This window comes from Cajanus cajan, chromosome 8 (genome assembly GCF_000230855.2).
Source record: "Cajanus cajan strain Asha chromosome 8, NIPB_CcT2T_4, whole genome shotgun sequence".
NCBI classification, from domain to species: Eukaryota; Viridiplantae; Streptophyta; class Magnoliopsida; order Fabales; family Fabaceae; genus Cajanus; species Cajanus cajan.
This window is the reverse complement of record NC_138524.1, coordinates 53,395,396-53,467,484: the sequence shown is the minus strand read 5'-3', so window position 1 is coordinate 53,467,484 and position 72,089 is coordinate 53,395,396. Positions and strand designations below refer to the sequence as shown.

Genomic DNA, 72,089 nt, shown 5'->3' with positions numbered 1-72,089 from the left:
GCAACCCCACAATGAAATCCATAGTAATGCTATCCCACTTCCACTCCGGAATTTCCATCAGCTGCATTAACCCACTCGGCTTCTGATGCTCAATCTTTGCCTTCTGGCAGGTCAAACAGACCGCCACATACTCAGCTATCTCCCTCTTCATACCAGGCCACCAGAAAGTCTTCTTGAGGTCTTGGTACATCTTAGTCATACCTGGGTGTATGCTAAGTCTACTTTTGTGGCCCTCCTCCAGCACAGCTCTCTTCAGCTCAGCATCCTGAGGTAGGCAAATCCTGCCCCTAAACCTCAAGATCCCATCTTCTCCCAGCTCAAAACCAGCAGCTTTCTCGGTGCCCAATAAACCAAGAAGTCTCACCAATTCCTCATCCTGCAACTGCTTGAGTCCAACCTGCCTCAAGAACTCATTAGTTATGGTAACTGCCCCACAACTAATGTGATCCTGAGCTAACTTCACACAGAGATTCAAATCTCTGAACTTCTCAACCAGCTCCAGCTCCCTCACCATCATGTTCGACATGTGGATGGATTTCCTACTTAGTGCATCTGCCACCACATTGGCCTTGCCCGGATGATACATCAACTGAAAATCATAATCCTTCAGAAACTCCATCCACCGCCTCTGCCTCATGTTCAGCTCTTTCTGATCAAATAAGTACTTCAGACTCTTGTGATCACTAAAAACGTTGAACCGAGCACCGTATAAATAATGCCTCCAAATTTTCAAGGCAAACACCACAGCTGCTAACTCTAAGTCATGAGTGGGATAGTTCCTCTCATGGATCTTCAGTTGCCTTGAAGCATATGCCACCACTCTCCCGTTTTGCATCAGCACACACCCCAGACCTTGATGAGAAGCATCACAGTACACGTCAAAAGGTTCACCAGAATCCGGTAACACCAACACAGGAGAAGTAGTCAGCCTTCTCTTCAACTCCTCAAAGCTCCGCTCACAGGCATCTGTCCAAATAAACGGCTGCTCCTTCCTCGTTAACTGGGTCAGAGGCGCTACTATCCTAGAGAACCCTTCAATGAACCTCCGATAGTAACCCGCCAAGCCCACGAAACTCCGTATCTCCGTGACAGTCCTCGGGCGCTCCCACTGCAATACCGACTCCACCTTAGCCGGATCAACAGCAATCCCCTCAGCTGAAATCACGTGGCCCAAGAACTTCACCTCATCCAACCAGAACTCACATTTTGAAAGCTTAGCATACAATTGCTTCGCCTTCAAAATTTCCAACACTGTCCTCAAGTGCTCCCCATGTTCCTCCGGGTTCCTCGAATAGATTAAGATATCATCGATAAACACTACCACGAATTTATCCAAGAACGGCCGGAAGATTCTGTTCATGTAGTCCATGAACACTGCGGGGGCGTTGGTCACACCGAACGGCATCACAACATATTCATAGTGACCATACCTAGTCCTGAAAGCAGTCTTCGGTATGTCACCCTCCTTCACCCTAATCTGGTGATATCCCGACCTCAAGTCAATCTTAGAAAACACCGACGCGCCCCTCAGTTGATCCATTAAGTCATCTATCCGGGGAAGTGGATATTTGTTCTTAATGGTCAATTTATTCAGCTGCCGGTAATCAACACACAGTCGACTACCCCCATCCTTCTTCTTTACCAACAACACAGGGGCACCCCACGGCGAAACACTCGGTCGCACCAACTGCTTTTCCAATAAGTCCTCCAACTGATCTTTCAACTCAGCTAGCTCAGCAGGAGCCATCCTATAGGGAGCTACTGACACTGGTCCCGCACTTGGAACCAAGTCAATGCTGAACTCCATCTCCCTAACAGGAGGCAACCCAGGCACCTCGTCAGGGAATACCTCGGCATACTCCCTCACCACATCGATACTAGCTAAGATCCTCTCGGTCTCCACACTCGTGGCAGCAAGCAGAAGATAACACTCCGCCCCATCCCTCTGCAAGGACTCAGCTTGGACAGCTGAGATTAACAGCTCATCCTCCGCTTGAGGAAAGATTAACCGCCTATTGGCACAGTCTATAAGGATGCGATTGGCAGCCAACCAATCCATCCCTAAGATTATGTCAATACCCACCAAAGGTAGACAAATCAAATTTACCTTGTACTTCTTCTCATTCACCACAACTGGACAACCCACGCATAATTCAGAAGCAATCACAGAAGTAGAAGCGGGCGTCGACACAAGTAGTCTCGACTCCAACTCACACACAGGCACACCCAACAAAGCAGCACATGCATATGATATAAATGAATGCGTAGCACCAGAATCAAACAGAATTATCACATCCTTACCAGCGGCCTTGCCCTTCCCCTTCACAAGATCAGAAGAAGTCGAAGCCTCAGCACCCGTCAAAGCAAATACCCTGCCAGCAGTAGTAGGTCTGTCACCCCTCTGTGTATCAACCCTCTGTGCACTACTCCTCTGAGTATCAGTTCTCTGTACATTACTCCTCTGAGTGCTCCTCTCTGGTCTATCCCTCGTAGGAAAATTTGCCGATTCGTGGCCCGTCTGATGACATCTGAAACAACGGTTCTCCATGTGCGGACAGTCCCTGATAAAGTGGGGCCCAACACACCTAAAACATCTCAGAGTAGCACCTCCACTCTGTCTACCTCCACTAGCAGCACTGGAAGATCGCCTAGAAACAGAACCCCCTTGCTGTGGTTGGGGCCTGTCATATGGTTTCCTCTGACTCTCACCCTTCTTGGACCCAGATGGTCCCCCAATAGTCCTCACCACACGGTTGCCACCTTCCAACTGTTCAACTATCTTCGCCTTCTCCACTAAGGCTGGGAATTCCGTGATGGCCATAGGCACCACCATCCTCTTCAGCTCATATTTCAATCCATCTGCAAATTTCCTGCATTTCCAAGCCTCAGGCATACCCTGCGAATAAAAACGGGCTAGGTGCTCGAATTTTATCGCATACTCTGATACTGTCATCCCACCCTGATGCAACCGCATAAACTCTGCCTCCTTGGCATGCCTCACGCTTTCCGGGAAGAACTTCTCCATAAACACTGTCCGGAAGCACTCCCAATCAACTGTAACTCCCCTAGCAGCAAGCATCTGATAGGTGCCTCTCCACCAATGTTCAGCCTCCCCAACAAGCATGTATACAGCGTATGCCAACCTCCTCTCTGGAGGACATCCCAGTACTGTAAAGATCTTCTCTAATTCACGGATCCAGCGGTCAGCCACTTCTGGATCAGCATCTCCTGCAAACTGTGGAGGATTACACTTCCGGAACTCAGCAAGATCCCGGCTCTCCTGTGACCCTACAGGTCTTGCTGCACCAGCTGCAGCTCTCTCAGCCTCCATCCTAGCAAAATAGGCATTTTGCTGTTGCATAGCCATGGCCAACATCTCTAGGGCACGGGCTATCTGCTCATTTGTCCTAGTCATCTTCTACAAAGGTAACGACTTCTTTAGTAAACAATACTAGACCACACAAAATTAATAGCACACAAATCACCGCAACAATTTCAGCACAGCAATTTTCATCACAGCAAAACAGCACAACACAGGGCTAACACAGCAAAAAGCCTAAAGGGACCACCCCCAAAGAGTGTCCACTAGACTCAAACTGCTCTGATACCACTAAAGTGTAACGACCCGACTGGTCACTACGCCCGACATAGCACACTAGAAACACCAGACAGATAGAACAAGTATATGAATATAGGATCTAGAATATATAAATATACAAGGTTCCAGTCTGACTAGAGTTAAAGTGTACTAAAGGAAAATACAACCAAATGCTACTATCCCACGTAGCCACAAGCAAAACAACATCGCCAAGCAAAACAGCTGCAAGGTCCACCAACCTCACCACAAGACGCATCTCTATTCCTGCCCTGCTCCCATACATAGTATGATCATCGCAGTCCAAAACATGGAAAACAACAAAAGGGTAAGCTAGTGAAATTAAAAATTCAGCATACAATTTTATAATTGTCAATATAAATAACAACAGATACAGTTATCAACACACTTGTACAGCTTATACCACTCAACGATATCCACACCGCAATGCGGCAAAATCAGCACTGCTTAGCAGCAACAACAGCACCACTCTAGTGGCTATAACAACACCGCAAGGCGGCAATAACAACACCACTCTAGTGGCTATAACAACACCGCAAAGCGGCAATAACAACACCACTCTAGTGGCTATAACAACACCGCAAAGCGGCAATAACAACACCACTCTAGTGGCTATAACAACACCGCAAAGCGGCAATAACAACACCACTCTAGTGGCTATAACAACACCGCAAAGCGGCAATAACAACACCACTCTAGTGGCTATAACAACACCGCAAAGCGGCAATAACAACACCACTCTAGTGGCTATAACAACACCGCAAAGCGGCAATAACAACAAATTATTACTTTCTACAATTCAGCCCAATGGTCTATAATACCACTATACTATATAGTTTCCCTTATTAATCCATTGATTCCAGTTCAACAATACACCTCTAATACAACTACATATTTATCTCAGCTTAATCCCCTAATCATCACAACATTTCATCGAATTCGCTTGGTTCAGCACATAACATCATTGATTAACAATTTCGGCACAACTCAACAGTCAGCATCCTATAGATCATCATCTCCCTGCGCGCCCGGCGCACTCGAGGTTGCGCCCAGCGCGACTCAACCCGAGAGCACCAAGGCTCTCCCGCGCCTGGCGCAATTCTGAATTGCGCCTAGCGCCTGTCTGGCAGAGACTCAAGGAGTCTCGTGCGCCCAGCGGAGTCTAATCCGCGCTCAGCGTGGGGAAGGCAGAGACCTACCAGGGTCTCGCGCCCAGCGCAATTCACAATTGCGCCCGGCGTGCTCTTGGCAGAGACTCCCAAGGAGCCTCCGCGCCCAGCGAGTCCAAAAGTGCGCTTAGCGCAGTCCAAGTATCCCAAAAACATGTTACTCGTGATATCGCGCCCAGCGCAGCTCGAGTCACGCCCGGCGCGGGCCAACCAGAGACCCCCATTTGCAAGCTCGCCCAGCGCACACAGCCTTGCGCCCGGCGGGCTTGCCTAAACAGAGTCTCCTGGTGGTCGCGCGCCCGGCGCGAAGAACAGCGCTCAGCGCAAATTCATCAGTAACTTCCCCAAGTTCGAAAATTTTTGTTCAAATCCTGCAGATCTTAACAGAAAAATTACATGCAACCGAGTCAAAATGTCACATTTTCACCAAGGAGTGCAAAGATACCAACTTTATGTGCATGCAACAACAAATCAAAGCAAGAATCAAATTTTTTTGACTTAAACCCTCAAAACTCCAAGAATCCCAAGTTTCCAGCAACACAGCAACTAAAATCAATCATCATCAGCCACAAGAGTTCATATAACTCATTTTCAACCACACAAAACCCCAATGACTAGCTCCCCTTACCTTGAATCCAGAAATTTGAGCTTCGGGACAAAAAGAACGGAAGAGAGGGACGGAAGAGAGCTTGAACGACCGGAAAGGGAGAAAAGAAAACTCCGAACACTCAGCTGGAGATCCAAGACTACTCCGCACCACCACCTTTAGTCAGCAAGGAAGAGAAGAAACAAGAGAGTGAGTGAGACCTTAGAGTGAAAGAAGGTTTGGGGAAAATAAGTTCATACGGGGGGTCTCACAGATTACATTCCTTTTATTTACAAAAATGACACCGCATCTTATTTTACATCGTTTTTTAATAAACCGACTTAGATTGAACGACTTAGATTACCCTTTTTGTAGTAGTGTAATATTTGTTTTAAGTCATTTCAAAAGCATGTGTCCAAGGATGTAGAATAAATGAAGAACAAAAATTATTTTTGTAAATAACTATTTCCTACAAACATGTAAAATAAGACAAGTGTCACACTTAGTTAAATAGGATAGTTAGCGTCAACGTTTGTGTCCAGCATTTAATGCTTACGACGAGCATCTACATCTTATAGGTGTTCACAAATTTAATGTTTGTAGAACGTTTCATGCTCTTAATGAACATATTCAAATGTTTGAAAAACATATATCGATAAATGCTCTGATAGTCTATATAAATACTATATCACTTTATTTTCTCTTTTGTAAATGTGCACAATTTGGTATAGAATATCTAAAGAACTGTTAGTGTCCAGAACAGGAAAGTTAGCCACAAAGAAAATTATCAGGGTATAGAAGCTTGTTCATAATCAAAGTTCTCTACTTCATCCCTTATCAAGCTTAAGCATTTATGAATCCTTGAAACATTTAAACAGTCAAAAGAACAACCAATTTGTGAAAATCAAATATCGCACCTTAAACAACCAAGTGTTAAGGTTCTCACCATTGAATATATCTTTTAAGCCTATAAATACAATAAAACTTGAAGAGAAGAATAACTTTTGTGAATTTTGTGTATAAACGCTCTTTAGTTGTGCCAAAACTAAAAAAAAATTCTTCTAACTCTTAAAATTCTTGTAAACCATTATCCAACAAACGACAAGAGAGAAAAATTAAGTTTACTACTGTGAATAACCAATTTTATCTAGACCCACAAAAGTAATGAAATGGACGTCTACTATGTAGAGGAGAAGCTCCCAAAGTATGGAGGCAACACCATATGACAACAAGGAAGCTTGAAGCCCAAACAAGTTGGTTTTAGGAGCCTAGAACGGGTTGTTCCAAAATTGGAACGAGCTGTTCCCAAGTCGGAACAGGCCGTTCCTAAATCGGAACGGATCGTTCCAAGTTACTAAAAAGACCTAAAACCCTAATTGAGAACGGACCGTTCTACCTTTAGAACGAGCCGTTCCAGGTTCAAATTTAGCTCATAACTGAATGATTTAGAATGGGCCGTTATGATTCCGGAACGGGCCGTTCTGGTAAGGTCTGACATCTATAAATAGCAGACTCGGGCATTGTTCTTAGGGCGGCGAAAAAAATTGGTCTAAAATTCGTTATAGCTCAAAAATCCTCTCTCTTTCTCTCTCCTTGTATTTCTTGAGATCTGTAAGACATTTGTGTAGTGTGAAAGGTAGCCAAAAAACACCTAATAGATCCTCATATTTGAAGATTCAACACGATAACAAGTTCAACAATTTATTCGCCTCACATTTGGTATCATATTCTTTTCTTAACTCTTTTTTTATTTGTTGAAAATAATTGTATGTACAAAGTGAATGTGATTTGTTGTCTTCAGGATTATTGTTTAGAAAGTATTCAATATACAACAAATAATAACGTTAATTGAATAACATTTTTATCTTTAATGTTATTTGATTATGAGAGTTTAATGACTAGTCACTTGTTAACTTGAATTCTTGTGTAAAGATTATTTCAAAAAAAATTAGTAACGTTAATTCAATTTTTAGCGTTATTATGATCGTTCAAGGTTTATTTATTTGTTAACTTAAATTATTATGCAAGTTTCAAATAAAAATGCAAAAAAAAAAATTCTCTTCATCTATAAAGGTTATATATAAAACATGACAAAAATACATTTTTAGAGTAAATTAAATATTTATAAATTTATGTAATTTTGCGCAATTAATTAAAGGTATTGTGTTTTTACAGACGTCATAGGGTGCTAATACCTTCCCTACACGTAATTGACTTCCGAACTCAATTTTGACTTTAAAAGGTTATTTTTAAAGGGTTTCCCAATATTTTTCCCTTAAAATAAAATATTGATGGCGGCAACATTGAAAGATAATGTTTGTGTCATCTCGTTGTGATTTCGGTTATAACAACTATCCTTGTCCTAATAAGTCAAACCTCTTTTTTACGGTACTTAAACATACATATCCTTTTTGTGAGAGTTCGTTTGTAAGAACTCAAAAACTTTTCTCTTGTAATAAGCCTGAAAAAGTTAGTTAAAGAATATTGCAATGTGTGCTTGCATTTGTGACTAGGAGTTACATGAAGAATACTTGGTGTAGTCAAGAGTGACATAAAGTATGTTTTTTCGTAAATTTTTTTTAAGTTATTTGAACCCTTCTAATTTGAAGGTAATTGGACGTAGTTCAAATTAAGTGAAGTGATCTAAAAATAAGAAGTGTTTTATACTATCATTTATTTCTCATGCATTCTGACAAACAATTTTTATTAACTTGCTTACTTGTGAAAAACTTTAAAAATATTCACACATTTAACTGCCATGTGTGTGTATTTCAACTTCATTCTCTTTCACTTTCCTTTTGCCAAACAAAACACTAGAGTAATTATTCAACTTCTTGGTATAAGCCAAATTATCAAGTTGTTAAGAAATATTTATTTATATATTTCACTCACGAAAAAAATCAGTCATGCATTTATAAAATGTTAAATTTACAACTAACGTTCGTTAATCCAATTAATATTACGATTAGTTATCAAATTTTAAAGTGTTGAATTTGAGTTTTGAGTTTAATAAAAAAGTATAACAATAGAAGAATAATCTTAATACAGTCAAGATCTTAAGAGAGACTGATTTTTGGCAAAACTGGTAGATACTACTGCAATATCCTAATTAAAAAAATAAAACTATATTAAATTCAGAAGAAAAATAAAAAGCGAGATGAGAATCAACCAAACGTTTCAACAGGTTGGCAGCAGCTAGCAGAGCAGGCCTGTTACATTAAATTAGGATCCACAAGATATTCAACTCGGCCCAATATATATATATATATACACGTTTGCTTCAATGAAAAAATAAGAGAAATTTTGAATTTAAATTGAAAAAAAAATTGTTAAATTAATTTTCCCCTTTTTTCTTATTTTATCTTTAATTAAAAAAATAAAATAAAATATTTGTGATTTTTTCGTTTTTCTCTCTTTTCCACTTTAACCAAATAGAGTACTTCTCTTATTTGAATTGATATTAAAAAAAAAAAGAGAGAGAGAGAAATAAGAAAGAAAGAGAAGAAAAGGATAAAATTAGAATATATAAAAAGTATTATTTGAATAAATAGTTTCTTTGGATGAGTAAAGAGAAGAGTATTTAAAAAAAATTTACTACATTATTTTTCTCAATATAAAATTAATTATTTTTAAAATTTTGTGTGGGTGGGGGAGTGATATTTTTAACAGGCTATAAAAGAGATATTCATTTTTTCAAAGATAATTATATTTTTATATTATATTTTAATTTTTTTCCATCAATAGATATTTAAAGATAAAATAGAAACAAATTTATATAAAAAAATAATTACTTTTTTAAACATAATAACTATTTACTTATTTTAAAAAAAATATATTTATTTTTTCACGAAAGCATAAAATGTCTTTTTTTTCTTGCTAATTTTTATAATTTCTTTCAATTTTATATGTTTTCATTTATTTTCAAAGAAACAAACAAAAGGCTGGTGTTTTATGGTATGTTTATATGAAAGAAAAAGAAAGTAAAAAAAAAAAAAGAAGAAAAAAGAAAAGAGAATGAAGAGAAAACGATGCATTTTATTTTGTTAGTATTAAAGAGAAAAAATAATTTCTAGAAATAAAAATTGAAAACATCTTCTGTCGCTTCCCACTTTATTTCCTTTCAACCAAATATAACTTTAACTTTTTAAAAGCATTTATTAATTTTAAAAAAGGGAATTTTATTTTTCATTATTACCCTTGTTATCGTTACATTACTAAATATTTAATGATCTAAAATTATATATTCCTTTTAAATAAATATATTTTTGTTAAAAAATTATTATAATTATTTTTTTAAAATATTTTTTTATTAAGACAAGTAATATAAATCGGTAGGGTAATTTAAACATTAATATGAAGATTTTTTTAATGCACTCAATGTTACAAGAAAGATTAGTTTATGGTGAAATCAGTAAATATACTCTTTTTAATACTATAGTAAGAAAAAAAAATTTAAACATCAATAAGTGTTAGTAATAATATTCATCGGTGGGAGTAATATTCTAATATTTTATTTTACAATAATTTTTTCACAGATTCTTCAATATTTATAACAATACTTTAATTTAAATATATCGATAATATTAAATTTTTTATCATGTGATCTCATTGTAAACTAATATGTATATTAAAATTATTAACTTTTATTGAAAGTTTGTATCTAAAAAATTTATATCAAATATGATTTTTAATTAGTTAATAATATAAAAATAAATTAAAATTAATTTTATGAAAAGTATTCTCTCCAATCTAATTACAAACAAAAAAAAAATTGATGTATGGTGTATTAAGTGAACCTTCTAACTTCTTATTCTTAAGATCAAGTTGCAATTGCCATTTTAATAAAAATGAGATTAGTAAAACTAAAAAGTATTAGTTAATTTTCATAATTAGTGTTTTTTCTTCATAATTCAGTTAGTGTAGAGTATAAAGTAAATATTAATTTTAATGTTTTAAAATAAAAAGACTTAAATATGTTTTTATCTTTTAAGTATAATTGTATAATTTTAGTCTTTTAATTTTTAGTTGAACAATATTAGTTCTTCAAGTATCGTAATTGTACAATTTTTTATCCCTCAAAAATTTTAATTGAACAATCTTAATCTTTCAAGTACCACAATTATGTAATTTTAGTTGCTCAACTATAGAGGTGTAAAAAATATGAGACTGACATGAGCCAACTTGACCTATACATCCCAAATATTATTTTAGGCTATTAGTCTATTTTACATACTTTTCGAGCTGTCTTTTTTTGTCCAACTAAACTCATGTTGGATCATTGGGCCAAATTAACCTAATTAAAAAACAATATATGTTAAAACATTGAATTTATATTTTACAATAAAAAATAAAAATTATAACATGATTAATTGATATTATATATTGTAATAGTTTTGTTATCTAACATGACCCTAACATCTTGGTATGTAGGAGATCAAATACATTTAATAATGAGATCTTAAATGATTAGTAACTAAAATAACTTTATTGTTATTATATTTTATTCTATTATTTTATAATATATTACAAATTTATAATTAATTGATAATAATTTAAATTGTTTCACTTATTAGTTTAACGAGTCAGTCCAACTTGTGTCATTTAGCTTGTCAGATTTAGTGAATTGAGTTAAAATGATTTGATTCTATTCAAATCATTCTTTTTAAGCAGACTAGCTAAACTAAACCTAAATTAACAACTTTACTCAAGTATCACAATTTATAATTTTTGACTTATTTAAGTTATATATATTTTTAATTTTAGTAATAATAAATATATAACATCTAATACATGAATATAAATTATAGTATTCGAAACTTAAAATAGATCAAAAAATTATATAATTGCAATACTTTGAGACTAAAATTATATAATTATATACTTGAAAAATTAAAATTATTTAATCAAAGTTGAGAAGTTAAAACCACACGATTACAATATTTTAGAGCTATAATTATTCAATTAAAATTTTGAAAACTATGCTTATACAATTGTCTTACTTAGAAGAATAAAAAAGCAATTAAATCAAGTAAAAATTGAGATATTTTAATGTAATAAATGATGTTTTAATAAAAGTATTTTTAACAAAACTTAAGAGTTATTGTTGTTCATAAAGGGTGGTTCATATTCTGAGCAAAAGAGAATGAAAACAGGTGTGAAATTTGGGGATAAGAAGGAATGAAAGTAAAGTGAGGAGAAAAAGTTGTGGTGATGGAAGAACCAATTTGGCAAAATGCAACAAATTTGGAAAATTGCTCACTTGTTTCCTTCACTATGTCCATGCCTATATATCAGCTTTTAGTTTAACACGTTGAAGAAAGAAGCATAATTTTGAAGGTGGCAAGAATGAGTAAATGACCCATATTTTGGTATGAGAAAGTTTGGAGCAACCTCAACCAACCCTCATAGGCGTAGATGGCAGAGGCATAGCTAGGGTGGCGGAACAGGGTGGCAGACATGAAGACACTGACATGGACACTGTCCCTCATAACGTCATCAGAATCAATCACTTTTCAAATAAAAGAAACTAGTGTGCTGAATGCTGATTTTGGCCATCATTGCCTACCCCAATGAAAGGTGTAGGGTACCTGTGGAAACCTATTTTCAAATCTTGGACTTCACACTAGCCAACTTCAATTTGCTTCAAGATTGCTTGTTCTCGGAGATCATTGCCAAGTGTATGAAATACTAGTTATTTTGAGATTATAATCTTGATTGTTTTTGGGACAATGAAATAGTAGTGAGATCTTCTAAAGGTTAAAACTAGTATATTTAAACCTATATGTAAAATATTTAATTTATATCTTCAAATAGAATGATAAATTCAAAATTGGCCTAAATAATATAATTTATTTTCTTATACAACATAAAATTACACTTTTTACTATTTTATATTTTGGAAGTTAATTTCTACTTTCTAACATTTTACCTAAATTCTATAGAAGAAAAATGTTAAATCCTCTTAATAAAATTGTCAAAAAATTAATCGACACTGGTAATAAATATTATATATTAATTATTTTTTTTAATAAATGTTACTTTATTATTCATTCGAAAGATGATTCGACCATTTTTTGGTGGGCATGACACTTTGTTCTTGGCAAGTTTGGTAGGTATTAGGGATGACAACTGAACGGGTCGGGTACGGGTTTCATGATACATATTTCCGTTCTCGCGAGTCAAATCCATCCCTGTCCCCATACCTATACCCGCTGGATATATGATTTTCATCCCCATCCCCCTCCCTGTTGGGTATCGGGTATACCCGTACCCGTTAATTTTTTATTTTTTGTAAAAAAAATATGATATTTTAAATTACTTTTTTATTATATTATAATTATAATTAAGTTATTTATCTATCTCATATTATAATAAATAATCACACATAAAAAAATATTAAAATTCTTTAATATAATTAAATTGAAAGTGAATATTAAATAAAAAATGGGAACGGGGACGGATACGGGCACGGAACGGGTAAGTACATATCTGTACCCAATTTAATATATCGAGTTTTACCTGTACCCGTACCTGTACCCGTACCCGTACCCATACCCAATTTAATATATCGAGTTTTATTCGTACCTATATCTGTACCCGTACCCGTACCTGATTTAATATATCGAGTTTTACTTGTACCCTTACCCGGTTAAACTGGGTATTTCTTGTCAAAGTCAGCACGAATTTGAATATTATCCGTGAGTACAAATATATTTATCATCCCTAGTGAATATTCCCAGCTAAGTGGTCAAGCATTTGGCCCAATGCAGTTGACACTTGGCAACACCAAGAACCAACTACTAAATAGAGATGAGTTTTTGAGGGGTCTTGCTAAACTCTATAAAAAAAAAACAAGGCTTTGAGGACAATAGTTTTAGGAGCCTTTTAGAGACCTAGACATGGTGTTCAGAGGCTATAGCAAGAAAAGGAAGCTCTTTGAAGTGACTTAAGTTCTAGAAGACTAAAAGACTTTATTAAAGCATGACCTTTTCTCATGTTTAATTATGTGTAACAAAACGAGTTTTCTTTGAAACTCTACCTTGTGTGTGTTTGCATTGGAATCGAAACAAAATTTTTCACGTTTAATTGAAAATAACAAATAATAATTTTTACGTAAAATTATTGTTGGACATAAAAAAAGAACAAAAAATTATTTTACAAAATAAAAACCAAACAGTACTTAAGATTGAGATTATCTTTACTATTCATATTTCTATACATAAAATATATTTTTAATTTTAAACTTTTCCCAAATTTCTTTTTTAGTCTTTAAAGAAAAGTTTAACCTGTTGTGATCTCTAAACTTCTATTATATTAATATTTTTAGTTAATTTTGTTAAGTACCTCTCTGATGATGAGATAGACATATCACCACACTATCAACTAGTGGGACATGAATGTCACATTTAAATTACTCTTTTTTTTTTTTTTTGCAAGATTATGTTTGTAGTTCTTCATTTTTTTTTTCATAAAATTTACTTTTAATTATTTAATAATTTTTTGACCGGCTTTAACTTAAGATTTAAAAATATTTTCAATCCTTATAAATACTGTTGTCTTATTTTTTCTTTGTAATTGTTGTCATTTTAAGCAGTTAACATTTTTTTAGTGTTCGTTTTTATTTCTCTTCACCAACTCTAATTAGTTTAGTGTTAAAATAATTAACAAAATATAGAATGTTGATGAAGATAATTAAAATAATAAATAATATTTATAATTAAGATAATTAAATTATTTTTACATGCATGATTTAATAGTGAATATTTATTATTGTATGCAAATAAGACAATTAGTGTTTTTTTTTTACTATTTTATCCTTAAAAACAATTTTAATAATTTTTAAAAAAATATTTGGTTGAAAATCATTCAGAAAGGATTTTAAATTAAAATAACTACCTAATACTCGTGGAATATCTGCGTCAAAAATCTTAATTTTATAATCCGATCTTCACAATGACATTACAGGTTGAAAGGGTATCAATTTTTTTTATTTACCACTCATTGTTCTAAATATTAACCTAACGTTTTCTTTATAATATTTACTAGCTCAAATTTCAATGGATTATTCACTAAAGGTTTTCTTTAATTACAAATTTCCATGCTATATAAGTTGTTGAATAAAAGAAAAAATTTGAGGCTATTCATCAAATGAAAAGGAGAAAATAAAATGAGTAGACTTCTAGAAAGATTAAAAGGATTAACATATATACAAATGAATCATTTTACTCATTTTCTTCTACAAATACTTGTTAAGAAATTTATTCAAATTGGACCATAATCGTGTTGGAATGATTGTTTTTCATAGAGTAAATGAGGACATTAGTTTTTCATTTTTGTCATGGAATAAAATACTTCATTTCAAGCTAGGAATGCAATAGGCTTCAAGACCCAAATGGGCCCAATATTGAGTGGGCTGGGAAGAAATTTATGCCGATCATCATGCACATGCTGAATCTTTGACTTCACAAAAAGCAAAAGAAAAAAACCATAGGGACACATGAATCGAGCACTTCTGAACAATGAGCTTAGAGGCTAGTCGTTGAACAAATTTTCCAGTGAGGCAAATTGCAATGTTTGTGTTTCTGAATTCTGATCAAAACGACTTTGAATTGAATTCTTACAATTTTTCCAAGTCACCTTTGAGTGTCTTGAATGTTGTGCAAATGGCAAATCAAACACAACTTGGTATTAAATTATCTTTTCACTTTGATCTTTTGGTCATCAAAGGTAAAGCAATGATCCTTATCCATATGGAAAAGAATACTGGACCAGGTTGGTAGCAATTTTCAAAACTGCACTGAATTTGGATGCTATCACATAAAGAACAAAGCAAAGATACGAGGTTGATTACCATTGTAGAGTTACTTTTAAAATTAATTATGTAAATAAGACTTTTAAAACTATTTACATCTTTGTGACTGTTTATTATAGAGTCGCGACTCTAGTGCCATGTATTAATTTTTTTTAAAAAGTCATAAAAGTCATGTAGCAAAAGTTGTTAGAGTTGATAGTGACCTAATTAAAGTCGTTACTGGTTGTAACGACACACAGTGGCTTGATTTTTTTTGTATGATGTCACTATAAGTTATAGTGCCTAAAATAATTTGGAAAAAAAAATTCTGTATTTAAAAAGAGTCTCTATGAGTTAGTGACACAATTTAGGCTTTTCCATGTAAATAAATTAAAATAAAAAAATACACATAATAAATTTTAAAAAAATCAAATTACCACTTTAGGTGATTTTGGCCACGTGACATGGAGTGAACAAAGTGCAGAGGGGGACATGAGTGTTTTAATAAGAAAAAAAAGTGTTCAGATGTCACATGGGAGGATGCTCCATTTAAACACTGTACATGTAGTCACATCGTCAGGCTTGTGAAGTCTTGTCTGGTCGAGTAGTGGAAGGGAGAGATGAGGATGGCGCATGGGAGTGGAGGCGCCATCCTTAATGCATGATTGGGTGAAGATGGCGCATAGGGTGGAGGCACCATCTGTTCACCCCTTGCAATTTATTAGCTTTTGACTGGAAAATGTTTCAGCCTTTGACTAAAAAATGTTGCATACCAATATTTTTCCTCGACTATGTCGTCTCCCTTCTCCTCTCATTCTCATCTACTCACTCACTCAACTTGTATAAATTGTGAAGGTTTGTTTAAATTTTTCATTCATCTCCTACTCACTAAACATTTGATTCATTTCCTACTCACTAAAGATCTCATTCATCTCTTACTCACCGAATCTTTGATTCTTGTTCTTGTACGTAAGGTTATTTTTATTTGTTGATATAATTTGTTTATTTAATTTTTCTTTTCAATAAAATTTTGTGTTTTTTGTATTATTTTGTAGGTTATAAGTAATTATAATTTTCTTGGTGTTGCAAGAAAGTTACAAGTATATAAATTTAAAATTTTAAAAAGTATTTTAATTTTTTAATTTTACAAATATAATGTATGTGTTTAAATTTTGAAAATATATCGTGTTACGTTGTGATAATTTTAAATAATTAGAGGAGTTTATAAAAATGCAATTTTTAGAATTAATAGAATATGTTTAAATTTTAGAAATATATTGTGTATGTATTTGGGATAGAATGTGTTTAAAAAGATAAAGTATGTGTTAAAATTTTATAAATATATTGTGTTATGTTGTAAAAATTTAATAATTTAAATTTTAAAATAATGTGGATTAAATTTTATAATTGAAAAAAAGCATGGATATGAATATTATAAATGTCTCTATTTATGAAGAAGATGTGTATATTTGAATTAGTTATTTAATGGTAGAAAATTAAAATGTTAAATGTAGTAATTATGTAGTTTAAATATAAAATTTTTAAAAAAATAATATATTAATTTGGCATAATACCAAATCTAGCACAGCACCTACTAAAACATATTAGAAGAGTGCACCACTTTTATGTAAACTGTGTAGGTTCGTTTAGCAATTTAACAACTGATTTTGGATAACACAGCTTATCCCATGATACCATTACAAACCTCTGATTCAATGAGCAAAGTGAAATGAAGATGTGAATCCAGATGATCCTGCAGTACGTTTGTATAAACTCCTCTAAAAACACTTATAAGAAGAGAAAATAGGAAGGAAAAATGAGATAAACTTCTCCATTAACTAAAATCAACTTACACATAAGTTAAAATAAGAGTTTTTAGAGAAACCAATAAGAGAGAGTTCCTACAAGTTAGCTTAAGTATAAGCTATTTTAGCTTTCGAAAAACTAATTTTTACATAGATTTACCTATACCGGACCATAATGTTGCCATGCAAGTTCTGTATCACATTAGAGTTTCTAAAATCACGACTTACCTCAACAACTTTTGAGAACTAGAGCAACTTGAGGCTCAGCCTTTGCCTTGAAGTCTAAGGGTCAATTAAATCACCATCCCTGTTAAACTTTTTGGGGGGCTGGAATGCATTAAGGAAGAATTCTGGTTTATTGATGAAATGAAGATCAAGATAGACTCCAATTTGGCGAAGATGATACTGTGCCCTTCCCCCACCAAATTCATCATATCCAGCACTTACAATTGCAGCAGCTTTGCCAGCCCAAACATTTGGGGGTCTAGATGCCCAGTCAATTGCATTCTTTAGTGGAGCTAGCACCAAAATTAATAAAAGTTAGCAGAACAAAGTTATTGGACTTGAGATCTCAATTATGAATGCATCAATCCGTTTATTTAACTGCAAAAACAGATTTAATTTTGTTATAACATCTTTTATGCAGAAACTATTGTTTCTATCTCGTGTGAAAAGGTATTAAAGGTTCTGTTTTTTGAGTTTTTTGTTCCAACCCCAAAATACATAAATAAATATGGCGATTTAAAATAGAACAAAACAGATATAATAAAATCAAGAGAGACATTTATCTAAAAAAGAATGTAGTAAAAATCCAAACCAAATATACCCTTCAATGACAAACAGACAATTTAAGGGAATAAATATAGTATTGGTGGAGATATCACATTTACTAATGATGAAAACAAGGCAAAATAAAGTATACACCTACTTCTAATCACAAACCATAAGTTTATTGACTTTTATTGTAACAACTTTAAAAGTCACATCAATGTAAAACTGGTTTTACAGTGCCTAACAATTAAATCGTAAAAACAAACAAATTTTTGAACTATTAGAGGAGATTTAGTAGTGAGGGATTGAGAAAAAATTTCAAGATTCTAAGTTTTAACCTTATTATCCACATTATAATTTCAACCGGTAAAAAGAGAATTCAAAACTGAAATTCTATGTTCATATTGAAGTCTATCTTAGTATTTTTTTTATTGGGCCTATTGGGCTACACGGCATTGGATCATTAATGAACCACCAACAAATACTAAGTCTGGGAAATTTTACACTGGAGATGGTAGTCTTGGGCATAAGGAGAGTGTATTTAAAGTCCCATTTGGGAGCAACCCTCTATGAGATAACTAATAAGCTTGAGTTAAGTTGAAAATCAACTTTTAAGAAAAAGCCAACACCAAAATTAATCCTTATCGCCACAATGCTATATAGATGCAGAACATACCAAAATGAAATGACCCTTTTTTAATTTTTAATTTTTTGCGTGTGCTTGAGTATCTGTTAACAGAAAAACACAATAGTGACAACACCCTTGGTGAAGTTAAAAAAGAAATGGTACCAGTGAGAGAGTAATTATACTCGGGAGAAGCAAAGAGAACACTATGAGCTTGAAGAATCTTGTGACGAAAAGCTTCAACTATTGGTGTGTAAGTCCCATTGTTCTCATTGTTACCATTGTTCAAGTGTTCTCGTATTGTCTCTTTCTTATGAGTCGATGATCATTTCTTAACAATTTGAAGCACAGATGAGTGACATGTGTCATTTGCGAGATTCTAGGTAATAAAAGTGTTTGTAGGTTCCTACATCATTCTTTTTTAAATAAGGTTTTCCATATATTCTCTCTTTTATTTATATTTGATTTTTATTAAATTAAGTTAAATGATATTATGAGTGATTTTATAATGTGTTGATTTGATTTGATGGTAATCTCTTTAAAGTTCATTTATTTTTCAAGAGATATGTTCTTTCTTAAATATATGATATTCTAGAGTTTATGTCATTGAATCCAAGTTATCTGAAATTCTTCAAGAAGTTAATTTTTACGTAGTTGTCTCAACACATTGACAATTCTTTCACTCCTCACATCAAACACTTTTTGTAGCAGAAGCAATGCATCTTCTTAAACCTTGCACTCCCATTTGGTAAATTTTTTGTTTTTATCACTCTCCGTTCCTCTTGTCGCTCCTTTGCGTTTAGAAATTTCCCATTTTTCTTTTTTTAGCTAAAAAATGATCGAGTTTTCTTTTAGGGTTGCATGATTTTGTGAAATAGGAAATCAACTGAATTGGGCTTTGGAAGATGTTAAATGCAAGCTTAGACTTAATTAGAGGTCTTGTCTCTTTGATTGGACCATAAAATTTATAATGCTTGCTGGGAAAACTATGAACTTTTGTTTGTGGTTATTTGGATTAACTTTTTGAGATTTTATTTTTCTATTTGAAAAAAGTGGGATGGTGCTTTTGATGTTTAAACCCTAGAATTTTAATGGTGTAAACCTTAGAATTTCAAATTTGGGGAAGAATATGCTTCTCGAAGAATAAACGAATTCTAAAGAAATAATCATCAATCCACATTTGTGACGTAGCAGGTTGGAGTTTTAGTAGCCTAGAACGGGCCGTTCCCAATCTGGCACGGACCGTTCCAAGCTATTAAAATGGCCAGAAAATCGTAGCTGAGAACGGGCCGTTCTGGAAGGGAGTACGGGCCGTTCTGGTTGAAGAACGGGCCGTTCTGGTTGAAGAACGGGCCGTTCTGGATGAGTTCCAGAACTGGCCGTTCCGATTTCAGAACGGGCCGTTCTGCATGTAATTTTTGTACGTGTTGAGGGGGGTGCAGAACGGGCCGTTCCGGTTTCGGTACAGGCCGTTCTGGCCACTCCGGAATGTCTATAAATAGGGGCTGTGGGCAGTTGAGGCGAGGAGGTTTTTTTTTAGAGAGAGGTTCTAGAGAGAAGGGCTCTGGACTGGGAAGCTGACCTTTGAAGGATTGAAGTTTCGAGCTGAGCTTCAGAAAGGGGATTCCGCTTCTTGGCTATCCTGATCCAATCTTCAGGTAAGGGAAGCTAGTTGAGGTTAAGTTGATAAGTTTTTATAGGTGTGGACATGTTTATGTTGTAAAGTGGTTGATTTTGCTGATTAATATTGTTAATGCTGTATGATGAAAAGTCGAGTTGTGAAGTATGTTGTTTATGCTGTTAATGATGTAACGCTGAGTCGTACTGTATGATGCTAATACTGAATTTTGTTGTTGAACTGATTAATGATGAGTTGTGTTGTGGGATGTTCATGCTAAATCATGATATTTGAGTCGTCTTGTATAATATTGAGCTGTTTTGATGAAAACGAGTTTTCGGGATTTTGAGGTTTTCTTGATTGTGGCTACATGTGGGTAAAGCTGAGATTTTTGAGATGGTTGATGAAAATGGGAACTCTTGGCTGGATTGCATGCTGGTTTTCTGGCTGTTTTTGCAGGATTTGGTGAAGTTTTTCAAAAATAGAGTGTTGCTGCTGAGCTTCGCGCTGGGCGCTGTTCTTCGCGTCGGGCGCGTGATCACCAGGAGACTCTATTTAGGCAAGCCCGCGGGGTGCAAAGGTGTGTGCGCCGGGCGAGCTTGAGAATGAGAGTCTTTGGTTGGCCCCCGCCAGGCGTGACTTGAGCTGCGTCGGGCGCGATATCAATGGTGATCTATTTTGGGTGTTCTGGTGCCGTGCTGGGCGCGCGTTTGGACTCGCTGGGCGCGGAGGCTCCTTTGGAGTCTCTGCCAAGAGGGCGCTGGGCGCAATGCGAATTGCGCCGGGCGCGAGACCTTGGTAGGTCTCTGCCTTCCCCACGCTGGGCGCGGGTTAGGCCACGCCGGGCGCGTGAGACTCCTTGGAGTCTCTGCCTGGTATGCGCTGGGCGCAATCTGAATTGCGCCAGGCGCGTGAGAGTCTTGGGCTCTCTGGCTGAGGCAGGCCGGGCGCGGGAACTCTTGCGCTGGGCACGTTGGCCCCTGGTGCTCTCTGGTTGAGCCGTGTTGGGCGCGACCATGGGTGCGCCGGGCGCGTAGGAGGATGTTGACTTGATGTGCTATTAGCCGTTAAACTTTGCTGAAATTGCTGAGAGAGGTTGTTTTATGCTGAGCTGAGCTGTAGTTGTTAAATATTGTTGTGCTAACTAGTTGATAACGCTGAATTATGTTGTTGAGCTGAAATTGACGAATATGTCGTGTTGTTAGATGTTATTGCTGATTAAGGATGTTTAGGCTGTGCTGTAAGTAGTTTAGCTGAGCCGTAAGCTGCTAATTGCTGTATGCTGATATTGCTGTGCTGTAAGTTGTTTAGATGTGCTGGATGCTGATATTACTGTGCTGAGCTGGGCTGTTATTGATGATTTTAAATGCTAAAATTATATTATTGTTGTGCTCTAGAATGATGAGCTGAGTTGTGAGTAGTAAGTTGTGTTGAATACTACTTAGCCGTGCTGTATGCTGATTTGCTGTGCTGTGCTGTGAGCTATTTGGTTGTGCTGTGTTAGCTGAGCTGTATGCTGTGTATGACCACTATTGTGTTGCTGTTCTAGCCGCTATGTCGGTGCTGTTATTAGCCACTATTGTGGTGCTGTTATAGCCGCTAAGGCGGTGCTATTATTGCCGCTATGCAGTGCTGTTATAGCCACTAGAGTGGTGCTGAAATTGCTGCTATGCAGTTCTGATATTGTTGAATGTTGTGGTGTGGTATAAGCTGTGCTGGTGTGCTGATAGCTGTAGCTGTTTACTGTCATATTGCTATATATGTATGTTGTTTCTTTACACTAGCTTACCCTTTGTTGTCTCCATGATGTTTGGACTGCGATGATCATGCTACGTATGGGAGCAGAGCAGGGATAGGTAGGTGGCTGATGGTGAGTCTGCAGCTGGCAGATGGAGTGGATCTTCTAGGATCTTTTGATGTTTAGCTACTTAGTGTAGTAGCTTTTGATGTATTCCGTACACTTTAACTCTATCCAGATTTGGATCATGTATATGTATATATTCTAGACCCTATATGTATACACCTGTTCCTTTCTGTGTGGTGTTTCTAGTGTGATGTGCAGTGTGTAGTGACCAGCCGGGTCGTTACAACATTAGTGTATCGTAAAGTTACATTAGCATGTCTCATAATGTCGTTTAACTTAATCTAACAGAAATTAAACATTAGCATTAATTAAATAGAAGTAAGACTAAATTGATTCATTTAAAAATAGTGAGATTAAATTGAAGCCAAAAAATAAATAAAAGGACCAAATGAATAATTTAGCCTAAGGTTTTATTTGCATATCCAGTTTTGTATTTGATATGATAGTAGCAACTCGGCTTAAGACCATAGGCCCATTAGATCACAAGGAGGCTTTGATGAGAAAAATTTCTCACACAATAAGATCACCCACACGTTCAAGGATCTTAAACAGAACACACCCATATTTTATTTCTTGGCTCTCTATATATAGAGCAAAATTATAATACAAAATTTGAATCATATAATTCTCCTAATTAAGGAAAATAGGAAACAAGTCCCTAAAAGATATCAAAACAAATAAAAATTTGTAAATCTAAATAATATCCTAAAAGATTACAAATTTCTAAAATATCACCTTAAATATTCACTCACTCAACTTATTTGAAATTTGAATTATTTTCCCAACAAATCCTCCCTTAAGTAAAATTTCTAAATAACTAATTGATTAAAACATTTATCTTCTCAAAACTTGTTCTTCCAAGTAGCAAAGATTTTTTTTCATTCTTTTGTCCTTGCAATATCAAGCGTTTCCCCTTGTACACTTTGCACTCCCATTTTGAACCAACATACATGTAGTCTTGTGATATCAACTCTCCCAATGAAACTATATTAGATGCAGCAGAAGGTACATATCTCACATTTTCAAAAGTTTGGATGACACCATTGTGAAGTTTCATTCTCACAATCTAAATGCCTTTAACCTCCATTTTTCCACCATTTCCTAACTTGAATTGACCAAACTCACCATTAGTTTTTAGAGTATGAAACATTATTTGATCTCTACAAATGTGTTTTGAGGCAGTTGAATCCATTATCCATTTTGACTTAGTAACTTCCTCAGTAATTGCCAAATAGACATCAACATCATCATAAAGGTTTTGGATTACATTAGCTTGGGGGTTTTCATCATCTCTCCTCATAATTCTTAATTTTTGAAGATCTTCTCTCATTTATTTACACATTGATTGCATGTGACCTTTCTTTCCACAATATTAACATTGCACATCACTCATATCTCGTTCTAAACGTGATTGAAAATTTGATCTTCCTCTATGTCCATCTTGTCTCCATGAATTATTTCTCCTTTGCTCAGAATGTTGCACGGCTAGTGCATAACCTTTAGTATCAATATTCTCATTTTCTCTTAGAGCGGTGTCACTTCATCTAACTTCAATGATGTTTTTCCTACAAGCAATGTCTGAACTAAAGATTTACAGGATTTTGGTAGTGAAGCCAACAATAACACTGCTTGCTCTTCATCTGAAATTTTTTTGTTAACATTTAACAATTGACATACCAGCTGGTTGAAATGATTAATGTGATCATGAAGATTTTCCCCCATCTCCATTTCGAGTTGATACAACTCCATTTTCAAACATAGGCGATTGGTTAACGACTTAGACGCATAAATGCTCTCAAGCTTCTCCCACAAGGCTTTCAGTGTTGTCTCCTTTTTAACACGTTGCACTTGATCTCAGGAGTAGGAGCTAACTAAATTGTGCTCACGACCTTCTTTTGGATCTGATTCCATTCTCTTTCATTGATCGTATTTTGCTTTTCATCTTCCAAAGCTTGATCAAGACCTTGTTGCACTAAAATATCTTGAATGGTACATTGCCAAATCATAAAATTTGTCTTACCATCAAATAAAGGTATCTCAAATTTTGGTGTGTTCCTTGTCATAGCTCTAATACCACTGATGAGAAAAACTCCTCACACCATAAGATCACTCACACGTCCAAGTATCTTAAACGGAACACACTCATATTTTATTTCTTGGTTCTCTATATATAGAGCAAAATTGTAATACAAAATTTCAATCATATAATTCTTCTAATTAAAAAAATAGGAAACAAATCCCTAAAAGATATTAAAACAAATAAAAATATGTAAATATAAATAATATCCTAAAGATTACAAATTTCTAAAATATCACCTTAAATATTCACTTACTCAACTTATTTGAAATTTGAATTATTTTCCTAACAGGCTTTTATACTTGAATGACTTTGAACCTATTTGAATGCAAGTTATAAGTATTTTTGAGAGCTTCCCTACTAAAAATAAATAATATTTTTTCAGTGTAAGAGCTCTTAAAATCACTTTTAAACTTGTATTCAAACATATTTTTTGTCTAAAAAGATGTATTCATCATTATGGGGAAAAGAGAGATACTACAAAGGGATTGAATGGTGTCAATAAAAAAAAACTCAACACTTTTCAAAAAAGTGAAGTAGTAGCAAGACTGAAAGAGAGTAGATGAAGAATAAAGTAAAAAAAAAAAAACACAATGTTTTTCTACTAGTTCATCTTAACCACCAAAACTAAGTGTAGTTCTTGATCAACCTGATTGTTAAGTCAAAAGACGATTTTAGATCCCTTAGGTTTTCAAGTTTTAATGTCAACAAACATAAACATTTTTTTAGAGAAAAGTTTTGTAAACAAAACATTATGACGAATAGGAACTAAGATAAATGAGTTATCTAATCAGATGAAATACGTAGTCTAAAGACACATGTTGTGATTTTATATCTTTTATAATGTCTGATAACTAAATCATTTGTGTTTGTATGATTCCTTAACAAATCGAATGAACAAAAGTTTCCTCAATAATCACATTCACTGAAAGAGACAAGAGACATGCTTTGTGTCAAAAACAAAATAACAAATCCTTTGAATCATAGAAAGTGTTAGATAAAGATACTTGGGACTACTTTAACCTAACACACACATGGTTACTCTCGTTTGGTACCTAAAAGGGGATAACTTGCTTCTTTGATAAAAAGAAAAAAAGAAGTGATTATTTGGTGAAAGCATTCAATACATCAATGGACACTTCTCTCCATAAGGAACAAAGATGAAGACAAATGAAGCAAGCCAATGAGAGATGCTCAAGGATTTGCAATGATCATCTTCATTGAAGCATTTATATAAAGAAGCATGACGATTTAGAAAGAAGAGAGAACTGAACCAACTATTGATCATATTTTTTCTTTTTATAAAATAACTCTATATTGTATGGGTTGTATCATGTCTTAAAACTAAGACGAAAAATAACATTTTTAGTTTTTACCCAACTATAACTTAGTGTTATTGCTTTGAGCCTAAAGAGACTTTATTATAAAATAATACTTGGTGTTGAAGCTTGAAGAGGCTTTTTTTCAAAATACCTGGTTGTTAAAGCCTGGAAAGGCTTTGTGTTGAAAGATACAAGTATTCTTTCAAAAGTCATTTCTAGCTCAACCTAAGTGTTCTTTGACTTATCTCTTCAAGCAACTATCCAAGTATTCTTTAAACACAAAGCCTTTCCAGACTTCATTCAATCAAGTATTATTTTACAATCAAGCTTCTCTAGGCTCAAAGCAACCAAGTATTATTTTACAGTTAAACCTCTCCAAGCTCAACGCAACCAAGTATCCTTTACAGTTAAGCCTTTTCAGGCTCAAAGCAATAACACAAAGTTAAATATGGGTAATTAACAAAGTTACAACAATAACACAGTTCAAAGTAACTTTTCCTATATTTTTTTGTGCTTTACAGGATATACTAGTCCTTTTTCCATCGCAAAACATGTCTTTAGTTCCTTTAATGAATTATGAGTACTGAATAATTTTTTCCTTTCGATTTATTAAGGAATCATGTAGACAAAGATGATTTTATCATTAAACATCATAAATGATATACATAAAACAAATTGACTTACAAATGAAGTGCTTTATCTACGAGACTTAATGTCCTAGTAAATAATCCTCTTAATAGATCATCTTATCTCTATTTGTCTTAAACCTTGATCTAAAAAACTTTTCTCTTATAAAAATGTCTATGTTTATTACCATTAAAAATTAAAGCTTGAAGGGTCTAAGATCATCTTTTGACCTAATAATTTTTTCTTTTTTGATGGTGACAAACACGCTTTTGAAAAATGAAAATTTTAAGCACATCAAATCTAGTTGTTTTCAATTTTAGACGAATATGTTTTATCAAAGTGTATATGTCTATCTATTCAAAATGAAAAGTAATTTGTTCAAACAATATGCTCATTTTAATAAGTCTTTTAAAGGTTAAAAAATTGTCATTTATCAACGTAGATAACATATTCTTATAAGAGTAAAGAATATCAATCTAGGAAATTTTATTCATACATTTTCTTAGAGTAAAAATTTATTTCCAAATATCATAGCACAAATCCATGCATAAGTATTATCATATATATATATATATATATATATATATATATATATATATATCAAAGTATATAAATATAGAAATAAATCATGCCTCAATATTAGTATCAAAGTATCAATGTATATGTTTTTCTATACTAGGCAGATGATATAAGAAAACTTTATAAGCATAAATAGATACGCTCCCTATGAGATGGAGCAAATTGTTTAAAGAGTGCATAAAACAACAAATTTAAATAGATAAAACAAAAAATTTCAAATTGTAATTCCCCATTTTGGCACTTGCAAAAGTCGATCCAAATTAGCATGAATCCTCGTCAAAATTGATATATAGATTGAGTTTATCGGTAAGAAACTTCTGATACTTCCATTTAGAGTGACATTGTCAACAAACAAATTCTTGGAGTGTTGTAACAAGATGATTGACCAGTGTCCATAGTGCGAAAATTCGATTGAGGACAGTTGTAGGTGCCTCTTGGGTAGGCTTAAAGTTGATATCAAGGGTAGAAACATATGTAGTACATGAATAATCAAAAATAATATCTACAAGTAAATGTAAAAAAAAATGAAAATTGAAAAGTGAGGAATAAAAGAATGTGCGACGTGATTGGTAAAGAGTGTTGAGGGTAGAGGGAAAGGTAACAAGAAAAGATGGAGTTTGTTGGTAGCACAACAACCAATGGAGAACAAAAGGTAGTCTTTATCAGCATTTGAGGCACCAGACTGATGGAATTTGGCACACCTCATATACCTTACATCCTTAAGGTAGTTGGCCTTATTCTCCTTCCCTTTGCAGACAGAATGCTGCACAATCTTGAGTTTGGAATCAACATAGAAGAATTTGATCCAAGGTTGGATCTGACATGGTCTTCAAGGACGACCAATCATGAAAGGAATATTATGAGGGGTTCCCTCATAACTTCACTCTATAGCAACATGAAAATGATAGGTGATGTTCTGCATTTTGATCATGTTTTAGTCTTAAGTTTTTAACTAATTAAAACTACATTCATACATAATATAACATAGTTACCACAAGAATTGTTTTTAAATTTACTTTTTCTTTTTTATGCTTGTTACATTTTTATTTTGTTTTGTTATTTGCATATAGTAGGCAAAGATATGATTGCTTTTAGAAGATGAAAGAAAAAAAGACAAGAAAACACAAGCCAGAAAGGATCAAAATTATGACTCATGAGTCATGCCCATGATAGACTTGAGAATTACAAATATAATTAGGACAAGGAAGATAACGGTCATGACTCACTTGTCACACCTATGACTGACCTAGTGAAGAAAAAAATCTCTCAGAAGTCAAATTTGTCATGGTCATGACTCACTAGTCAGATCGTAATGGATTTAATTGAACATATTTACCACGATAATAAGAGTTAATTCAATTAAATACGCCTTTGAGAGAGAGTGGAGGATATTTTAGGTTAATTTATCTTCAAAAGGAAACAAGTAAATCTCTGAGTAATTACATTTGAACATATAGAAACTCATTGAGCGAACCCTTATTCCTGAAAATTTCTCTTATAACTAAAACCATTGATTTTGACTAGTAACTAAATATCTAAAATTATTAAAAGTAATGGTTAATTTTTTAACATATATAATTTGTAAAGAAATCAGATCAAGAAGAGAACAAGAATTAAATAACTAAATAATTCATAATATCATAAAGGTTCTCAAGGGCTAAGCCCTGATCCCATAAAAAAGATAGACTACTCACACATGTTCATAGTAGTTCTTTCAAAAGAAAAAAAAATAACACAAAAAGTAAATGAACCTAAGAATCAAAGGAACACCAACACGAGTTACTCTTTTTTTATTTATTTGTCAAGTGTGAAATCAAAAGTGAACTTTCCTAGCCTCACTACTCTAATTTATAACATAAAAAGGCTAAAAGATCTATAATTTGATAAATTATTACTTGACAATAACCATACACTTGTGGTTTTCTCACATCAATAGGCTTCTTCAAGATCATATCTTTGTTGATTGATGAGCTCCCTGATGTCTGAATCCATATGATGTTGACCATATAGATCAAATGGCCAAACATTAGTCACTTTAGTAGTGTGGGGATGAATGGTAATGGGTTTCTTGTTGCGGTAACATGTTTGTAGGTACTCTTTCATATTATAGTAGGTGACCTCTTAATGGAATCATATATAGGAATGTTTATATCCTCTTCGTCTATGGTTTGTTCCTCCATCAATTGCTTCAATGTCTCTATGTTTTCACTTGGTGGCATGGTAGAGATGAAATCCCCTGGCTGTCTTGGGTCTGTTACCAGCGAGGAGGTGTTTACACTCAATGGTATGGCCTCAATTGCAACATTTTCAAGTGATAATTGAGCAACTTCTTCAGCCAATCCATGAGTCTCTTCAACAAGTGACGGTACCATTTCTACTCTTACAATAGGTGCTCCAAACATTGTTGGTTGGACTATTTGGGTTGCTTCAGTAGTTGCGTCATCAGCTAGAGTTTGAACCTCAAACACTTCTATGTAGGTTGAATGAAAACTTTCATCTATGTTAGATACTCCTATATGAGTAGGACGAATACTCTCCTCTATAATAGACACATATGTCTGTGTTGATCTAAGACTTTGGTCATCACTAGACACTCTTGTTGAGGGAGGATTGATAATTGTTATTGTTGTTTGAGTATAAAAATAAAGTGATTCCTTGAAGCATTTTGAATTCTTTAGTGACTAGCTCAATGTCTTTCTTTTTCTACTCCTCTACCTCTTTCATAGACAGACGTTTGGCATGTTGAGGATTTTCTCTTATTCCTTCTTCATCTTGGGCTTTGCTAGCCCATGCACAAGGCATCTCTTTTTGGAATATTGAGGTTGGGGAGGCTTGGTTATAGTTAAAGGTGTTGGTGGTTGAGATAAAGTAGGTTGAGGAAGAGAGAGCCGTAAGGATAAAGGCTTGTGATCTTAATCAAATGAAGAGTCAAGAATGGTGGTGTGAGGTGAAGAGATAGGGGCTTTTGTTTTCAATGATGAAGAAGGTGGTAGTGTTTGGATTGGTGTTTGGGCTAGTATTTAGGTTATAAGAGGGTTACGAAAAGAGCATTGGCCTGTTGTAGGTTTCTTGAGTGAGGGCTCAACACTTGGTTCAGATTTCACTACACCTTTCTTTCCCTTCACCCTAGGAAGAAGGTGAGCAATCCTCATTCTCTTGAGGGTGGAGAGGTTGATTTTCATCACCTCTTTGCATTGCTCGTAGCAAATGGTGTCAATGTTGGTGTCCACAATTAACTTTGTAAAAAATATCCCATATGGAATGGGTGCTCTCTTACTCTTTTCGTAATCTCTCTGGTTGAGACAAGACTTCCAGTGGTTGAAAACCAAATTGGGCAAATTCACAATAACTCCCAAACATAGGTGATAAAGACAAAATCTATTAATGTTTAAAACATTATCCTTGGAGCTAGACTAAGGGATGAAATAAATAAATAATGTGTAAAATAGTATGATGTTGTAAATATTTTTAGAATAGTATGTAATGTAATTATAAGCTAACTATTTGTAAACAATTTCACAAAATCTTCTTTGTCTTTATGTAAAATATTATTAATGATATAATTATGATAATAACATATAAGAAAAAATATATTTAATATTATATAATTAGGCATTACAATGAACATGTTAAATAAAAAATTATGCAACAACCTACAAAGGGGCTTCATGTTGGCCACATGGAGGAACCTCAACAACTCTGTCCTTTTAGTAGGGTGCTTAGAGAGGTAAAATATGGTGACCACCATCTCCTTAGTGATGACTTCCTCCCAGTCATTGGAGTAGACCATCCCTAGCATCCATTAGAGAGGGTCATAATAGAGGTTAGAGTGATTGTAACCTCTACTTTGTCCACCTAACCCACAATAGCATTGTCATCAACTATTGTGGATGCTTATAAGTAGGCATATGGTGCGTGAAAGCAATTGCATCAAAGCTCCACAAAGCAGGACCATCCAACCTTGTCCAAGTAGTGTTTCATTAGGTAGCCATCATCTTGCATTTGGTGTACTTCCCAGGAAGGAAGAATGAGTCAAGATACTCCTCAATGGGAGCCTTGGTGTTATGGGTAGTTTGAGTTCTTGGAGCCATTTCTAAGGGTTTAGGATTTATGGTCTATAAGTGTTTTTCCAAGAAAATGCTGAGGTTCTTGAGAGAGATGAGAACATGAGAGTGGTGAGAAAATGGTTAAGTGTTTGAATGTGGTGCATTAGGGTAGTTTTGTTCTTTTGAAACGTTTTAGGTAAGGTGAAAGGACAAGGAGAGAGAAAATTTATAAGTTGTAATGCTAACACATTTTATCGTCCCACACTCCACGCAAGCTTTATCCTTTTCCCATTTCATAATCATTTGAAAAATTTAATGAGCAATAAATGCAAAATATTTTCTTTCAAATGAGAGATGATACATTAGAGTATACAAATAAAATGTGTATCAAACAAATGCGTTAGATAGACTATGCATGTACACATCAACATAATGATGCATGACACATGATGCAAACTAAAAAGTAAGATGATGTTCATATATGTGTCATTTATATCTGCCATAAGAAAGATGTTGACCTTTTCATCATTTGAATTGCTACTACTACTGTTATCTATATCCTCCTAGATGACCATCAAACTCTTCTTAGATTTCTTTTTGCTAGTCCATGTTTTTTTTTGAATTGTTACTACTAATGTTATCTTTAGAGCTTTGCCTTTGTCTTTTCTCTTGCTAGTTTCACCAGTCTTTAGAGCAACAAAATCATTCGTTTTGAGATTATTCCTATTGTTAAAATGGACTTCATGAACTTTTAGTGCTCCTAAAAGTTCATCTAGAGTAAGAGTCTTGAGATCACGAGCCTTTGATATGGCGATGACCTTTGGTTCCTAGATCTTTGGAAGGTTGGAGGCCTTTTAAGAGAAACTCCTTTAGGCGGGTATTATCCTTCATTGCTTCCCATTTTATTAGGATATTTTCTTTTAACATTGTTACATGCTCAACCCTATCAAAGATTGAGCTCTAATATCAAACTGTAAAGAAAAGAGAGACATTAGAAATGGGGTTAAATATTGTCAATAAAAAAGCTCAATACTTTTACGAAACAAAGAAATAGTAGTGAGACTGTAAGAGAGCAAACAAAAATTAAAGTGAGAAGAACACAATGATTCTATAATGGTTTGTATCAACCACCGAGACTACGTCTAGTTCTTGATCAACCTGATCAAGTTCCAATATCTTTTATAAAGATAAAAGTATTCTTTTACAAGTCACTTTTGACTCAACCTAAGTGTTCTTTGACTTTCCTCTTTAAGGAACTAGCCAAGTATTCTTTGAACACAAAACCTCTCCAAGCTTCAAACAACTAAATATTCTTTTACAGTCAAATCTCTCCAAGCTCAAAGTAACCAAACATTCTTTTGTAGTTAAGCCTTTTCAAGCTCAAAGAAACCAAGTATTCTTTTTACAGTCAAGCATTTTTAGGCTCAAAGTTAAAGCTAGGTAAGCTAACAATGTTATTTCATCTTACTATTAAGACGTGATACAACCAATTAAGTACAAGACTTTTTACACAAAGAATGAAATGTACAATGATTGTGTTAATACCTATCTTCATCATTTTTTTATGAATCTTTAAGCTCCTTTATAGGTGTTTAATGAAGATAATTGTTGAAATCCTTAAATGTCTCTTACATGCTTGGTTTGTCTATCTTCATCCCCATTCAATATAGAGAGAAGTGTCTGTTGGTGCATTAAATATGTTTCACCAAATTTTCACTTTTTATCCGATCAAAGAAACTACTCATTATCTTTTAGGTACCAAAATAGAGGAACCATGTGTGTGTCAATCCGAAGCAGCTTTCTTGCAATTTTTGTGCTTTACAAGATATGTTAGTCCTTTTTCTGATGCAAAACATGCTTTTAGTTCCTTTATTGAATTATGAGTACTAAAGAAGCTTTTTGTTTCAATCTATTAAGGAATCATGTAGATAAAGATGATTTTGTTATTAGATATCATAAATGATATAATACAACGTATTTTTCTTACAAATGAAGTGCTTCGTCTTAAGACTTAATGTCATAATAATCTACCATGTTAATAGATCATCTTATCTCTATTTGTCTTAAACCTTGATCTCAAAACTTTTCTCTTAAAAAATGTTGATGTTTGTTATCATTAAAACTTAAATCTTGAGGGGTCTAGGATCATCATTTGAACTAATAGGAGATTTTCAACAACTGAACTCATAGAGCACGACGTCAATATCCACACAATGTGATATTAAACTTTCAAAAAAAACCTCTCCTCTATACCTAAATCAATCAACATGCCTAAATGCTTATAATATTCTTAGCATCACACCCCAACGTTGCATTGACACAACATGAAGAAGAAGAAATTCATATCTTTTCTCTCTACCATCTCTCTAAAGTTCTTTGAGTAATGGGCTTATAAGGCTCAAGTTTCAAAAGAACTTTATATACCGATTCCTTTAGGATCAAACTGGACATCTATTCAAATAAACCCTCTAAAATACTTAAGAAGTTTTTTAACTCTCAAAATTTCTCATCAAAATTTCTCATTATCACACTTCAAAACACAACACATAATTATCGTTAAAAAATAATAATTAGCAAAAACTTACAATATTACCGTCTTTATTGTTGAAGATTGAAGAATCTACATCTGGAAGATGTTCTCTGGAAGTTTTTGTTTTGATGTTTTGTTCATGTTGTTCTTTATTTTTAAGCCTATGTCAAAAGGATAATGTATTGATTGTTTAAAAGATTAGGCTTGTATGTGTTTGTTTGTGGTGAGTTAAAATTTAGTAATTAACGTGTAGGCAAAAATACCATAATACTCACTTTCTTATTTCATTCATTGTTGAGAACATGAAGTAATATATTACTGAGTGTTTGAAACTTTAAATGAAAACTTGAAAACATCAGAAATTTTCTGAGTTATGGAATAGATTACCTGACTCATGCTGAAAAACTAATTGAATCTGGAATAATCGATTACCATATGTGGTAATAGATTTCCAAACTGATTCTGATGATTTCAAGAGGAAAAAGAATCGTGTTAATCGATTATCTCTTACAGTAATCGATTACCTCTGATCCTATGTGAGTTTTGTGTTATTTTGTGACTCGTATTAATCGATTACTTTATTTGGTAATAGATTAAAACAGTTTCTGAAACAATTAATTCAGTTATTCTGATTCGTGGTAATAGATTACCTAAACAGGTAATAGATTATCTCTGTTACGAAATTAACTGAAATAACTGTTTCCTTGCACACAATAATTGTTTTTAAGATTAAAACAGAAGCTTTAAAAATTATTATTACAGACGAAAAAAAAAAAAGACTTTTCAGAATACACGTGACTGCAAAAGAGAAAATGATTTTCTGAAGAAAGAAAGAAAGTATCAACTGCTGAAAATCAACTTTTGAGAAAAATTGTGCAAGATCAATTCAAGAAGATGAAGTTCTTATAGAAAATTCGTTTCAAACTGGTTTAAGTCGTTGAAGATCATATCTACACAAACAGGTGTACTCTTTTCTGATCTTTAGTTTTTATTTGAATAGTTTTTAATTCTTGAGATTTGAGAATCTCTGGAAGAGTTGTGTAAAGAGAAATCTTGAGATAGGTTTTTCTCAAGTAGGATATTGTGGGATCAATATTCTTGGGTTATATGTTTCTTGTGGTTTCAAGAAATGGTTTGTTAGTCTTGCGGGTGACAAGATTTGTTTGTTAAATTCATTGATTGGATATTGCTTGTGCATGGTGCATGTAAAGAATATCAATAGTGGATTTGACTGGATTTAGAGGTGTATCTAAATCTGAAACTGGATGTAGGCCTTTGTATGGCTGAACCAGTATATATCTTGGTGCATGATTTTCTTAACTCTTACACTCTTTACATTCTGTATAAGTTTCTTGATTAATGTTGTATGAAGAAAAACATTATCTGCAAAAACTGAACTTAAATAAATTCTTGGTAATTGATAAAAACAATCTTTACGAATTTTGTATTAATTGTGTTAATCAAATCTTTTTGGATAAGCTGTGCATATATAACTCTGAATTACCTTTTGTGTTTAAAGGTTTGATCAAAATCAAGATTTGTTTAGTAAAGATTTTGAAAGAAGAGAAAGCAGCCATAAATAACACAGAATCTATTCAACTCCCCCTTCTAGATTCTGACCATAGGGACCAACATTTATCTGTCTTATTAAAAAAAGAATAATACTCTTAATTTTAATTACAATAGTAGTAAGTATTAAAATTTTGATATTTTTATTCGATTGTTCAAGAATGAATACAAAATAATTAAACACATATTTATAAAATACAAAATTTAAACCAATTTTCGTCCTAATATTGATCATTAGATCATTCACATATTTAATTGTATCGTGTGTGGCAACATATTCATTTTTTTATACAACTTGGAGAATGCAAGCATCAAAGTCACAAATTTATAAATGAGCTATTTCATTAGTTTGTTATGTTGATCGTGAAATTATTCAAATTATTAAGTCATAAATTACATTTTATAAATAATTTATCACTTACTAAATATAAAAGTTTTTAGATTTTTTTTAAGAAATTAAGTTCCTATTTTTATTTAATTAACTTTTATAAATTGTTAAGAGAATATAAGACTACTCGATGAAAACTACAAGTAAAATAGTGTCGAGCCATATAATTAATGCTTGAATATTCCTTTATACCTTTTTGGTCAAAAGTCACCCCTTGAAAAGGACAAACAAAGACAACTAGGCATCACTGAATTAAATAAATAAAATATTTTTTTGTTGTTACAAGAGATAATAAATAGATAAAATATGTTCCATTATAATACACGTTGATGTAAAACTATTACTTAATCGTGTGTGCCATGTTATTCGATTCTCTGTTTAAATCATGAATAAAAAAATATTCATAAATATTCCATGCCACTGAAAAAATCATTTTTCATGTATTTGTTATTAAAAAAGCAACTAACGGTATTTTAGTTTTACAGAATTAAAATGACACAAATTTAATTAATTCTCTATTATAATTAATTTTTGATTTTAATTTATTAATAAATTTTTGGATAAAATTAATATTTTTTTATTATTTTGACGGTTAAATGTTTTTATTAATTTCATTTAACTTAAAATTCTTAAAAAGATATTATTTAACATTTATATAAATTCAATCAACATTTAAAGCTTTATTTTATTAAAATTAACTCCTATATATTAAACATGAATCTCTATCTTATTGAGTGTTTTTAATAGCTTTTTTTTTTTTTTTTGGTAAAAGAGTTTTTAATTTTTTTTTATAACTTTTTATTCAATTCATTTTTTATTTACATAATTATTTATGAATTATATTTTAAAATAAATTATAAATAAATAAAAATATTGTATTAAAATATAAATTATTTATTATAAATCTAAAATATAATTCATATGTTAAAAGTATCTATTTATATAAATTTTAATTATAATTTATATATTCAAACATAATATTTATTTATATTTATAATTTATATTATAAATTTTAGTTGTATATAATAATATTTAACATGTGTATTGCTAATACTACTTTAAATAAAAAACTTCAACTCAATTCACTTTATTTTTTTTATTTTTATAAATATTATAATAACAATAATGAGTATCAAAAGTAAATATTTTCTTTCAATATATTTTACTTTATACCCAGTTAAAATTAAAATTCTGAATAACTTAAATAAGAAAGAGAAGTTGTTATAATTTGTTTGGATCAATATTGATATTTAACACTATCATTTATCTTGTACGTAACAAAAACTTAGAGTTCTATTTTTCTTTCATTATACAGCATAATTGTTATTTTGAAGGAAGGATTTTTCAGAGAAAAAAAAACTGGGCACGATAGGTAGGCATCACAACGGAGCCGGAACGGGACGGGGGCGGGTTTGACATTCCTCCACCTGTCCTCAAAAATTTAAACCGGTCCCACTCCCATCCTCGATATCCGCTGAGGGTAAAATCTAAGTATCTATCCCCGCCGGTTCAGTTTTCTTGCCCCGTGCCCGCTCCTTTTTTTTTTTTTTTTTTTTCTTTTCTTTTAAATAAATATGAACAAATTTTAAAAAATAAAAAATAAAATATAAATTTTATATATAAATATTTCTAATTTTGATTTATATATATATAAAAATAAGTTTTTAATTATATTATTAATCCCCGTCCCTGTTCTAATTTTCTCAATCGGGAAAAACTCGAACCCGAACCCGAACCCGATAAACACAAATTTTTCCTGTCTAAATCGGGACGGGTTCAAGTGAGTACCCACAGGACGGGTTAGATTGTCATACCTAGCAATAAGGATGCACCATCCATCATAGATGTCTACAATTATTTTGGAAACACGAAATTAATTCAAAAGAAAAATTTACCTTGCACCAGCATTTTTTAATATTTTATTTATAAAATATTGTGTAATAATATATCATTTCTCTATTATATTATATGTAATTAAACTCGTAACGAAAAAAAAAGTAAAAGTAAAAGCAATCACATAATTTTGACATTTTTAGGCCATAACTAGTCAGAAAGATTTTTTTTTTTTACACCAAAGAATGTTTTCTTCAGCCAAGTGTACGAGGAGTAAATTAAAATCATTAAATATACATTAATGATTAAAATTAAAAGCTATTTAAAGTGATATTAACTACTTAAAAAATTATGGGGCATTTTACAAAGTTAGCTGTGTTATAATATCATCATGATATATAAGATCTAATAATCTATATTTATATATTTATATCTATATATAAATAATATATCGATATATTAACTTTAATTAGAAATAATTTATATAAATTATCAATAGATCATCATATTAATAAAGTGATATATTCAATACTCAAACTAATTTAATTATTTTGTTTCGATTTCTAAATATTTGTTAAAATTGAATGAATACTTTTATCTATTATTGATTTTTAATAATTATTTTATCCTTACAAACATAAGATTTAAATTTGAAATTTTAAAATTTAAAAATCAAATACAATATTAATTGATCTTACAAATATTAATACTTTTTAAATATTTTTATTAAATAAAATATAAAAATAAAAAATATTTCAATCTTACTAACGATTTATAAATCATTTATAATATAATGTTTTTACATTGACAATATATAAATATTAAGTTTTTAACATTTTTAATACAGATGACATATTTTTTACGGAAGAAAAATTTGTTTGAATTAAATAGAGTTATTATTTGTTATAAATGATAAAGGTTCTCACCAAATGTTTAAAGTAATTGGATATTTGTTAAATAATTAATTAAAATATATTATGGTCGGAATAAATAAAAATTTCAGTTTAATCTTCATTGTTATTATTATTGTAGTTTTTATTAATATAAAAACAGTAATTATATACCTAGTTGCGTATTAAAATTATGAAATAACTTATAAATAGTCAAGTCAAGTAATATAATTTTTTATCACTAGAAATTAATATAATCACAAGAATAAAATTTGGACTTAGCAACTCCAGCTCCACTGGTTTAAGTAATATATGTTTGATTTCACAAATAAAATTTCATGTTTATATCTTGTATTAACTAAATATTTACTCTGATTCCTGAAATTGAAAAATGTTATCATATTAATTTATATAATTAAAAAATTATCAAATAAATTTTATAAAAATTAAATAAATCTTTAACTTGAACTCCTTATTATCAATTTAGTACTTCTTTTAGTCACACTTTTTTTAAGTTTGAACTAAGATGATTAAAAATTTCATACTTTTGAAAATGTATTGTACAATATTTTAATTTTAGAGATCCAAATTGTATGCATCAATCAACAAGATTAGTGTTACTATATAAGTGTGAGTCACACAATTATATTTTCATGAAGAAAGAGATTGTTGTTATAGAAAAAACAATTGAAAGTTGATTTATAAAAAGTTATTTGGTAGTACCTACCATTGGTAGTACCTATCAACACATTTATAACACAAAGAAATGAAATAAAATAGTGAAAATTAAAATCGCCGCCGCGTTGCCTCCGTCGGAGAGGAAGAAGAAACTGCCAAACTACAACTCACTCTCTCCGATCCATAAATCATTCTCTCTCTCTAAAATCTCTCTCACACAGACCAAACGTGGGTTCTCTCTCTCTCTCTCTCTCTCTCATTCACTTTTCCAAATTTTCTGCATACCCATTTCAGTTTTCTTACAGTATTGGCGTTATTTGTTGAAATTTGGCGTTGACCCATTGTTTATTATCTTCCTTTCGATTCACCACTTGGCAGGGACTGGTGGTTCAAATTGTAATTTGATTCAATTCCTTCAAAAATCATCATGCACCCTTTATTGTTGTTGTTATTTTCCAACAAAAAAATAATAATGTTTTTTTACCAACCAATATTGATTCTGGGAATCCTCGATGGGAATTGGGAAATGAAAGGAATGAATAATCAAAATGGAATCTTGGGTGCTTCTGTTCCTTTTTTATTTTTTTATTTTTTTTTAACTTTATGTGTTTAATGTTAGTTAAATGAGACTCTTTACCCTTTTTTGCAGTGCTTCCCAAGTTTTGAATTTTTATCCTGGATAGTGTCTTTTCTTCATTTTCAAGATTTTTATCCTTTGTAAATGTGGAGCTAAGGTTCTGTTCTTAAAATTACGTTTGTTTGCTTTCTGCTTCACTTGGGTGTTTCTGTGAGTTTGTTCGAAAGTGATTTCTTTTTTTTTTTTCATTGGCTTCTAAGAAAAATGGAATTTGAGAGGTAGTTATTAAAGTGGTTGATTTGGATCACATAACGTAAATATGTGGCAATTGCCAGTTGGTGCAAGTTAATTGATGGGTTTGTTTCAAAATCTCTAGTTGAATTATAATCTGATCCAACCATTTAAACTTTGATCCTACTTTTATAAAGTTGCACTCTGATTTGTTCTTTAACTTGTCTTAGTTTGGTAATTGGATACGATGAATGAAACTTTATTAGTGGGAAACTTGTATTCTGATGAAGAGCTATTTGTTTTTTCAGAGTAGAGTTCGTTCTGTCAAGAACTGAGGGAGGTTCAGGTCCATGATATTTTGAAATCTGTCTGGAATAGGAAGACCATGGGACGTGCTTCACCATTACTTTTAATTTTTTTAGTTCTTGGTTCTTCCTTTGCCACTTATAATTTGGTGACAATGTTAATGCACTATGGATCTTCCGAAGGCGTGGCTATTGATGATGGTGCATTGTTTTTTGACCCCATTATTGAGATGCCTGATCATGTAAAGAATCGGAAGACATCTAGAACACCCTTTCATGTTGCATTAACGGCAACAGATGCTCCATATAACAAATGGCAATGCCGTGTCATGTATTACTGGTATAAACAACAAAAGAAGTTACCTGGGTCAGAGATGGGAGGCTTCACTAGGATACTACATTCTGGAAATCCTGACAACTTGATGGATGAAATTCCAACTGTTGTGGTTGATCCCCTTCCAGCAGGTTTAGATCGGGTGAGTTTACTGTGATTTTCCTTTATATATATATATTTTTTTTGTTATTTGCTATTTCCTTTTTTAATTCAGCTATTTGGCTTAATAATATTTTAGTTTCAGTTATAATTGATATACTGAGATGCCATGATTACTAAACTGCTGTACATGCTTCTGAATTCGAATCTGGAAATTTGATAAAAGGTTGAGAGGTTTTGGACCTTATTACTTTGGTGAAAAAAGTGAAACCCTGGAAAATGATTTGGTGTAAATGAGATAATTTGAGGGATGCTATCGAAGGGAGGAAATGTGATAAATAGTTGCTAAAATTCATTATGCAATATATAAGTTTGAAAATAATTGGGATGCCTGAATTTCTTATGGCAATACCTAATACCAAAGAAATATAAATTTAGGGGTCTTTTTCTTTTGTCTTTTCAAGATGAATATATTATAAGCTTAGTGCTGCAGAGTTCATTCTTCAAATGTTTGCTGGGTCATATTTTTTGCAGTTCCAACTGTTTAAAAATATATCTGTTTTAAAAGTTAATGCAAATAAAAGTCAACTGCTTGACTTGTATTTGAGGCTTTTTCTTGCTTCTCTATCCATATTTTGTATTCCTCTCCTTTTGAAGTTTTGATAGAGTCAATAATTGAATGTTTCACTATGCATTTCTTTATTTATTGTTTGGTTTTCTTCAGTCAATGCAGCTTAGATGTTTTCTTATCTGTTTGCAGGGATACATTGTTCTTAATAGGCCATGGGCATTTGTTCAGTGGCTGCAAAAGGCTAAAATAGAGGAAGAGTTAGATCTCTTATACTATGTCTATGTAAATTGTGATCTATCTTTTTTGTTTTACAATAATAAAATATGACCTACTTGCTCTTCTTTTGATGCAGATATGTGTTAATGGCAGAGCCTGATCACATATTTTTACGTCCTCTGCCCAATCTGGCCTATGGGGGACATCCAGCTGCTTTTCCATTTTTTTACATTAGACCTGATCAGAATGAAAAAATCATAAGGAAGTTTTATCCCGAGGAGTTGGGACCCGTTACAAAAGTTGATCCAATCGGCAATTCTCCTGTAATTATAAGAAAGGTAGAATCTCTTCCATTACCTGTTCTTGATGCTTGAATAACTTTCCATGTCCTTATTCTTGTCCTGATTATTGTAAACAATTTTATTGCTGGTTCTCTAAGCTAGTAGATTTCATCATCTTTGTGTTGAAAATTGTTAATGTCAATTCATTTCATATAGATGATAGACCTGGTTCAGAATCTGAAGGAAATAATGAATTTGTATTGATGAATCCTAAATCGCAATTGCTGTGCCAATATGTAGAAGCAGCCTTAGGTTAGGGCTAATAGTCTAATTGTTTCTCAAATGATAAGATGATTTTTCCCTAAATCCTCCCCTCTTCATTTATGGGCAATATGCCTTCTACTATCTCAGTCGTTCAAACTAAGCTAACTAACTAGCTAACTGCCTTACTAACAGGCATCTAACTAATTACTAATGGGTATCTATCAACGGACTTCTCTATTTTCTTTTTCCAGGATTTGATCTCAAAGATTGCCCCCACATGGATGAATATATCTTTGAAGATGAAAGAGGATCCAGAGACCGATAAAGCATTTGGATGGGTGCTAGAAATGTATGTCTTTCCAAATAACTGATAAATATTGCAGATATTTTTTTTTCTAGAAGAGGTGCTGAAACTGATAGTTTGATGCTTTATGTAATGTTTTTTTCTTGTGGAACCAAGGTATGCTTATGCTGTTGCATCTGCTCTGCATGGTGTGAGGCACATTCTGCGGAAAGACTTCATGCTACAGGTTTGGCACAACATCATGTAGCTCTTGATGTTGTATCTAGTTTATGTTATTATCAGATCAAGTGTTACCAAGTATGACAAGCGTACCCAATGCTGAATTTACCTTTCTTTGTCTGTGACTTTTCAGCCCCCATGGGATCTTGAAACTAACAAGAAGTACATACTTCACTATACTTATGGATGTGACTACAATATGAAGGTGAATTATTTCTTTTCCCAATTGCATAGTTATGGTCATTGAATGTTCCAAATTTACATTCTTGGTGAACACATATCTGAACTCGTGAAATCTGCTTTATTTTCTTGCTGTGTGCTATGGCCTTTGCTTTAGCAGATATACTGTTATTGAAGATATGCTGTTATTGAAACACTCTAGCTTCTTGCGTATTTCTCATAGTTGTCTTGATGCTCAGGGTGAACTGACTTACGGAAAAATTGGTGAGTGGAGATTTGACAAAAGGTCACATCTACGAGGACCTCCACCAAAAAACTTGCCCTTGCCCCCACCAGGGGTTCCTGAAAGTGTGGTATGTCTAGAATTTGCCAATTGATATTAGCAGTTCATCTTATCTTATTGGAATAATGTCTAGCAAGAACTGTTATTGTTAATACATGAAACTTAATACAGAACTTATATAGGATTCTATAATAAATTCTCTCAGTAATTTCATACTTATTTTCATTTTACTAACATGGAAGGTGATAAGAAAACGACAAATTTTCCATTAGAACATATATAACTATCTGAATGAGAATCAGTAACAAAAATATCTGTATCTAAGAAGTTTGAACACTGATCCAGTCATTGGATCGTTTTATATTTTTCATTCCCAATAGTTAATTCTTTGATTACATATCTACACCAGGATTGAGTAACTCCTTATTTTATATAGTAGGGGTCCGTCCATATGTTGAGATTGTGCTTGAAATGAAGTCTGGTAGTTTGTAGGGAATGATTTGACAAGTACTACTGATGTAACTACATGCAAATAGTGACATGATAATTATGAGACTTGGTTACAGTTATAGGCCACTAGCTTTGCTTCTGTCCAATCCTCCATCTTCTAGTGCTATCTGACATCAGGATACAATAAAGTTCATTTGTTATCAACTGTATGGGCTTGATCAATATCTCCAAATGATCTTCTTGAAACTACAACATTTTAAGATGCCTGTACACTTTCTTGTTTCCCTCATCTACCATCATATGTAATTTTCTTACACTTTCATTGGAGGAAGCGGTCAAGAGGGATCTCATGGTAAATAACATTGCTGAAACTTTGATCTTTAATCGAGTCAAATGAAGTCATGTGATCCATGTTGCTGACCTCCATACCTCACATAGTAGGATAAGGCTTTGTTTTTGTTTTTCTTCACTCACCCTACCTAGAAGGAAAAGAAAGAGAAATTAAATCTACTCTAGGTATACTTTGCCTCAGGATAATGGAAAGGGGCACTAGCTGGAGAATGTTACTGCATAAGAAACATTTATGATTGGATTAGATCTTTGAAAATACTAGTATTGGGATTAAGTGTAGGTTTATCCTACGTGAAATAAAGCTAGGCGAATTGGTAACTATATATCTCTCTTATGGATTGGAAATCTTTGGTTTAAAAGTCCATTCATAAATGTGTTAGTGAGCATTGTCGAATAAGATTATCTCTAGTGGGGATGCCCTCAGCCTCAAGATACTTTTAGTTCATCTCCTTTTAGTGTAGCGTTGCTTTTTGCTTCATTTAGATTAAAGGCTGCTCTTTTGAAAACGTGGTTGTTTCTGCAGACATGACCTTGATATTTTTTTAGTTAGTAGTTTGACGAAAAGTTTTCTCGAGGTATGTCTTTATATTTGGTATTGTCAAATTTTAGTGATGTTTTATGTCTATCCACCTAGAGACCTACCCTGGCTGAGTATGTGTCTAAATGGATTAGATTAGGTTGAATTTGGTTTAATATAAAAAAATAATCAGACATTCGGACTGAGTTGAGTTGAGTAATAAGGCCGATTTATTAAAATATTAATATATTTTAGAATTTTGAAAAAATCTGAAAAAGAAAAAATTAAAAGAAAAATGAAATATGTTATGAGATTAATACTAATATAAATTATACGATCAATACATACTAACATAAATATAGAATCAATATATCTCAAGAAAATACATAATTAGTATTAAACTATTAATATTAATTTTAGATCGGGTTAATCAGGTTCCAAACTCATTAACCTGATATCCAACCCAATTATAGTTGGGTCAGTTCATATATGTACAATCCAACTTAATAGTCCAACCAAATCTGCTGAAATGTAATTGGGTTGGATCAAGTTGATCAGATTTACAGGTGGATCTTGATTCACTTACACTCCTTCAGTTGAGTTGAAATAATGAAAACCTTGCCAATTTTCCTTACATTGATGCTTTTGTTGCTTTACTGGTTGGTTGTGATTACGTACCTACTTTTATCACATCAGTCTTCAACTTTAAGGGCTTGTTTGGGATTAGGATAGGAAAAAGATGGATAAAATAATGCCTACTAAGGAAGCAAGGTAAGCGTAAAGAAGGAATGAGAATACTATGAAAGCAAGATAAGAGTAAGAAAGGATGAGTCAACAAAGAGCAAGAGTAGAGTAAGAAAGGATATGAATCTAATTTTTTTTTTTTAAAAAAAAAAGAGTAGGATAGGATACTAGCATAATAAGTGTTGCATTGCTTCATCTTTTCCCCTTTTTTATTCAGAGTTTTATAGATTATGTAATTCAGTAATTGGGATATTCCAGCACTAGGTAATGGAAATCTCAACCTAGTTTAAGAATAGTATTTCTATATCAACATTCAGCTCGACTCCTTACCTTATACGAACTTTTGATTAGTTCATTGAAGTAATTGTTATATACTTTTATTACTTATAATTAATTTTTTCTGGTAGCAAAAACCTAATACAAAGCAATATAAATGTGTTATTTGCATATGATAATGTCTGCAGGTGACCCTTGTAAAGATGGTGAATGAGGCTAGTGCTAACATCCCGAATTGGGACACATCGTAAATATTTGCACACCTTCATCATGATATCCAAAGTGCATATTTCGAAAGAGAAAAAAGAAGGAAAAAAAGTGTAGGCATTGAGACTTTCTTTTTGCCCCGAGTTTAGCCATAGAATCATAGATCATTGTAAACTAGATACCCCTTTATAATGACAATTTAAATGCAGGATAAATCGCTTTATTATTTCTTCTTGGTGATATTCTTGAATGGTGTTTGGGCTCGTTCCATAATGCCATATATTTTGTTCAATAATCAATAAGTATTGGCTTCGAAATTGCTTATGTATATGTTGACACTCCTTGTATAGCCACCCTCTAGACAATTGTTTCGCTTCATTTCTACAGTGTGCTTGCAAGTTATACATGGGACCATAGTTTGAAGTGAAAATTGATGCTTAAAAGGCAACTAATCAAGGCTCTTGAATCTAAACTTCATCTTTAGACTGGTCTTAATACTTTAAAAAAAATTATCCAAATCCTCCTACTTGTGGATGGTAAGTATTGGTTTTTTATTTTTTATTTTTTATTTTTTATTTTTTATTTTTTTTAAGAATGTTAATAACACTTTCTACTATTAATTGAAATACTTTATTAAAAATCACCAATTTTGGTGAGTCTTTCCTCATTTAATGAGTAACTTCTAATTTAGAAATAAAATTTATTAAAATTCATGATTTTTAATGAATTTTAGTAAAAAAGAGTTAGAAAGAGTATTGTTTAAGTACTTTATTTTCTGTTTTTAAAATATTAAAAGCATTTATTTTTTGCTTAAATATGATTTTCATAAATGTAATTTAACATTTTTATTTTAATGTTTTGTCCTTGTATTTTTTTTAATCATCATTGTAAAATTCAAATATTTCATTTTTAATCATATTAACAAATACCATTATAAAAATATTAACTTGTAAATGTCATGATAACATCATCATGTGCCATGTCAACAAAAAATGATATCTTGATATCATCATGTGTCATGTTAACATGATGTTACATCATTAGTGACATCAACATATTGTCACTTTATAATGTGTCATATTTAATAGTGTAAACTTTAGAACTCAATATTTTTCTATGTAGCTTAAATTTGTATTTTATTCATTTTTATTAACATTGTACAAATCGTGAGACTCGTCTTTTTTAACTTACATAACTCAATCATTTCTTAATATTGTTATGTGATTCTTGAGTTTAAGTTGTAGTCCTAAATGTCTATTTTCCAATCTAATAAAAACCCTCAAATCATACATTCAACCTTAACATGCAAATATTCAATTGTACTACACATAATCATAATTCATGAAATTCATGACATCTCATACTCATACAAAAACAACAACTTCATATAATTAATGCATGCACCAAAAAAATTTCAACCAATTATCATTTGAGGCTTAGCAGCTGCCTAACTATACCCATACCCCTTATTTGTGCCCATAAGTGAGACATCCCCACTCCCCTTATAACCTCAAATGATGAACCTTGAGGCAGAAGCATGGTTCTTTGCCGTCTTCGTAGCTACTCCACACACTTAGAGTTCTCCTTTATATTTTTATTTGCAGGCACTCTTAGAGCTTAAAAGTTGATGAGCAAAACTAATCTAACCCAATTCTGCTGACTTTAATAAGTCTCCAAGTTGTGCTTAAGAGTCCAAACCTAAAGGCTCCTCTAACCCACCACTTATTTCTATATGATGTAATTTATTGAAAGCCTCTTTATTTGTATTATAAGCTCAATTAAATAAATAAATTAAACTTATATTATAAATATTATTTTGTAACTTTATTTTAAAAAAAATAGGATGTTACACTTGGACCTAAAGTCACTACAATTCTTACATGAAAAGTTCTATGTTTTAATACTAACAAATGTCACTCATAATAAGATGATTATAAAGTTGGTTATTAGATATAGAACGAATCATGAAGATGAATGTGAATGATCTAGATACAATTTGTCCCTCCTTTATAGCATGAGTATTATTTGTATGGGCCCTTTTGATAGTGTAAGACAAATAATGCATGATCATGTTGAGTAAGCCAATATGAAATATTGATTTTAATGTTTTTACAAGTGTCAAGAAATAAAGTATAATTGAACTATGCAAGGAAGACACAATCTATGCATCGTGTTCAATTATGATATAGGACAAAGGGACCAAGTTACATAAAGAATGTTGTCATGGAAGTTTATACATCAAATCACAAAAATATTCTTATTACTTGGGTAATAGTGATGTGTTGTTAGATGTCTCTCACTTTTTATAATATTAAGATTTTATATTATTGTTAATGTAATGAGAACCTATTGGATCACATGAATAAAGCAAAATAGAAGAAAAAATGTTTCTTTTTGAAGTAGATTCATAATATATGGGACTTAATTAAAAGGCAAATCAAATATATAAGAATAGATAAGATCTCTCATGGGCCAAACTTTTAATGTAAGGAACCCAATAATTACTAAGTTAAAGTGTTGTTTGCCTATAAATAAGAAACATATGAGGCATAAATAGTGTTTGCATTTTTAGAAAACCACACAATATACTAGTTGTGTGCAAAAACCCTAACAACTATTTTTTGATCTTGTGCACAACTATCTAGCATTGCCTTCTTTCTCAGTCATGGATTGACGAGGAAGTTGCTCGCATGGATTGTGTAGAGGTCTAACTATCATTTGTTGGACTACATGGTTGATTGCACAAACTTTGCAAATCTTTACAAAAGTCACTCACACTACAAGAGGTAATTCTTAATTATAATATTATGTATTTTGACCCAAATCTAATGGTGGAAATGTTTCAATTGATATTGTATTTAGTTCACATTTTCCAATAATCATCATAACATGTTGAACCAAAGACCTTTTATGCACCTCCAACATCCTAGTTTTGATGATAACAAAGTAATGTTTGAGTGACCAATATTTATCCAAGTCATTTCAAGAAGTATGTGTCCAACATACAGGAGGAATGAAGAACTAAAAATGATTTTATTAAATAACATATTCAATAAACACATAAAATTAAGACAAGTATAACACATAGTAAAAAGGTTAGTTAGCATCTGCGTCTTATAGGTGTTGACAAGTTTAAAACTTGTTTGAGCATTTCACGCCTTTAAAATGCATATTCAAACATGTTGCGGGTTGCATCAATTGTCCCGTGGCAGAGGCTATGTGGGCCAAGTCACTGTCGAATCATGACGCTTGGACTGCTGCGCTCTTAAGTAAAAAGAGTTGCGCCCTGACTATCAGCTATAGCTTTTGGCCTAGTGGTAAGTGCTCGATCCAACAATTGGTATCAGATCAGGTTTCTTGTAGAAGGCTTAAAAGCTTCAAGAATTGAAATGGCCTCATCAAATTTTTTATTTCCCGAGGCTAACTCTATTTATAGACCCCCTATATTCAATGGTGAAGGTTATCATTATTGGAAATCTAGGATGCAAATTTTTATAGAAGCCATAGATTTAAACATATGGGATGCTATTGAAAATGGTCCTTTCATTCCCTCTATAGTAGTAGGCAATGAAATTAAAAATTTTCCCAAAGATCAATGGAATGAAGATGATAGAAGAAAGGTTCAATATAACTTAAAAGCCAAAAATATAATCACTTCTGCTTTAGGAATTGATGAATATTTTAGAATTTCAAATTGTAAAAATGCTAAAGAAATGTGGGATACACTTGAAGTAACACATGAAGGCACTAATGATGTGAAAAGATCTAGGATAAACACTCTCACTCATGAATATGAATTATTTAGAATGAATCAAATTAAATGAAAGCATACAAGACGTGGAAAAGAGATTTACACATATAATTAATCATCTTGCATCTCTAGGAAAAGTGTTTCCTAATGAAGATCTTATTAACAAAGTTTTGAGATGTTTGAGTAGGGAATGACAACCGAAAGTGACTGCAATTGCTGAATCAAAAGATCTAACAACCATGTCTCTTGCATCTCTATTTGGAAAACTTCAAGAGCATGAAATGGAATTGATGAGACTAAGTCAAAATGAAAATAATGACAAAAAGAAGAAAAGTATAGCACTTAAAGCATCTTCATCCTCTCATGAAGAAAATGAAAAAGATGACAACATTGAGGAAGATGATGATGATGATGATGATGAAGATTTCAATCTCTTTGTAAAAAGATTCCACAAATTCCTAAGGAATAGAGGAAATAGAAGAAAATTCAATTTCAACATAAAGAAGAAAGGAGAAGAATCTTCTACAACCTCGAGATGCTATGAATGCAATCAATCGGGACATTTGAGATTAGAATGTCCGATCCTTAAAAGAAAAATGGAAAAGTCCATCAAGAAAAGCTTCAAAGAAATGAAAGGGAAGAAAACTTATATCACTTGGGAAGAAAATGACATGGATTCTTCAAGTGACTCTGAAAATGAAGTTGAAAATTTGGGACTCATTGCCAAAGATTACGAAAGAGAAGAAGAGGTAACATCTTCTAACACTGATATCTCAATTTCATTTGATGAACTACAAGATGCATTCAATGATCTACATAAGGAATCTTTAAAACTTGCAAAACTAGTATCATCCTATAAGAAAACAACTTCAAATATGGAAAAGGAAATTACTAAATTAAATGAAGAATTAGATAGTCTTAAATCATAAGTTAAAATGCTAAATTCCAAGAATGGAAATCATAGCTCTACAAGTAACTTGGAAATTACAAACATTACACATCCATGTACATCATGTCATGAATTTAAAGAAGAAATTAACAACTTAAGGAGTACTCTTTCAAAATTTACCATTAGTAGAAATAATTTAGATATACTGTTAGGAAAACAAAGATGTAGTTTTGACAAAGTAGAATTAGGATACAACCCACAAAAACAACAAAAGAATTACAAGAATTTCTTTACAAGTTCTCAAGTTTCTACCTCTCATTTTATAACATGTTTTTATTGTGGTAAGAAAGGTCATAGTATATCAACATGCTATGTTAGAAAGAACATTAGCAATCTTAAGAATATGATTTGGATTCCAAAAGATTCTTTAATTAAAACTAACATTAAGGACCCAAAGAAAACTTGGGTACCAAAATCAATCCATTCTTTGTCTTGAAGAATTCCAAAGACCAAACTTGGTACATTGATAGTGAATGTTCCAAGCACATGATAGGAGATACTTTAAAATTCATTGACATTACTTCTAAGAAAAGTGGATATGTAACCTATGGAGACAACAACAAAGAAAAATACTTGACATTGGAAAAATAGGTACAAATTTCTCAACCTCCATAGAAAATGTCTTGTGGAAGTTCTTAAACATAGTTTATCAAGTGAGTCAATTATGTGATAAAGGTTTTTCTGTATCTTTTGATTCACAAAAATGTCTTATTGAACATAAAAATTATGAACATGTTAAAATAATAGGATCTAGAGTAAACAATGTATACAAGATAAAATTTGAGAAAAATAAACTTGGTAATGCATGAGAATAGAGGAATCAATTCATGTTATATTTGATGAAACTAACCTTGGTTGTCCAAGAAAAGATATTATTGATGATATTGTAGAAAGCTTTGAAGACACTCATATTCATGAGCAAACTCATTAGGACAAAGAAGATGAAAAGGAATGAAGGATTCTATAATTCAAGAGAATCAAACAAACATGATTCCTCAAAGAGAGTTGAGAATCTCAAGAAATCATCCTCTTGAAAATATCATGGAGACATATCAAAAGAGGTAACTACTAGATACTCTCTCAAAGAAGCATGCAATAACTTGGTTTTTGTTTCTAAAATAGAAGTTAAAAATCATTGATGAAGCCTTAAATGATGAACAATGGATAAATGCTATGCAAGAAGAGTTAAATCAATTTGAGAGAAATCGAGTATGGAAACTAGTCTCTAGACCATATAATCATCCAATTATTGGAACCAAATGGATATTTAGAAATAAATTAAATGAACATGGTATAATTATAAGAAACAAAGCTAGACTAGTTGCTAAAGGATATAATCAAGAAGAAGGCATAGATTGTGAAGAAACATATGCACTTGTAGCAAGACTATAAACCATTAAAATGTTAATAGCCTATGCATCAATAATGAATTTCAAACTATATTAAATGGATGTCAAAAGTGCATTTCTAAATGATTTTATTCAAGAAGAAGTATATGTTGAACAACCTTCTAGATTTGAAAACTCATAATTTCCAAACCATGTCTTTAAGTTGAAAAAAAAGTTGTATATGGATTAAAACAAGCTCCTAGGGCATGGTATGAAAGACTAAGTAAATTTCTTTTTGAAAAAGAATTTACAAGAGGAAAGGTTGATACAACATTAATTTATCAAAAGAAAAAATGAATGATATTCTTATAGTGCAAATTTATGTTGATAATTTATTTTTTGAGCCACTAATGATCACTTGTGCAGAGAGTTTTCTAATGATATGCAAAGTGAATTTGAATTGTCCATGATAGGCGAGTAAATTTTTTCCTTGCATTACAAATAAGGCTTGGAATGGAAAATTCTTGGCTTGCTCTTTACCTTTGGATTATTTTGTTATTATATTCTTTTTGATGTTGCCAAAGGGGGAGAGAAAGGATTAGGAGGATTAGGATCACAAAAGGAAAACAACAACATTTATCTTAATCCTCTACTTGGCTTTTTGATGTTGCCAAAGGGGGAGAGATAAGATCGCAAAGGAAAAGAAAATGTTTATTTTCTTTCTAACATTACTTTGGGCTAAGTTTGACTAAAATATTTTGACAAAAATATTCTTGATGCCCAACTTGACACTTATGTTTTTAAAATATAAACATTGATCTCTACAATCTTTTTCAAAACATAAGTACAACTCCTTTTATAAAATAAAAATAACTTCAATCAATGCTTTACTAAGGGGGAGTTTAAGGGGGAGTGATCGAAATACATTGTTTTATTTTCTTTCCCTTTACAGTGAATTGTCATCATCAAAAAGGGGGAGAATGTGGAAGAAAATATGCACAAAGTTTTGATAATGCCAAAGCATTGAAGAAAATAAAGGTCAAGTTAAAGCAAGCTAATCAAGAAGTAAAGATCTCAAGTAATAACTAGATAAGTCTTGACTGCTTAGCTTAGTATGTAAAATGAACTTTTAGAATTTGCAAATTTGACTTGGCCATTAAAATAAGAATTTCAAGAAAACCTAAACTTAATACTTTTGAATATAAGAATAAGTTGTTTGAAAAGAAAGCAAAAAGAGTATTCAAAAGATTAAACAAAAATATTTTTAACTGGAAAATAGAAGCTCTTTATATCTTAAGTTTTCATAAGCCAAAACAAGTGACATGTTTCTGGTAATCGATTACCACTTGCTGTAATCGATTACCAGAGAAAGAAAACCTTTCAAAATGTTAAAATACTCTCTGGTAATCGATTACCAGTGATTCTAATCGATTACCAGAAGAGAAATTTTCAAAATTCGAATTTGAACTATACAACGTTTCAAACATTTTGAACTTAAACCGTTGTAATCGATTACCAGGTCTTATAATCAATTACCAGAGCCTATTTTCTGAAAAATTATAGAGAGTTACAACTCTTCATGAAAAGACATAACTCAAGATACAATTGTCTATAAATACCTATAATTTTTCAGAGAAAGGTGACGAACTCTATTGTGAAAATGATTTAAAAAATCTACTTGGCCAAAGTCATTTGTAAAATCTCTAAAGAGTTCATCAAAGATCATGAAAGTGTAATATCCACTCTTCAAGAGAGTCATTATGTAATACTTAATAGATCATTGGATCTGTAAAGGAGAAAAGGTTTTTCTCCTTGTTGGTGTTTGAATCTCAACACAAGGAAAGGGAGTTCCGAGGTGTTGGAGGATTCATTTTCTTGTAAGGTTTACAAGAGTAGTGGAAATCTCAAGTGGGAGACTTGAGGGCTGGATGTAGGCAGGATTGGCCGAACCAGTATAAAATCAAGTTTGCAATTCTTCTTTCCCTACACTTTTAATTTCTTGTTATTAATTATAATTGTGTAGTTTGCATCATCATTCATTCTTTACATACAAATTTGTCTAAGGAAATAAATTGATAAAGAAGTAATTGGAAAAGTTTTTATAAGAGGAAAATTTAGAAAACTTAATTCACCCCCCCTCTTAAGTTAACCGAGGCTAAGGGACTAACAAGTGTTGGATCGAGCGCTTACCACTAGGCCAAAAGCTATAGCTGATAGTCAGGGCACAACTCTTTTTACTTAAGAGCGCAGCAGCCCAAGTGCCATGATTCGACAGTGACTTGGCCCACCTAGCCTCTGCCAAGGGACAATTGATGCAACCCGCAACAATCTCCCCCTCAGCAATTGCCCCGCTGGGTATCGAACTCATGAACTTGGCTCTGGTAATCGATTACAATCACTGGTAATCGATTACTAGAGAGTATTTTAACATTTTGAAAGGTTTTCTTTCTCTGGTAATCGATTATAGCAAGTGGTAATCGATTACCAGAAACATGTCACTTGTTTTGGCTTATGAAAACTTAAGATATAAAGAGCTTCTATTTTCCAGTTAAAAATATTTTTGTTTAATCTTTTGAATACTCTTTTTTCTTTCTTTTCAAACAACTTATTCTTATATTCAAAAGTATTAAGTTTAGGTTTTCTTGAAATTCTTATTTTAATGGCCAAGTCAAATTTGCAAATTCTAAAAGTTCATTTTACATACTAAGCTAAGCAGTCAAGACTTATCTAGTTATTACTTGAGATCTTTACTTCTTGATCAGCTTGCTTTAACTTGACCTTTATTTTCTTCAATGCTTTGGCATCATCAAAACTTTGTGCATATTTTCTTCCACAAAACATTTGAAAAGTATAACTAATAAGCGCTCTGATAATTTGTGCATGTTATAAATGCTACATTTCTTTATTTCCTCTTTTGTGATTGTGCACAAAATGGTAACGTTTGAACCAAGTGTAGTGATCAAAAAAGGAAAGTCAGCCACAAATAAAATTATTAGTGCATGCAACATTATGTTCAAAAATCTTTGCTTTCTACTTCATTCCCTTATCATACCAAAGTAAGCGCTAAAGCATATGAACAAGTATTAAAGACCAACTATATTGTGAAGATCAAAGATTTGTTTTCGAACGCCCAAGTATCAAGGCTTTCACCAACAGATATATCTTTGAAACCTATAAATATGAAAAGACTTGAAGAGAATTATACTATGAACCTTGTGAATATTAATACTTTCAAGTTGTGCAAAAAATATATTAATATTTCTCCAAGTCTAATCGTCTTGTAAATCTTTGTCTAGGGGACGATCAGAGAAAGTTAAAGTTTAGCTATCCTTGTCTAGCAAGTTAAACTTCTCTTAAGTGTACTTTAAATTATATATCTTATTTATGAGAGTTATCTATAAACACTCAGACCTTTATCTGTTGTAAGCTTAAAGAAGCTAGTTAAAGAATACTGCAAAGTATTGTTACTTGATGGTTAGGAGTGGCATAAAGAATACTTATTGTAGCTAGAAATTGTAATGTGATTACTTGTTGTAAAAAGTTTCCAAGTTAGTGTAATCCTTTGAGTTCAAAAGTAACTAGAATAACTTAGGTTAAGTGAACGAATATAAAAATATAAAGTGTTTTTATTCTATTTCTTCTCTCTCACTCTTTTAACTATCTAACTTTAGAAATAAATCTAACTTATTTTCTATATTAAATCTATCCCATTATTATCTTTTTTACATGTATGAAAACAAGGTAACTAAAAAATATCTTTGAAGTTGTAGCTAAAAGTATTTAACCAAGAGGATTCCAACTTCGAACTTTTAGGAAAATAACATGTGTTTTCTCCCTAGACCAATTGACTTATGTATTTAATAAAGGATATTTTTAAATGAACAACTTAATTGAACATTACTTATTAATTTCTTAATATAATAAAATTTATATATTAAATTTGAACATGAAAATTATTAAAATAAATTCTATAAGTCATTTTCATAAATTAAAATAAGTTCGATATAAATTCTTCCAAATACTCCCACATATTGGAAATTTAATAAGACAAATTATTTTCATTTGCAAATTTAATTATATTTTTTTGCAACATATTTAACCATGCTATATATTTTTATATTTATTTGTTTTTTTTTTGTTTAGTTTGTTGATTTATATTATTTGTCATGAGTTACTTTATTATTTTCTCATGTGTTCATAAATTTATAAAAAAAAAATCCCTTTATCCCATAATAAGTGTTGTGTTAAAAGAAAAAAAAAGTCTCAAAATAAGTATCATGTTAGTTTTTAATGTAGTTTTAATTACTTTTTTTTCATTTGTACCCTTAGTTTTGTTATTTAGAAAGTGTTTGTTGTATTTCATTGTTTATAATAAAAAGGGTTAATAATAACATTAATTTTATAAAATTACTATTCTATTTCATCTATTTATTGATTTTTCTTGAGTTGTGTAAAATAACATAGGATGACATTTATAATAGGACGAAAGGAATATATACAAAAATCTATAAGTGAGTAGAGGAAAATGGCTGAAAGTGAGTTGATTATTTAATTGATTCATAGAAGAGAAAAAAGAAGGAAAAACTGAAAGAAAGAAAAGTATATTTATAAAATGATATAAATGTCCATCACTATAAGAAATTTTACATATAGTAACATACAAAAATTATCACTATAGGTACAAAATATGTTGGTATATTCGACATATAGTTACACACAATTTTAGTGGTCATTTTGAATGAGATTTAACAAGATATATTATGTGTCACTATAGGCTATACATACACTTTTTAACAATATACCAACACATATTATATTTATAGTGTAGGTAAAAATAATTTTTAATCACAATATCACTATAGAGTGTGTCACTATATGTTTGTAGTGCATGTACCTATATTAGGGAACCTTGGTAACTTTCTCTTACTCTTCCCTATAACTTCTTGTCTTTTCTCAAACCATCTAATCACCAAGACCTCTATTGAGTGCAGTACCTGCAAAAGGCATTTTGGGGCTCAAGTAATGTGTTAGCTGTAAGTAATACATGTCAGCAATAAATGCATGAATAATACTTTTTACCTCAATATAATTCATTATTCATACTAACCATAATGGGATGTTGGTGTCTTTAGTTATCATTTAGGTAATACACCCTAATCATGAATTAGCCATCAATAATCTTGATTGTTCCAAGTTAATGCTCTTAGTCAAACTTAGTCTTTAGTCTCAGTCGTCGAGTATGCTGAAATGATTTCATCGCTTGGTTCCATAGTCTCGGTGGTTGAGGGTGTGAAGAGATCAATATTCATATCCTAGTGGTCAATAGTACTATGGAGAAAAGGAAGACACTAGAAGGAGGATTAAATAGTATTAATAAAAAAACTCAACACTTTTTCAAAACATCAAAGTAGTATCAAAACTTTAAATGTGTATATGAAAAGTTAAGAACAAAGAACACAATATTTTTATACTAATTTATCTCAATCATCAAGATTATGTTTGGTTATTGATCAAGTTTCACTATCTTTGTAAAGATACGAGTATTCTTTCATAAGTCACTTATGGCTCAACTTAAGTATTCTTTAGCTTGCTTTTTCAAGAAGTGGACCGTCCAGGTCGGAGTCCGACCTGAACTTCCTATAGGCGCCAGGCCGACCATGGCCCTAACCGACCCCCTTTTTAGGAGTCACTCGGTCATTATCCGACTCGGCTCCTCTATGTGAAGCTGGTCGGCCGAACTCCGATCACACTCTCTAGTAAGAGCCTGCTCGGCCAGTATCCGACTGGAGTCCAGCACGGGTATGGTCGGTCGGGGTCCGATCTCACCTCCACCATACGCGAGGTATCCGATAGCAAGGGCAAGGTCCCACCCTCGTTCGTCTAGTATTTCCCAGATAGATACGGTTAAGGAAATCCCTACATTCTCGGGGCCCGCAAGGCCCATGAACAAGAAGAGTATAAAACCTAAAACCCTAGAGCTAAGACGGCAGATTACACTTTTGAATGCTCTAGCTTTGAGGCTTGACCTAGGAAAAAAACCCTAGTCCACCCTTTGGCCGGAACATTTTGGCGCCCACCGTGGGGCTACAGTGAAACTTCTCCTGCGCCCCAAGTAATACAGAAGAACCTGCACTTTACTATGGCGAGAGGCGGCAACCCAAACCACGACTCACAAAATCCTACCATGGAGGAAGTGATGGCCTTGATCAATGGCTTAATGGAGGAGAACGCACGATCCAGGGAGAGAGAGGAGGCTATTCAACGAGAGAATGAAGAGATCAGGAGGCGAGCGAATGAGATGCAGGCCATGATAGCGGCCAACGCCAGGACGGTGGAGGAAGATGTCATGATGGAAGTCCCTAGGGATTTTCGACCTTTCTCGGAAGCCATAGAGGCCGAGACCATCCCGAGGGATCATCGGATTCCTCAAGTCGAGCCTTTCGATGGAACTTAGGATCCCAGCCAGCACTTGACGAATTTCCGAGCTCAGATGCTGATTTGTGGAGCGAGTATGGAAGCCCGTTGCAAGCTGTTCATGGGCACGCTCAAGAAGGTAGCACTTGATTGGTTTAGTGGTCTCCCTGACCGATCAATCACCAACTTCGATGTCTTTAGTCGGCTCTTCATGGCAAAGTTTGCCGCTAACAAGAAGAAACCACCGATCACGTCGGACTTGTTCGACCTCAAACAGCAACGCGAGGAGTCGCTGAAGGACTTCCTGCAAAGGTTCAACGAGGTCGCCTTGAGGAAAGCGTCGTTGGATGAAAAGATGGCAGTCATCGCATTCCAGAAGGGTCTAAGGTCTGGAGCTTTCGACATCGCACTCGAGAGAGCAAATTGTAAAACGATGTCGGAAGTGAGAGCTTTCACCCTGAGTCACATCAAGACGGAGGAAGGACAAATTAACAAAAGAGCAGCGGAAAGCCGAGAAGCGGGGGGCAACAACAAGGAGGGCAATAAGCACCTCCGACCGCGCTCAGATTGGAGTAAGAGATGTGATTGTTACAACATTAAGGAGAGTAACTACCGACAGGCAGATCACGGTGGTCGGGTAAGGGGCGAGTGGACACGAAGCAATGAGGAAGAAAAGTTTACTCCACTCAACGTCCCTAGGAGGCAGATACTTCATGATGTCAACAATGCGTCGCTATTTGAGTTCCCAGCAGCGACGGAGCGCCAATTGGGTCCCTTCAAGACCGACTGGTGTGAGTTTCATAGGACTCATGGGCATTCCACAGAAAATTGTTTCGTCCTTAGAAGACAGATCGAACGTTTGATCAAGGAGGGACGCCTGAAAAAGTTTTTGGCAAGAAAACAGGAAGAAGGCTCATCGGACAGGCGACACAGGCGTGCACAGGACGACACAAGGAGGGATAGGCATAGAGAGAGGACTCCCCCCAAGGACACCCCAACAAAGTCATCGGAGGTCCATCAACAAGCAATTCACGGGGATTTCAACACAGTGGTAGGAGGATTTGCGGGAGGAGGAGTCACCTCGGCTGCTCGGAAAAGGTACACGCGCTCCGTCCTGTTAGTGTCGAAAATTTGCCGACCTCCCCAACCCACGATTTCCTTCTCGGACGCCGACTACGAAGGGGTAGCTCCTCACGAGGATGATCCTATCATTATATCGACAATAGTGATGGGCTATAACGTGAAGCGCGTTCTGGTCGACCAGGGAAGCTCGACCGACATCCTCTTGTGGGAAGCTTTCGTGGGAATGAAGATCCCCAACGACCGACTAGTACCTTACGCGGGGACCCTAGTAGGTTTTGCAGGAGATCAGGTTATGGCTAAGGGGTATGCCGATCTAGAAACGACCTTTGGTCAGCGCTAGTAAATGAAAACGGTGACCATTCGGTTCTTGGTGGTGAATGCTCAGTCATCTTACAACATCCTCATCGGCAGGCCTACGTTGAACAAACTAGGGGCCATCGTGTCAACATCACATCTGAAAGTGAAGTACCCATTGCCAAATAGAGATGTCGGAGTCCTCACTGTAGATCAAGAGGTCGCCCGAAGGTGTTATGCGGACAGTTTGAAGGCGAGAAGGCGTTTATATTCCACACCAGCTGAAAAACACATTCATTCCATTGAACTGGATCCTAGGATGGGACAATTTGACCACCAACCTGCCCCCGCGGAGGATGTTAAGGAAGTAGCAGTGATGGAAGGAAGAACGGTGAAGATCGGTACTTCTTTAACCCCGAAAAATGAAAAAAGGCTGGTCAAGGTTTTAAAACAAAATGCGTCAGAATTTGCATGGCACTCCAGCGAAATGCCTGGCATTGACCCCGATTTTCTGTGCCACAGACTAGCTATAGACCCGAATGCAAAAGTAGTAATCCAGAAGAGGAGGAAGTTTGGAGAAGAGAAACGAAGGGCCATTGCGGAAGAGACGAAAAAGTTAGTACAGGCGGGACATGTCCGAGAAATCCAGTATTCGACATGGTTGGCGAATGTGGTGATGGTTCGCAAAAGTAATGGAAAGTGGAGGATGTGCACGGACTTCATCGATCTTAACAAGGCTTGCCCAAAGGACTCATACCCGCTGCCCAACATAGACTATTTGGTTGATGGAGCGTCGGGATACGAGTTACTGAGCTTCATGGATGCCTACTCGGGGTACAACCAGATCCGCATGCACTCGGCAGACAAAGACAAGACATCCTTCATAGCGGATCAAGCCAACTTTTGTTATAGGGTTATGCCGTTTGGCCTAAAGAACACGGGGGCGACTTATCAACGATTGATGGACAAAGTCTTAGTGAATCAGCTGGGTCGGAATGTGGAACCTTATGTGGACGACATGGTGGTGAAGTCGGCGAGTGCCGATCGGCATTTTGACGATTTGCAGGAACTGTTTGACACCATCGGTAAGTACCAACTCAAGTTGAATCCCGAAAAATGCTCGTTCGGGGTCCAAGCAGGAAAATTCCTTGGTTTTCTACTAACTCATCGTGGCATCGAAGCAAACCCCGACAAGTGCTCGGCCATCATCAATATGAGGAGCCCATCTACGGTGAAGGAGGTTCAACAACTGGCGGGAAGGATGGCCTCTCTGTCTCGTTTTCTGTCAAGGGCAGCTGATAAGGTGTTGCCGCTTTTCCAATGTCTGAAGAAGAACGATCGTTTCACTTGGATGACCGAGTGTGAAGAAGCTTTCTCGGAACTCAAGAGATCACTGGCATCGTCGCCGATTCTGACAAAACCACGACCAAATCTCCCCTTGTTGGTTTACATATCGATGTCCGATCGAGCCGTCAATTCGGTTCTTGTACAAGAGCAGGAAGCTTCTCAAGTTCCTATTTACTTCGTGAGTAGGGTCTTACAGGGAGGGGAGACGAGGTACCAAAAGATTGAAAAGCTAGCCCTTGCGATACTAGTTACCGCGAGGAAGTTGAGACACTACTTCCAGAGCTACGAGGTAGTAATCTGAACTGACCATCCAATTCGGCAAGTCTTACAGAAACCCGACCTGGCAGGCCGAATGATGAAGTGGTCGGTCGAGCTATCAGAGTTCTCCATCAAGTATGAGCCGAGAGGAGCAATCAAGGCTCAAGCCTTAGCTGACTTTCTGATGGAATTGACCCCTCCTGTTGAGGAGGGTAGAGTTGGAGAAACCCAATGGATTCTATCAGTGGATGGTGCTTCAAATCTAGGAGGGAGCGGAGCCGAAATCGTCTTGGAAGGTCCGGGGGGAATATTACTAGAATAGTCACTACGGTTTGAATTCCGGGCAAGCAATAACCAAGTCGAGTACGAGGCATTGTTAGCAGGAATGAATTTGGCAAATGAGATGGGAGCAACGAGTTTATCAGCTCGGAGTGACTCTCAGTTGATCACGGGGCAAGTAGCTGGAACTTTCCAGGCAAAGGATCCCCAATTGGCTAAGTACCTAGAAAAGGTTAAGCTCTTATCGGAAAACTTCCGAGAGTTTACACTTAACCATGTGCCGCGAGAACAAAATTCGCGAGCCGATCTCCTCTCTAAGTTAGCAAGCACAAAGAAGCCAGGGGCCACTCGGTCGGTTATCTAGGAAACCTTAGATCAGTCGAGTATTAATGAGCCACAGGGAAGTGTTCTTTTCATCCAAGAAGAAATTGATTCGTGGATGGGGCCGTATATCGCATACCTGACAAGGGGAGAGTTGCCAGAGGACAAAAGGGAGGCGTCATTGATACAAAGGGAGTCACCCAGGTTTGTAGTCATCAATGAAAGGTTATATCGAAGGGGTTTCAACACTCCCCTTCTGAGATGTTTGACTACATCACAAGCGCAGAGAGTGATGGATGAAGTGCATGGCGGCATGTGTGGAAGTCATATCGGAGGACGAGCTCTAGTATATAAAGTTGCGCGGGCAGGATACTTTTGGCTGACTTTGAGAAACGACTGCGTCAATTGGGTCCAAAAGTGTGATGGATGCCAAAGACACGCAACCTTACACCATTCCCCAGCTGAAAGACTCCATTCAATCCTGTCTCCTTAGCCATTCAACAAGTGGGGTATTGATATTCTCGGTCCATTTTCGATTGCAGTATGGCAGTTGAAATTCTTAATAGTGGCTTAGACTACTTCAGCAAATGGATCGAGGCGGAACCAGTAGCAACTATTTTGGCAGAAAGGGTAAGGACATTTTTATGGAAGAATGTGATATGCAGATATGGCGTTCCTCAAGTGCTCGTATCAGATAACGGGACACAATTCGCAAGTGGGAGAGTCCGCGATTTCTGTCGGGAGATCGGTATCCAAATGACATTTACTTCCGTTGAACACCCCCAGTCTAATGGCCAAGCGGAGTCAGCCAACAAGGTTATTCTATCGGGATTGAAAAAGCGCGTCCAGGACTCTAGCGCTTCATGGGTGGAGGAGCTTCCTCGAGTGATATGGTCATACCACACGACTGTTCATTCGTCGACCCAGGACACCCCTTTCAATCTAGTGTACGGGACAGATGCGATGATCCCGATTGAAATCACCGAACCCTCTGTACGAGCAACATGCTTCTCTAAGGAAGAATCCGATCAAGGAAGACGAGTTGATTTGGATTTGATTAGAGAAACAAGAGAAAGAGCCCGGATAAATCAAGTAGCAGCTCAGCGAAGGGCAGCTTTCAAGTACAATACAAAGGTCGTCCCAAGAGATTTTGTGGTAGGAGACCTCGTTTTGAAGCGCGCTCAACTAACTCAAATGAGGAACAAATTGTCACCAAAATGGGTCGGCCCTTATAAAATTGACGACGTGGTCGGCAAAGAAGCGTACCGATTGAGAACTCTGGACGAAGGGAAGATACCGAGGACTTGGAACGCAGCAAACTTACGTTTCTATTATAGTTAGTCTATTCATTTTTTATTAGGTGCACTCTTTTCCTAACTCAGTATTTTTTCCCCGTAAAAATGAGAGGGGTTTTTTGCTGAGAAGGTTTTTAACGAGGCACCACAAACTAATAATTTCTCAATTTTAATAAATATCATCCCCTACTTCTCTTCTATGATTTCTAACATGTGTTATTTTAAAGGCACCAAACTCGTGATTGATCGGTAAAAATCCGACTGGGCGAGTATAAATAACTCGAAGACAAACTCATGATTGATCGGTACAAATCTGACTAGGCGAGTATAAATAACTCGAAGACAAACTCGTGATTGATCGGTACAAATCTGACTGGGCGAGTATAAATAACTCAAAGACAAACTCATGATTGATCGGTACAAATCCAACTGGGCGAGTATAAATAACTCGAAGACAAACTCGTGATTGATCGGTACAAATCCGACTGGGCGAGTATAAATAACTCGAAGACAAACTCGTGATTGATCGGTACAAATCCGACTGGGCGAGTATAAATAACTCGAAGACAAACTCGTGATTGATCGGTACAAATCTGACTGGGCGAGTATAAATAACTCGAAGACAAACTCGTGATTGATCGGTACAAATCCGACTGGGCGAGTATAAATAACTCGAAGACAAACTCGTGATTGATCGGTAAAAATTCGACTGGGCGAGTATAAATCGAGAAGGTCGCCCCATTCTCATTAAGCTCATGCAATTGGTTTTTGAACGACTCCCCGAATTCAAAATAGAATCTCTAGCTTCGTCATTTCCTCATATGATTGATTTCCTCATTTTAAGTCGGTATATTCGCGACTAAAGGTGATGCCTCTCATTTACATTCGGTCGGAAGAATCGACATTTGGGCGACTCACATGTTGTTTCTTTATAAATCGGCATTTGGGCGATTTGTTTGTCCCAATTCCATGTTTTGACTTGGGAAGTTTCTGTTTATTACTTGAATCGGATTTTAGGCGATCTTCTGATCAAAATTCATTTTAATTTGGAAAATGTTTCACTTATTATTTGACCCGACACGTGGGCGATTACTTTCGTTTAACAAGTTTAGGGTTTATGGTTTAGGCGATTGCTCTGTATCCCCAAACTACCAGTTTAAAAATCTAAGTTTTTAGAACTATTTTCTCAACTATGAGATCGGAATTTTGACGATTGCTTTGGGTTTTAAAACCGAAAGGTCTAACTTATACTTTTTCATGTGGATTATATATGGTCGGCATTTGGACGACTGCAAGGTCTTCAGAAACTTCACAAGTTTTTTACTTAAAATATTTTTCCATCGTAGGGATCGGAAATTGACCAACCACTTTCGGTTTAACAACACCATCTTTTTAAAAGATTATATTTTGCCTCTTTGGATAGGGCAATCGGAATTGGGCCGACCACTTTCGATTTAACAATACCATCTTTTTAACTTAGATTATATTTTGCCCTTTTGGATAGGCAATCGGAATTTGGCCGACCACTTTCGATTTAACAATACCATCTTTTTAACTTAGATTATATTTTGCCCCTTTGGATAGGCAATCGGAATTTGACCGATTACTTTCAGTTTAACAACCTCATCTTTTTAACTTAGATTATATTTTGTCTCTTTGATGGAGAAATCAGAATTTGACCGATTACTTTCAGGTTAACAACATCTTCTTTTTAACAGATTATATTTTGCCTTTTTGGATAGGGCAATCGGAATTTGGCCGACCACTTTCGGTTTAACAATACCATCTTTTTAACTTAGATTATATTTTGTCTCTTTGATGGAGCAATCAGAATTTGATCGATTACTTTCAGTTTAACAACATCTTCTTTTTAACTTAGATTATATTTTGTCTCTTTGATGGAGCAATCAGAATTTGACCAAATACTTTCAGTTTAACAACATCTTCTTTTAACTTAGATTATATTTTGTCTCTTTGATAGAGCAATCGGAAATTGACCGATCACTTTCGGTTTGAAAACACCATCTTTTTTAACTTAGATTATAATTTTTGCCTCATATGGGGAGGATCGGCATTTTGGCGATTCACTAAGGTTTTAAAACCATTTTTAAACAGGATTATTTTCTTATAGTTTCAATCGGCATTTTGGCGATTTCTCGTCATTTTAAAACCTCTTAAAGTTATTTTCAATTATTAAGATCGGCGTCTCGACGACTTAAACTTGTTTCAAGACTCAAACTTCTAAGACTTAGAATTATTTTCTCATTACTAAACTCGGCGTTGCGGCGGCCTATCACTAAGCTTTAAACGTTGATTTTATATGTTAACATAATAATGGGTGCAATCGACATTCAAATGACGAATTTAGGTGGAAGGTGATTTCCTAAATCTAATTACGCACAATATCAAGCAAAAAGAACGTACTTCATAAGTGTTTCAAAAACAAGTGAATAAAAATTTGTAAAGGCAACACAACAGAAATTAAAAGCATAATGGCGGGCACAAGTTTTCGGGGTCAAGCTCAATCGTCCTCCGGGGGATCCACGAGTTCCCCATCCACAATTTCCTTGAAGTAGCCGAGTCCCCCGAGGTCGATATCAGCGTGAAGAAACTTCACTTGACTTGTGGTAGCGTCAAAACCTTGCACAAACTTTTTCAACGAGTCCATTTTGGCAGCTTGAAGGTCAACCTGCAACTTTTCAACCTCCGACTTCGCTAAGGCTAGTTCATTCTCAAAGACTTGGGCCGTATTGGCGTTCTTGTCTCGGGCCAGTCGGATCTCCTCAAGCTCCTTCTCGAAGCCTGATCTCTCGGAAGCCTAAGCCTCTTTTCCTCCTCAAAAGTACGACGACCTTCAAGTAGTTTGTCCCGTTCCGTAGACACCCATTTGAAGTCGGCCTTGCTTTTGCTCAGACTCTCCTCAAGGGAAGAAATCTTCTTTCCCTGTACCTTAGTCTCCCTCACTAACCCACGAACCTTGTCTTCGTTGATTAAAGCCAGAGCAGAAAGGCGATTGGTCAAGGACTCAACTCCCTTGGCAATGGAAAAGGCACTCATCTTTTCCAAATCTTCCTTGTCGCCGGCGAGTAGATCAGTCTCGCGGAGGTGGGCAGAATGATTGAATTTCTCATCCCAGAAAGATAAGCCTTTACCAGGATCGGTGCCACGATCCATAGGGTCCTAGTTCTCCCCGAGGCACATACTTAAAGTCCTTTCAGCGGATTGCACTTCCGCATTGCCTTTATCTCCCTCGGCAGCTATGACCGTCTCTAAGTTCACCACTGAGATGTGCCTGTCGGATTCTCGGCGACGTTTATGGGACGTCCCGGCAACATCTTTGACCAGGGGGTCGGCCTATTGGTCTCGTCGACCTTCTCAGTAGATGATTATTCCACCCCGGCGACCAGGGAAGCTTTCTGCTGCTTCCATAGCTTCGCCAATTCCCGATTGCTTAGACTAGCCATCCTCTCTGCAAAACACAACCATAAATTATACTAAGGAACAAAGGGAGAAGGACAAGAGTTTAGCAGTAATGAACATTCAAACAATGTAATACCTATATATATTCTCAACTCTTCAGGCCTATTCTCTAGATCTAGGAGTTTGGCAGTGTTGAAAAGAGTTTTAAGATCCTCAAGTTTTTTAACATCCTCTCGTTCTTTCTCGGAGAGTGACTCGAGATCTAGCCCGCCAAAGGATATTGTGTTCTTGTTCCAAAAAAGAGGATACCCCGCCAACACATCTTCCTGTCCTGGTCGACATCGGATTCGGAAAAAAGATTTTTTGAAGTCCTTGTAGGACGATTGAAATAAGGTTAACAATCCCCGACCCGACACACCACTCACGGACAGCCAACTATTACGCTTAGTGGGCCGAGCCTCAAAAAAAGTAAAAAAAACCCACTCGTGGTCGGAGTTATCCCGAGCCCAAGACACAATATTTCGAAACCTCTGACAAAGGCCCAACTGTTTGGGTGGAATTAGGTCGGGGCAACATGCAAACACTAGAGCACTCCTTTTTCACACTCGGTGAGGGGCCACCTAACCCTAAGCCTAGAAATGAGAGTGGCGTAACAAAAAGTGAAACGCTCAGAACGCGAACTCAGACACACGGGCTCCCTACCTATACAACATTCACAAACTAAGATGTCTTCGGGGACTCGCGACACTACGTTCTTACTATTGAAACTTTCCATCATGGCCCAAGAGTTCATGGAAGACTCACATTTCAATACATCATCTTTCACCTATTCATAAATCTCCTTATAATTTATGGACGCCATGATTTAAAGGACCTAACTTTTTTAAACAACCAGAAAACTTAGACAAACAACTACCAAACACAATAAAGTAGGTGGGCATACCTCAAGGCTCACAAACACCTCTTCCTCACTTAAAGATGCCACAAGAAACGCCGTGAACCACCGTGAGAAGGCCCAGAAAAGAGAGAAAGTTCGCCGGAGAAGAAATACTGACAAGGGAGGCAATGGGGAAAAAACACTTGCCTTTCACCAAGGGCATGTATTTATAGACTTGAAAAGACGTGCGCGGGAGGGCGTGAATTGACAACGCACGTGAGACATCGCGCCCCTTTAATCCCAAGGGCCACACACGCTCACGTTACACGAAACACATGACACGTGGCGCTGTAATAATGTGCCTGCTGCGACGACGGCGCTACAATAAATGCACGTCTCTTCAAATGTAAGGTGAAGAGACAAGCCATGGAAGGCTTTTCACCTTCAGCATTTTGAACGACAAGACCAACCAAATCGAATTTTTACCGACCCCATCACGAAGGAATTGGACTAACCGCTCGACTACCTAAAGCCCTCTCGCCTTTTAGGCTCAGGGCTGGAAGGCAAGTGGACCGTCCAGGTCAGAGTCTGACCTGAACTTCCTACAGGCGCCAAGTCGACCATGGCCCTAACCAACCCCTTTCTAGGAGTCACTCGGTCCTTATCCGACTCGACTCCTCCACGTAAACCACATGCGAGATATCTCGGTCTATCTCTGATACGAACCATAAGGGTTAGGCCTTAAGCCCTCTCGCCTTATAGGCTCAGGGCTGGAAGGCAAGTGGACCGTCCAGGTCGGAGTCCGACCTGAACTTCCTACAGGCACCAGGCCGACCATGGCCTTAACCGACCCCCTTTCTAGGAGTCACTCGGTCATTATCCGACTCGGCTCCTCTATGTGAAGCTGGTCGGCCGAACTCCGATCACACTCTCCAATAAGAGCCTGCTCGGCCAGTATCCGATTGGAGTCCAGCACGGGTATGGTCGGTCGGGGTCCGATCTCACCTCCACCATACGTGAGGTATCCGATAGCAAGGGCAAGGTCCCACCCTCGTTCGTCTAGTATTTCCCAGATAGATACGGTTAAGGAAATCCCTACATTCACGAGGCCCGCAAGGCCCATGAACAAGAAGAGTATAAAACCTAAAACCCTAGAGCTAAGACGACAGATTACACTTTTGAATGCTTTGGCTTTGAGGCTTGACCTAAGAAAAAAATCCCAGTCCACCCTTTGGCTGGAACAAGAAGGTACCCAAGTATTCTTTGAACAACGAAGCCTTTCCAGGCTTCAACAACCAAGTATTCTTTACAATAAAAACCTTTTCAGGCTTCAAGCTATAACACAAAGTTAAATCTAGGTAATACAACAAATTTAAGTACAAAGTTTTACAAAAAGAATGAAACAAATTTTTACCATCATTATTTTTCTTCTATCTTTCCATATCTTCAAGCTTCTTAGTATGCTTGTTGAAGATGATCTTTGCAAATCCTTGAGCTTCACTCGTAGGCTTGTTTCATTTTTCCTCGTCTTTATTCCTTGTAGAGTAGGATGTTTGTTTGTGTATTAAATGTGAACATTAAATACATTTCACCAAATTTGTTAAGTCATACGAAGCAATTCCCAACAAAGTTTTGAATGAGACAAATATAATACATATTGTTATTTCTAACATGTGTGTTAGTGTTTCGAAAAAACATAAGTACAGGCAAGTTGAAGAACAGAGCATGTGCCACTTCTTATACTAGAATCAAGATAAAAGAAGGAAAGCTTCAAGCATCAAACGAAAGGCCAAAACAAGTATCAAACAAGGCTAAATCAAGAACAAGACAAAAGTGGTTAAGCACCGGATGAAGTTCGTACAGACATCAGATGAAGCTTAATGATCACTAGATGAAGATAAGTCAAGGCAAAGCACAACACAAGGATCAGACGAAGCAAAGTCAAATGCAAAATGAAATACGCCATGAACGCTAGACGATAATGGATCAAATACTAGATGTAGTTGTGTTGAGCATAACATAAAGCACAACATAAAGAATTCAGATGAAGGCTGATCAAGAATCAAAAGAAAGTCAACTACATATCAAACAAAGGACAGCACAGACTGAAAAACATTCCAGACGAAAATGAAGTCTGTCCATCTACAATTTGACCAGACCAAAGAAAGTCAAAGCATTAATGATAAATGCTCAGACGAAGATCAAGTCTTGAGATGCACATGGACTACCTGACGCAGACGAAGATTGCCATGCAAGCATTTGAAGAATCAAGTCTTAAGGGACAATTCAGGCATCATCTACAATCATACAAAAGCTCTCAATATGATCGCGCGATGAAAAGAAGAAAAGAAAAAGAAGAAAATCAAACGCAAAAGTAAAAGCATGCACGTGTCAGAAAAAGTACATTACTTTTTTAGATAAAGACAACGCCTCTACAACTATGATGATCGAAAAAGGATAAAAAGTTCCTAGGTCTCAGTTAAAGTCAGACACTACAGCTAACAAAACGTAGAAGACTTCACACAATGTCTATAAACAGAAAGCAACATTTAATGCAAGATCTAATGCATTAAATGAAAGATCGAATTAGTCATGAATGACTACATCCTACTTCAACAGACACTTGCAATGGGAAGATTTTACAGAGACTATATATATGTCATGACTTCAAACCTGGAAAGGTTGGCGAAGAGAGTGATTCCAAGCCCAAGAAGCAACGAAACCAGAGACAGAGCATACATAGTCAAATGTACAATATTGTATTGTATTTATCTCTATACACTAAGGAGTTCTAAGTGTAACTTAGGAACATAAACCTTAGTGAGTGCAGTAAATTCTTGTATCCTCTTTGTGAGAGTAAACCACACACTCAAAACAAATTATCTATCATTTGTAAAGCTTGAAGAGGCTAGGGAAAGAATACTTGTATAAGCCTGGAGAGGCTTGTCAAAGAATCCTCACTAAGAGCCTGAAGAGGCTGAACAAAGAATACTAGCGCTAATGAGTGAAGTTAGCGGGCCAGGAGTGGTCAATAATCCTCACTAAGAGCCTGAAGAGGCTAAACAAAGAATACTAGTGCTAATGAGTGAAGTTAGCCAACCAAGAGTGGTTGATAATACTTGGGGACCAGGAGTGGTCGAGAATACTCACTGAGAGCCTGAAGAGGCTGAACAAAGAATACTAGTGCCAATGAGTGATGTTGGCCAACCAGGAGTGGTTGATAATACTTGGGGACCAGGAGTGGTCGAGAATACTTACTGAGAGCCTGAAGAGGTTGAACAAAGAATACTAGCGCTGAAGAGTGAAGTTGGTGGGCCAGAAGTGGTCGACAAATACTTGGAAAACCAGAAGTGATGATAATACTTGTACTTAATTAAAAATCTAGTGGAACCCTTTAATTGAAAGAGACTGGACGTAGCTTAGTCTGAGCGAACCGGTATAAAAGCCTTTGCACTATTTATCTATGTTTCAGACGCAATTTCAATTAGTTGATATAGCATACTGAATATTTCGTCCATTGCTTATTCTTCACTGTAACTCTCTTTAGACGAAAAATACACTTGCTTAACTTATTATTTTAAAAAACATTTTCCTTGTGCAGATGATAAACTTTCAGACGAAAAATCCTTTGTTGAGCAAATCCTACACAACTCTTAAGTATTCAAAATAATATTTTTATTGGACGAAAAAGAGTCCCTTTGCGAAAACGTTTTTAAAATTTCTCTTTTTACATGCACACACATATTCAACCTCTCTTCTATGTGTTGTTTTGCTAACTTCAAAATTGTCACTTCTTATCTGATCAAGGAGGCTACTAATCTCCTTTAAGGTACAAAATGATAGGAATTGTTGAGTGTATCAATCAGAAATGACTTCATCTAAGATTTCACAGTTTGAGATATATGCTTGTCCTTTTTTTGAGGATAACAAAATCTTTGTTCCTTTTTGAAGTTCAAGTACCAAAGAAGTTTTTATTCCTTTGATATATTAAGAAATAACATAGGAAAAATGATTTGGTTATTAGACATTATAAATTATATATTTAATATATTCGTCTTAAACAAACGAAGTAATTTGTCTAAAAGACCACATATCATTATAACTAATCGTCTTTATAAGTTTTTCTTTCTTATATGATTTGAAGATCATTTCTTTAACATAAATTTTCAAGTTTTTTAACATTAAAACTTATATTTGTAAGAGAATCAAGATCATCTTTTGTTATAAAAAGTAAAAAAAAAGCTCTTTAGGATATTGGTTCCTGTTGAGAATGCCGAAGAAAAATTATTCATTTATTAGGTTTGCTTAGTACTTAATTGGCCAAGTACCCTTCCAATATAGCCCTTAGACAAAATAAGACATATTATGAGTAAAAATATGAAAAATAACTATTAATGAAAATTGAAGGTAAATTTAAAATATTTATTTTATTTATTAAATAAAATAAATATAAAACATGTAAAAAAGAAATTATTTATATTTATTTATATTGAACGTTTATATTATGAAAATTTAAAATATTATTGTGGAGTCTCTATGAGTCTCAAAGTGAAGTTGTTGAGTATCCTTTATGAGTTTTATAAATTTTGATGTGATGATATTCACAGCCTTAATCATGAGTTAAATTCCCTTATAGCCTTGAAGTTGATATGAGAAAATGACAGTATTTTTCATCCATATTACTCCCTTGTAAAGAAGATTCAACACTTTACTTCTTTAAATAAATCATTAGCTTAAAGCATGTCTATAACATCCTAGTTTTCATAATATATAATATAAGTATTTTATAAATAATTTTGATATTTTTCTTTTTATTAATGAGAATTGATTAATAATTATTTTATTATTAATTACTATATTTTATGATAATTAAATAGGTTGGTTTTAGTAACTATTTGTAATTATTTTTATATGAATATATATTGTGAGGTTTTATAATTAAAGGTTACATTATTTAGTTATTTATTAAATAAGGGAAGGAATTTTGGGATAATCATGGTTGACATTTTTAACTAAAGAGTTAAAAGGAGGTTAAGATTAAAAAAAAAAAGGAGTTGATCAGATTTTTACGTTTTCACTTTTCACGTATGCGTTTACGCTTTAGAGCTCGGAGAACTTGAAGAAGGAGGAAACCATCCTGAAGTTTATCATCCATCTTTTTCTGCTCAATAAGGTAAGGGGGGAGTGAGAAACCTTGTTCAGGCTGTGTGAATGTATGTTGGGTAGTAGGGTTGACCCCAATCCTATCTTTGTTGTATGTCTATGTGTTAGGGGTTTTCCCCAAATGTGCCTTTGTCTTCTCTATTTCTCTTTGAATGTTCTAATTGATGTAATTAGTATGTATGTATGTGTGACACCCTCTACCCCAACATAAATATACAATAATTATAGAAATAATATTCTTCATCATTAAAAATCAAATCTCCAACCACATAAGGGTAAAGAGTTCACATTCATAAACTTAATCTAAATAACATGTCAGTGAAATTACAAGAAATAAAACTGATTTTTCAAATAATTAATGGAAATAACATCCTAAACTAAGCCTAGCTATGCCCCGATATCACATATCCTATCAGAGCATGCCCAATTGAAGCCTAAGCCTCATCACCAACATCCTCACGCTGATGATCACCTGCAACACAATTTAAACACATACAAATAACAACAAGGGAGTGAGA

The 72,089-nt window shown here is 34.3% G+C and overlaps 2 protein-coding genes and 1 pseudogene across 4 annotated transcripts; 2 read left to right on the top strand and 1 right to left on the bottom strand.

Moving 5' to 3' along the window:
• Positions 1-17,248: 17,248 nt before the first annotated feature.
• Positions 17,249-18,681, bottom strand: LOC145950542 (NADPH:quinone oxidoreductase pseudogene; annotated as a pseudogene).
• A 19,742-nt stretch (positions 18,682-38,423) lies between these two features.
• On the top strand, positions 38,424-45,170 carry LOC109819095 (hydroxyproline O-arabinosyltransferase RDN2). Of its 3 annotated transcripts, none has more exons than XM_020384688.3 (9): positions 38,424-38,611; positions 39,500-39,972; positions 40,690-40,757; positions 40,853-41,054; positions 41,513-41,610; positions 41,722-41,791; positions 41,918-41,989; positions 42,204-42,317; positions 44,774-45,170. In XM_020384688.3, exons 2-9 carry the CDS (start codon positions 39,577-39,579, stop codon positions 44,834-44,836), a joined length of 1,083 nt encoding a protein of 360 aa, XP_020240277.1. In that variant the 5' UTR covers positions 38,424-38,611; positions 39,500-39,576; the 3' UTR covers positions 44,837-45,170. The 3 variants fall into 3 exon arrangements, with proteins under 3 accessions (XP_020240277.1, XP_029124822.1, XP_082918384.1); XM_029268989.2 differs by lacking the exon at positions 38,424-38,611 and adding an exon at positions 38,639-38,779; XM_083062258.1 differs by lacking the exon at positions 38,424-38,611 and adding an exon at positions 39,011-39,117.
• Positions 45,171-57,331: 12,161 nt separating this feature from the next.
• LOC109819092 (uncharacterized) lies at positions 57,332-58,657 on the top strand. Its single transcript, XM_020384684.2, has one exon. It carries the CDS (start codon positions 57,332-57,334, stop codon positions 58,655-58,657), a length of 1,326 nt encoding a protein of 441 aa, XP_020240273.2.
• The last annotated feature ends 13,432 nt before the right edge of the window (positions 58,658-72,089 follow it).

Bases quoted from the DNA above. Each gene is read 5' to 3' on its own strand.
- LOC109819095 (XM_020384688.3), top strand. From the start codon at position 39,577: ATGGGACGTGCTTCACCATTACTTTTAATTTTTTTAGTTCTTGGTTCT. The intron at 39,973-40,689 runs GTGAGTTTACTG...ATCTGTTTGCAG, and splicing joins TTCCAGCAGGTTTAGATCGG to GGATACATTGTTCTTAATAG. The intron at 41,055-41,512 runs GTAGAATCTCTT...TTCTTTTTCCAG, and splicing joins CTCCTGTAATTATAAGAAAG to GATTTGATCTCAAAGATTGC.
- LOC109819092 (XM_020384684.2), top strand. From the start codon at position 57,332: ATGGAAGCCCGTTGCAAGCTGTTCATGGGCACGCTCAAGAAGGTAGCA.